Source organism: Desmodus rotundus, chromosome 7, assembly GCF_022682495.2.
Source record: "Desmodus rotundus isolate HL8 chromosome 7, HLdesRot8A.1, whole genome shotgun sequence".
In the NCBI taxonomy this organism is placed as follows: Eukaryota; Metazoa; Chordata; class Mammalia; order Chiroptera; family Phyllostomidae; genus Desmodus; species Desmodus rotundus.
The window spans coordinates 129,146,698-129,218,277 of record NC_071393.1 but is presented as its reverse complement, the minus strand read 5'-3'; the positions used below and the strand labels follow the sequence as shown (position 1 = coordinate 129,218,277).

Genomic DNA, 71,580 nt, shown 5'->3' with positions numbered 1-71,580 from the left:
ATAGAAGGAAAAGTATCTCAATTTATATGTAGTCACTTCACATTTTATGATGGAACAGTAGAGAAGTTCCCGTTAAAGTCAAGATTCCAGTGAGGTGGCCTCTATCGGGCTGTTTCAGGCACTAAGTTTATGAATGAAAGACCCGAAAAATGATGTCTTATATAAGATAGGAATTCGTTCATGGTGAAAGGAATCCGGAGGTCGGGAATCCAGGGTAACCCCTTGTCTTTGGGGAACAAACTCTCTTCTGTGTTTTCTTTTTATTTATTTATTTATTTTTTAAAATATCAATGTGTGGTTGCCTCTCACATTGTCCCCTACTAGGGACCTGGCCTGCAACCCAGGCATGAGCCCCAATGGGAATCGAACCAGCAACCCTTCGGTTCACAGGCTGGCACTCAATCCACTGAGCCGCACCAGCTGGGACCGCGTCTGTGTTTTCACCCTCCTCGGGCTTGCCTTCCATCCTCGGGTCTGTATCGTTTCCTGCGGCCACTTTAACAAACTGCCACAGACTCAGCGGCCTCAGTCTCACACATGTATTATCTCACGGTTCTGGAGGTCAGAGTCCCAAAGGGTCACACTGGGTGAAGACTCCAGAAGCAAGAGCTAAGACCCCTCCTACAAGCTGCCTCAAACCCCGGGCCTGACGGTGGGCTCAGCAGGCCCCACCACACAGAGACTGGGGAAGTGTTTCTATGGTGTCGGGGAAAGGCCACCGACACCAATGCAAACCCCAGAACCCATTGACCGTGACCCCAAGGGAAGCACAAGCTGAGGCCACACAGACTGGTTCCTGTCGCCTTCTCAGGTCAGGGCTGGCTCTCGGGCTTGTTTGCAGTCACAGCTGTTGTCCCTTCACCCTCACCCGGAGGAGCTTATGAGGACCCCACATCCAGGGCTCCAAGCCTGCCTGAAACTGCCCTCTTTCCCTCAGACACTTGGGGTTGGGGCTTTGACTTGGGTGCATCACTGGGCCACAGCAGTCTGCTCACTCCCCTTCCCCCACTGCAGAAAGGAGCAGGCCAGGGACCCCAATGTGGACCAGGGTCCAGGTCATCCTCAGGGGTCACCATGGAGACACTGTGTGGAGCAGGGCCTCCAGCAGAAGTTAGAGCCACTCTGCAGGGGCCAGTTAGGTCAGCCCCTGGGGACAGGGACGTCACTTTGTTGCAGAAGATACAACCTCGACACGCGATAAACCTGCATCCCCAGAGCATGACCACTGACAGGTTGTCAAGTGTACAGACGAGCAGCCTCTAGACTCTCAGGCTTGATGGGGACGCGCTTCCCTCGCAGCCTCATCTTTACAGATAGTGCTGCGGAGTGTTCACTACTCACTGGGCGCTGCACTGGGAAAGCTGCTGAGCGAGCGGTGGGGCAGCCCGCCCGGGTTTACTTACACAGCAGGGGCAGGGGCAGGGGCAGGAGGGAGGACCTCGAGCCTGACCAGTGGGGGCCAGAGAGGGACCGCTCTTCTGCCGCTTGTGGGGGCACAGCAGACTTGGCTCCAGGCCTGCCGCTCCCCACCCGTGGTTTGTGGGTAAGGAGGCCAATCCCACCGAGGTGGGCTGCATTCTCTGCTGCTCAGCGCTGGCACCCAATCGCTCCCTTCAGGCTGCGCTCCCAGCAGGGCTCTTCACTTGCGAAAGGTCCTGCAGGTTTTGTTAAATAGCAGCTCCCCCTAGTGCACTGAAAAATGCCTAAACTGATTATTAAAGAAAGGGGCGGGGTGGAGAAACAGAAAGAGGTGAGGGTGGGGTGGAAGAAAGGAAGAAGAGGAAAGAGAAAAAAGAGGAGAGCTTTGTAACTATCTCTGGGAGCTGGGGCCGGAGCGCTGGAGTCCTGCTCAGGCTAGGTCAGCGGTGGGCTAAGGAAGGAGCCGGTGTTCCCTGGGGGCCTTGGGAAGAAATGCACCGGGATTTGTGACCAGGAGGCAGATGCCTCTAAACACCATGGGAACCGGGCCGGCCCCCCAGCCCCCACTCTGGGGAGCCCTGCTCACTTGTCTCATGGTGGCTGCAAAGGAAGCGAGGTGGGTCTTCTCCCACCAGGTGGACCTGCTGCCCCCACTTCCTGGGGTGGAGAAGCTGATCCGGCTCCTCTCTGCCTAACAGAGATGTCCCACCGTCCCCCGCCAAGGCTGGTGACCTAACTGATATCAAAAAGCCAGCACCATGGAGGAGCTGTGGGGCCACACGTCCTGCTCCCCAACTGAGGTGAGACCCAGAGAAGGGTCTGCGGGGTCCCAGCCCAAACACTCGCCCAGCGGGTCGGGAAGAGTTGGGGCCGTGGACTTCTGACTCCGCAGTCCCAGGCTCCCTAAGCCTATCCGAACTCCTGTGCAGGCCCTCTGTGAAGGCAGTTCACGTGCATGGAGGGGGTGTCTGGGAGACAGTGTCTCCTTCCATTGTCAAAACACCAGTTTGCAGGGGGAACAGGGGAAGGCTAAACAACACTACAAAAACACCATCAGAAAAATCCAAAACGCAAACTCTCCACAGGACAAATGACCCAGTTTCCTCCACAAATAAATGGCCAAGGAAAAAATCAAGGGCAGGGGGACAGAGACTCAGAGGCCTATCAACCGACCCCGATTTGAGCAAAACGACCCGACACAGAAGGACATTTACCATTGACCTGATATTTTCATGATATTTAAAAGCCATTGTTATTTTTAGGGGTGATGTGATCTCAGGATCATGTTTACAAACAATAAAAGAACCTTCGCTTTTGCACACGAATCAAGTGTTTATAGAGGAAATGATTCAGGCATCGAAGTTTCTTCCCCACTGACCGGGGAGTGGGGGTGAGGAGCGGGTATACACGGGGTCAGGTATGGTGGCAGTTACCTGGGATGCATTATTCTGTTTCTTCTAACTTTTATGTGGTTACATTTTCCTTCATTAGAAAAAACACGTGAAAGAAGGAAAAAAATGTGACTCAGAGGAGTCAGACCGTGAATATTGAAGTTTCTTTTTTTTATAGTTTTCTGTATGTGACAGCACAAGAGAGCGATAACTGGCTGAATAAAATCTACCCATAAAATAATAATTATAAGCCCCCGAGTGGAGTCATGGGGGCGAAGACAGCTGTTTCCCTGCTGGAGTCTCCAGGTGCGCGGGCACAGCTGTGGGAGGGGCCGGCCCAGGCTGGGGAGGTGAAGCTGGTGCAGGTGCGCCCAGCCCTGCAGCGCCCCCGGGAGCTTCCACTGTGCAAGGCCCCCTCTTCCAGGACACAGGCCGGCGTCAGATGCCAGGAACCATTGATCAATAATAGCAAAGCTTGCGGGCCTCAGACACTCAGCAGGTGGCCGCTGGGAAACAAAACCGGTTGGCTGACAGTCAGATCCCACAGGAAATGTCAAACCAAACAGGAATCACGTTCATCCTCCCCCTCCCGCCCCCTGGAGTTTGGAGGACAGAGGGGGTGTCCTCACGCGGTCCAGACAACTGTGCTGTTTCAAAAGTCCAGCCAAGAGGCTGATGTGGGGACGAGGCAGCTGGGGGATCCAGATAATTTCTTTTTCCAGGTCAGGGGCAGCTTGGGAAAGGCTGCCCCTGACCTGGAAAAGGAGCCATGCCTGACTCCTAAAATGCGAGTATAAATTCACGAGATAAACAAGGAGGCAGGCACAAAAGGAGATACACAAATGAACCACTCGCACCGCACTGCAAAAAACGTGCAGCTTTGCCAGACATCAAAGAAATGAAAATACAAACCCAGTACCATTAGTGGGTTTCGGTTTCAAAAAACATCTAACGCTCCAGATGAAAGGTGACCAAAGGGGCTTGACAACTCACCTGTGGGCAATCTGCATGTGGTTCGGGGAGGGGCGACTATGGGGGATGTTGCTGGAATACATAGGAAGATTTGGGGATGGATTGTGGGCTAGAGAATAATGGTATTGAATCAAGGCTAACTTCCTGATTTTTGTCATTGCTCAGCGGGTCACGCAAGAGGTTGTTGAGACACACAGACTGAAATGTCTGAGGGTGAAGGGTCGTAACACCTTCGACTTACTCTCAAAGTGGTCAGGAAAGAAAGGGGAGGAGGAGGGGGAGGAGGGGAGCAGAGGGGGAAATGTTAGCACTTGGTGAGTCCGGGCAAAGGGGGAGTTCTTTGTCCTATCCCTGCAATCTTCTGCAAATTTCAAGTTGTATGACAAGGAAGAAAAAATAGCTTGCAATGGTCCACGCTGGCAGGGAGCTGGGACGTGAGAACTCGTGTCTGGCCAAAGGGCACTCGAATCCTGGAGGAGAAACAGGCAATAAATGACACAGCTTCTGACCCAGCAATCCCGCCTGTTGGTGGTGGGTTAGCCGAAGGACAGAACCGGAGATGAGTGCCAAGACTGCGCGGCACAGGTTGTCGCTGAAGCACTGGCAGCTCAGCAGTGGCTCGGTCTCACGTGGGGCAGCACGTTCGCGGGGGGGGGTGGGGACACACTGTGCGCCCACCGAACTGATTGTTTTCGTCCTCCGTTAACAACAGGCTCCAAGACACCCTGTTCGGTGTGATCATTGTGTTGCGTATCAGTCCAAACCAAACCAAACCAAACTGTGAGTGCGCCCTGCCTGGTGTGGCTCAGTGGACTGAGCGCTGGCCAGAGAACCGAAATGTCGCTGACTTGATCCCAGTCAGGGCACAGGCCTGGGTTGGGGGCAGGCCCCCACCGGGGGGCGCGAGAGGCAACCTATCAATGTTTCTCTCATCTATTGAAATTTCTCTCTGTCTCTTTCTCTCTCCCTTCTCCTCTCTCTAAAAAAAAAAATATATATATACATAGAATTTTCAAACTGTGAGTGTAAGTGTGTGTCTCTATTTCAAGCTTCTTGAGGTTAGGAATCAAATCTTTTTTTCTCGTTGTAGGCCCAGCACCGAGGGCAGCGCAGCCCCCGTAAGTGGTAATGAGAGTTTGTTTAATGGATGAGTAACCGGCCGCGGTATGAAAGACCAGGAGGATGTGTTTCAAAACCTGCAGAGCACTGTTTCCACTGGTGTGAATACAGGGGTCTTGATTTTCTTCTTTCTGTCCACCTGTATGGGCTAAATGCTCTACATAGAATGTTGACCACTTTTCTAGTAAATTATTTAAAACAACAATTGCTAGTACTTAAAACAATGGTGAATTACTTAAAACAATTGTAGGTTATTTAAAACAGTTCGTACAAGGCAGGGGGGGAGTAGCCTTCCTCTCAGGCCTATTCAATACAAGATCAGCCTGTGAGGAGTTTCCAGGCTACCTTAACCCCCTGCAAATGACCCAGCCAGCCCTCGAAGTGCATCAGCATTCCCAAAGCCCCAGGGCAGGAGGCGGCTGTGGCCTGAGGCAAGTCCTGCGTCTCTCCCTGGGCTTCCTCCCCTGCGGAGCATGGGAGGATGCAGGTAGCATCAGCGCCCCCTCCAAACTCGCCACGGAGAACTGGCAGGGCCGAGGGAGCAGATTATTGTCCCATTTAAAGACGAGGTGACGGAGGTCCGGAGACTGGAACTCGAACCCCAGTAGGGCGGGTTTTTATGGTGTTTGTCCCCCACTCCGCGTGCTGGTACCCAGGAGCCTCTCCTGAGCCCGCTCTGGCACTGCCGAAGATCTGACCTGCCTCGGGAGGGTGAAACTCACCAGTGTGCCCTGTCCCGTGAGCACCCCGGGAGGGAGCAGAGTGTCCCGCCAGGGTGACAGACGGCTGCTCTCAAGTCTTGGCTGAGACCAGAGGAATGGTTCGCAGCTGACCCCTGTCTCCCTGCGTGGGAGCCTGCTCGGACCCGTCTGGAAGACACGCAGCCTGTCATCCGCTGGCTGCAAGATGGTTGTTGACAAAACCCAGGCTTCATTTTTAATAAAAAGCAAAGGGAGTATTTTTAAAAATTAATGGACCTTATTCTTTTAGAGCCATTTTAAGTTCATAGGAAAATCGACTGAGCAGAAAGTACGCAGTTCCTCCATAGTCCCCCTCTCCACTGCATTGTGGGGCACGTTTGTTAAAATCAATGAACCAGTGCGGTTCCATTATTATTACTTCGAGTCCACGGTTTCCACACAGCTCACCCTTTTTTGTAGTTGTGGTAAAATGCACACGACTCAGCATTTACCGTCTGAACCATTTTTAAGTGCACAGCGCGACCACAGACGGCACTTTCACGCTGGTGTGCGCAACCGGCAGCGCCGTCCGGCTCCCAGAGCAAAACCCTGTCCCCGTGAGCACGAGCTCCCTGCAGGGTCACCGCTGGTGGTGCGCATTCTGTGGGTAGGGACAGGTGCACAAAGACACGCAGAGAAAAACCAGAGAACAGGAAGAAAGCGATGCCCTGTAACCCTAAATGTACAGGCCACGCTGGGAGCATTCCGCTGTCATTCTGTTCATGTGTGTGCATGTTCACGCATGTGAGCCCACGGGCATCTTTTTGTTTTGGGTTGACAGCATGGTACATAAAATTTTCATTTTTCCCATTAATTTTAGCTTAGCTCCTCCATGTTGTAAATTCTCTATAAGCATTTTTTTCTTGTGCATTTTTTTAAATGTCTGTGGTGCTTTCCATTAGCTGGGGACGTCGTGATTCCTTGATCACGCCTCTATTTCTGGACATCGGGGTTATTTTCAATTTTGGGCTAATATAAAGAAATCTGCCTCAAAATGTTAGTGCCTAAATAATTGTGTAGCTTTCCCCCACCCCCTTGCTGTAAGTGGAGTTAAGTCAGAGAGCAGCACGGGTATTTAAAAGATATCCCAGATATGTCTTTCTGTTTTTAATGCATTTTTATTGTGTTAAAAAAAAACACATACCATTTTCAGTATACAGTTTAGTAGTTTTAGGTATGTTTCCCTTGTTTTGAAATATGTCCAGAACTTTTTCATCTTGCGAACCTGAAGCTCTGTCCCCAACGAACAATGAGCCCATTTCCTTTCTCCCCAGGCCCACAGCCACCGTTCTGCTCTCTATTTCCGCCAATCTGACTCCTGTAGACTCTTCACGTAGGTGGCACATGCAGCGTTTGTTCTTCCGACGGGCTTATTTCTCTTAGCTTAGAGTCCTCCAGGCTCTTCCACGCCGTAGCACGTGTCAGAAGTCCCTTCCCTGTGAAGGCTGAATGATGTTCCGCTGTGCGGATCTGCTGCATTTTGTGTGCCCAGTCTTCCCCTGCTGGGCGCTGGGCCGCCGCCCCAGGGTTATCATGAGCAGTCGCTTGCTGTGAACACCCAGCAGTGAGTACGTGAGCAGTATCTGCTTGAGACTCTGCTTTCAGATCGTTCGGGTGTATCCCTGGAAGTGGAATTCCTGGATCATATGATAGTTCTACTTTAGATTTTCTGAGGATTCCCCATGCTGTTTTCTGTTGTGTTTACACCGTTTTACAACGCCACCAACAGTACGGAAGGGCTCCAATTTCTCTGCGTCCTTGCCAGCACTTGCTGTTTTCTGTTTGTTTGCTTGCTTGTTTGTTGTCAGATGTCTCTGCAAGAGCCGGAAGGGATCGTCTGTGGTCAGTGGTTCCCAAATTCCTGACCTTCGTTAGAGCTCATGCTTCAGGGACGTTTGCCTATCGAACGCGTGTTACCGAGAATTCGTTATTTTCCCGTCTCTACCCTTTAGGCCAGCCTGTCCAAGTCTGGAGATTTCCCTTGGGGCCGGTGGCTGGCTGTCCTCCCAGTTCCCTTTTGCCTTCCTCCTGGCCTGCGTCCAGCCGTGGCCAGGGCACCATTTCTCAACATCGGAATTGGAACCGGAATCAGAATCAGAGCAGACGAGACTCTGCCCTCAACTGTTCAAGGGACTTGCCAGGCCTGGGCTGTCTCTCTCTCTCTAGCCTGCCAGCAAAGCTCAGAACAGCGGCCTAAGGGCCGGTGTCTCTGCTACAGCATTTGTTCCATTGCCCGGCTGACACTACCTACAGACACACCCTCCTCAGAAGGCCTGCGGGGTGCACTGTTCCTTCGGTGGTATTCACCAGGGTGTTGCTCAGCACGGCAGAGGACTGGAGACAACCTGATGTCCGCTTAACTTTTGACTGGCTACAGAGGCAGAAGTACATCTTTCCAGGGGAATACTGTGCAGTTATTTAAAAATAGGAGGACATTGTTTTTTCATTGCTTTTAGAAAGAGAGGAAGAGAGAGACAAAGAAACATTGATGTGAGAGAGCAACATCGATTAATTGCCTCCCCTATGCACCCCAACCAGGGATTGATCCCACAAGCTAGGTTTGTGCCCTGACCAGGAATTGAACCCACAACGCTTCAGCTACAGGATGACGCTCCAACCAATTGAGCCACACCGGCCAGGGGTGGACTTTATTTTTATGAGCAGTTTTAGGTGCAGAGCAGAATTGAGCTGAAGGTGCCGGGATTTCCCACATGTCCCCTGCCCCGTACACTGCCACCCCCACTATCGATACCCCCGCCCCCACACTGATCTGTTACAATCAGTGAACCTATGTTGGCACATCGTCCCCCGAAGTGCACAGTTCACACAGGCTTCATCTTGGCATTGTGCATTCTAAGCTTCGGATAAGTTTGTAACGAATGTACCCACTGTTGGAGGATCACGCAGAGAAGTTTCTCAGTCCTAAAGAACTGTATTGTTTCTTTAAAAAGCAAGAATCAAAATCGTATATTTACTGCTCACATTGTGCTTTTTAAAAAAGTGGCAGAGAGGGCACCTGCTTGGATTGGGTTGTACATGTATCACACAGCTCCTGAAGAGGGTCCAGCGAAACCCAAGGTCAGTGGTTTCCCGTGTCACCCTTGGGCGGGGGAGGAGGGAACTGAGCAGGCGGGGGTCAGGGTGCAAGGAAGACTGCCACGGTTTGTCTCTTCACATACGTTGATGTTAGAGCCACGCGGAAGTGTTACCCACTCAAAAACTTAAGTAATTCCCTTTTCCATTTTATTGTAACTCAGAGTTCAGATACGCCCCACCCAGGCTTCTCATGTTGACTCTCTGGCCTGAACGCTGCCCACTGAAGGTGGGGCCGCTCAGGTTCCAGATGTCGTGTGGTCTCCACGCACAGCGGGCAGCGGGGCCACACCCCCACCCCCAGGACTCCTGTCCTGTCTGGCCCGCCGCCAGCCGGCTGCGCCCAGGCCTCCATCTGCCAACCAGACAGGCAAGCTGCTCACCCCCTTCCTGCCAACGGAGCATCCTAATCACACAATAAATACTAATTGCCCATGACCAGAATCTTCCACAGTCATAGGCATTAACCAAAGGCTCGCTTAACGAGCCTCACCATTAATTATCTGTGCTCGCTGCTCCAAATTTAATTAAGCCTTGGCAGGAAATATCAATTGACAGAAGATGAGCGAGGAAACAGAGTTTGCGAAGATGCCCTGTTCTCACCAGGGAGCCTGGCAAAACTGCTCCAAGTCTTCCTTCCAAGACCCGGGGCTCCCCGGTGAACAGAGGAGGACACCGGGGAAGGGAGCCCGCACTCACCCAGTGCCTGCTGGGTGCCAGGCAAACCAGACATGGTTGCATACATCCTGTCGTCTAATCCTGGTGGTCACCACAGGAGCTCGGTCCCCACTTTACAGATGAGGAAACAGAGGCTCCGAGAGGACCAGTGACTTCTTGCCAGGCGACTGGCAGAGCCAGGTCCGTCTGGGATGCAGGCCCGTGTGTTTCTGTTGTTCGTTGCTAGGGGAGTGGTCTTCATATTTTTCACTCTAACCTTGAACTTGTGGGTTTATTCCCCCTGAAAGCATTTCTAAGTAATAGTTCACTTCAGTCCCACATTTGTTTATTAAGAAGACAAAAAGCTGAACCATCGAAGCCAAGAGAAATGGTGATGTACTAACAGCTCCACACTGGCCCCAGGGTCAGACTGCCTGGTTGCAGCCCCACCTGATCCTTCTGGGGTTCCCTAAGCTACTCGAATCTAAGACTCGATCTCTGTGTAGAAAAAGTAATGCTAGCTGCTACAACAAACAGCTTCCAACCCTCAGTGGCTGAGTAGAATAAGAGTTTATTTTGAGGCAAGAGCTAGAATAGGAAATCCTGAGACCGTGCAGTACATCCGTCAGCATCCTGGTTTCCAAGAAGCGCCTGGAGACATCTGACAATAATGAGCTTTGTGGTTTCCTCCCCAAGTGGGCAATCAAGGAAGATTGCAGAAAATAGCATGTGTAGACGCTTAAGGAAAACCCTATAAAGCCTGGAACCGTTCCATAGAAGCGAGCCTTGCCCTGGCCGGAGCTGGGTCGCTCCCGTATCTTGGGATGATGAAGCCGAGAGAACCAAGGCTGAAGCTACTATCCCTTTGGTTCCTGGAAGAAATGAGGATTTTGTGCATTGGGATTATTTTGACTTTGGAATTGGTAAGGTACGTGTTTACTTTGGAATTAAATATTTTAGTGTAACTTTCGTTATGACGGCATTTCTGCACATGAGTCTTAATTGGTAAAAAGCAATTCTGGACACTTTCTGTGTGATTAGAGTTCCCATCCCTTTTTTTCTGATTTCTTTATGATTAGGCCAAGGGCTGGGAGTAGGGAAGGGATTAGCTACTAGGGGCAAAGAAAGAATTGACTCGGAACTTGGGAGATGACCCCTAACCGACCGCAATGATGTGCTTGCTGCCAGGTGGTCCTTCCCCTTGGTTGGCTGTGTTAAAACTGTAAACACAATGGACAGTGGCATTCCTCTTTAACTGGGTGGGGTGTGTCCTGCCTCTTGTCCTGACCACATCAGCTGCAGGAAGCGAGGGGGCCATTTGGTCTCTAATTAAGTGGGCCCTGATTGTCAGAGTCCCCTTATTTCCCTGGCTATTTTGATGGTCAGTATTGGCTGTGGTGGGTGTTCCTGACTTTAGGCTTCCTCCTGTTTCTCAGAGGATTTGTCATGATGATGCCAGAAACTTTCTCTCGCTTATCTTTGTTCGTGTGGCCCGTTCAATTCTTTGTTCTCCACCACCGCGAGCCTGGCCCCGTCTCCATCCGCAGCAGTTTACTGCTCACCCCAAGCGATTGGGTGAGCCGCCGGTGGCCTGCCACGGGGCAGAGGCCCAGGGACTGGGCCCCTTCCCTCTGTGCAGGGGTTGTACCCTTCCGATAGAATTCAGGGGGCCCGTTAACTTAAATGGGGGGAAAAGACATGATTATTTTCTTTATTCTCTAACCAAAATTTAGCATTTTTCTTTAATGATGAGTAGAGACAGCAAACCAGTTTTATACCTGTGAATTTGTTACCAACGGAAGTCACAGATATTTTTACTTCCTGTGACAGCTGCTGCAGACATCCTGAGTTATGGGCACTCACTGGTGACTTTGAAACTGGCGGTGTTAAACCTGCCACTAGATCGCGTGTGATCGAAGACCTTCTGTCTACAGAGGCTTGGCTCGAAGGAGCCGGCCTATTGCTGCTGAACGACTGTGTACTTAATAATCTGTTGTTCAGCCACAAAGTGGCGGTGGCATTGCGTGCTCCCCCGTGGGTGAGCCAGCCCTCTGCCTTGTTTCCCAGCACCCCCGTTGAAGACTGTTTGTCAATCAGTACATGGAAAGAAGTGAGTGAAACCCCAGGTCGATGCTGCTTCCTCCTGACCCCCTCAGAATAAAGACTCAGGTGTGGTGAGGCAGGTAGGATGGGGGCCCACCACCTGTGGCTTACAGAGCTGTTCCCCAGCAACCAAGGGCTCCTTTGCAGCTGCGTGGGGGTTGCACTGTTCTCCTGGGGCTCCCCCTGGTGGCTGTGGCAGGTACTGACCAGAGAAGCTTGTGGGCCTCTGGCCTTTGAGCATCATTCTTCCGTGGCTCCGTCTCCCTCCCACTCTCTGGTGGTGCTGTACACGCTACATATTGCGGGAACACTGACAGTATTCACTTGGTTCCTCTTTTGCTGAGTCTGCCCGTTCAAGTGACCTGACTTCATAAAACATATTCAAATAATAAACATGAAAAATGTTCTGCCAGACCAACCAGTAGCCAAATGCACATTAAACCGGCGAGATGTCACGCTCTCCATTGACCTTAGAGAACTGCTCTCTTTTGATGCCGACACTCACTGCTGGAGAGGGTGGCCTGAGAATCTGGCCCGCTTCTGGTAGGGGGCTGACGGGGCACTGTCTTCAGTCTGGAGGGCAATTAGGAGATTTCAAAGAGCGGCTGGAGTGTGTCTCTACCCTTTGACCCAGGGATCCCACCCAGGAGGTATCCTAAGGCGCTCGTTCTCAATTTTATATAAATACACACACAGCACTTTTCATCACACTGGTATTTTCAGTGGTGAGAGATTCTTTCTCTCCAAAATAGCCAGTATTAATGGAATATTAAGTTGTAGTCCAATCACTTGGTGGAAGTATCATGAAGTAATTTAGAACGGTGATTAGCAACTTTAAAAATTATACGGAAAGTCCTAAGATTGAGATCTCAGTTTCCAAATAGCGTTGTCCACTAAAAGGAACCAGGGGGCTCTTTGCAGAAATGGCTGCTTCTGGGTCCAGGGCCAGGAAAGTTCCGGGCAGACTGGGACATCTCAGTGTGCCGCAAAGCAAGGATCTGTCCCAAAGCGAATGGGGACAGGTGAGGAGTACACAGGAGCTGGCTGCGAGGGTCTCCTGCTGGCCAAACTGGGACAATGAAAGTATCAACGAGAATAACAACGACAGTGGATTTTAACATCTTGAATTTTAAAAAAGAGAGTTCTACACAGTTCTCATAACTACACAGTGATAGCATTTTTTAAAAAAAAGAGTGGAGGGAAAGAAGAAGGCCAGCTACCAAGGGTCAAGGAAGTGATGACAGAACTAGAAAATCACCATTTTGTAACTACCAACACTTAATAATCCAGGCAAGGATCGCCAGTGCATCCTAAAAACCACTGAAACGCTTTTGAGGAATAGGGTGTTTGCACGGTGTAACGCATCAGCCCACCAACATTTATTAACAAAAAGGGAGGGAATGCACCTTTACGAGGGAGAGACCTGTCAGGGACCGTTTAATCAAGTGATCAAACTTGCCGTCACAGACGTGTGATGTGTGGTTCCAACATCACTTACATAGTATTCATCCCCCAAATATTACACCTGAATCTAATCATGAGGAATCAGGCAAATACACACTGGGGGGTCGTCCTTCTACAAGATAACTGGCCTATACTCTTAAAGATGTCAATGTACAAAGGACCAAAAGGGAGGGGAGGACTGTTCCAGATGGAAGGGGCTGTGGAGACGACAGGATGACCCGGTGCCACCTTCGACTGGGTCTTGGATGGGATGCTGGATCAGAAAAACCTTTAAGGCAGCTCACAAAGAACATTTTTTGGACCGTTAAAAAATGTGACTATGACCGGATCTTAGGTAACATTCTTGCACAACGTTAAATTTATCGGATGTGTCCGTGGGGTAGGTGTTAGAGGAGGCCGCCGCTCTCCCGGCATCCGCAGCCGAAGCGTCCTGGGAGGCTGTGTCACGGGGTCTGCAATTTACTTGAAGTCATCCAGGAAAAGAGAGAGGACAGCTGGGGCGAAGCATCGCCAACAAGGGCATCTGGATGAAGGCAAATGGAAACGTGTGTTGTCTTTTCGACGTCTTTGGGAGCATAAGACTTTGTTTGTTTTCATGAACGTTGGCAACAATTACAGGGGAGGCATCCGTGACAGTGTTGTTAGATACGGCCACGTCAGCAACGCAGGGTATGAGGTCGCACACCATTTGCACGTACGAGCAAGCGCGTGCAGAGTGGGTGGCTGTTGTCTTCATCATTAGCGTCCATTCCACCTTTTTCGACGAGCAGCGTCCTTATTTTCTTTGGCACTCACCTCTCCCTCGTTTGGTTCATGAGGCTTGGACGTGAGCACACGAGCCCCAGCCATCTGTCCCCAGGGATTGGTGGCCGTATGTCTTCTGTTAGTCCAACCACAGCCAGTGTGACATCAGCCTCAGGGCTTTTGCTGGACCCACGGGGAAAAGACAGCACTCCTCTCTCTCTTTCTTTATAATTCTGTTTTTAAATTCAATTATTGGTGTGACATCGGTTAATAGCATCGTGTAAGTGTGAAGTGTACAATTCTACAGATCAGCATCTATGTATTTATTCCGCACCCAAAGTCTGGCCTCCTTCCGCCACCGTATATATTTGACCCCCTTCCCCCTCTGCAACCTCTCCCTGCCCCCTTCCCAGCTGCGGCAACCACCATGTCTGCGTCTGTGAGTTTGTTTGTTGCCTTTTGTTTTACATCCCACATATGGCTGAAATCATACGGTTCTTGTCCTTCTCTGTCTGACTTTTTCCGCTTAGCGTAGTACTCTACAGAGCCCTCCGCGTTGTCGCAAACGGCAGTAGTGCATCTTGTCTCCTGGCTGAGTACGTTCCGTTGCATAGGTGCGCCACATCTTCAGCCAGGCCTTGTCGAGGGACACTTTGGTTATTTCCATGTCTTAGCCGCTGTGAATGATGCTGCAACGAACACAGGGGCACACACATCTTTACGAACAGGTGTTTCCAATTTCTCAGGTAGACATCCAGAAGAGGGATTGATCGCTGGGTCCTATGGAAGCTCCAGGCTTAATTTCTTTGAGAAACCTCCATACGGTTTCCCAGAGTGGCGGGCAGCGCCCTTTTGCCCTGACGCTGCCTAGCTGATGGGACGTGAGCGGAAGCCGCACGGGCATCTTGGTTTGGAGGGCAGCTGCCTGTGAGTCAGGCTGACACAGGAGAGCCTCGAAGGCAGGACAAAGATACCAGTGCAGTGTTTGACGGTCGGTCCATCAAGGACGATATTTCCTTCTTTCTACCTGACTGTATTTTCACAATTTAGGACTATTACTCTCATAATCAACCCCCTCTCCCCCTGCCACAAGGGTTTAAACATTTTTAGGTCTCGTTTTATGGACAAAAATAAAGCAAACCCTCTGCCATACTGTCTGCAGACAAGCGTCTCGCTGCTTGCGTGGCCGATGGCGTGTCTGCTCCTGGAGCTGGAAGAAATGAAGCAGAGGGCAGCCGGCAGCACACACCTGCTTCCTCTCACGCTGATAAAGGACAATTCACTCTCATCAGGACCTATCTGGCTCGGCTCCGGGACTAAACGTCATTTGCAAAAAATATGGCAGGTTTTATCCAGCGACTAAAAGCTCCTGGAAGGCTCTGGCCAAGATGGGAAACAGAAGAGTCTGTGCCAGACACATCTGGTAAACTGACGTGTTCAGCAACCGCGTGGTTCAAGCCCTTGGCCATATGAAAACCGACAGATTTGTTTGGCCTCGTTTTTATAGCTCACTGGAGGACTTGTTGGGTCGCTAACCTCGTTTGCTTGTCTGTGAAACTGTGGAACTGAATAGGAGGAGCTTCTATCAAACCAACTGACCAGACCACATCTGTAGTCAAAACGAGCAAAGAGCACTCAGAGCCCTCCCACCCCTGCCCCAGATTAGGTTTTTCAAGCTTCATGCAGCAAAGGAGAAGGTGCCCTCCGGGGTACCTCTGTGGGGGAGGTTCAGGGGCTTTTTCTAGGGTTCGTGTTGTGTTGGGTGGTCGGAAGGGGCATTAAGAACGGGGGGCCAGTTGCGGGTTGGACGCTGTTGAGAAGTAGGGACAATGTGGTGACTGAGTCCCTCAGTGGTTCATGCAGAAGGAGAAAAGGGGCTTGAGTTGTTGTTGGTGACACAGCAGCACTCGCCCAGAAAGAAGCCATGCTTGTCGGGAGAGGGGTGTTTCGTAATTTCTGTGCTCGCAAGAGCGGCCTTGACGCCGCCTTGGTCTGAGTGTTGTTTACGTTCTGCTGGGGACATGGTTGGCTGTCAGCGGGGCTGTTTTCTACTTTTCTCAGTCCCTCCAACTGTACAGTAAACATGCCACCCAATAAAAACTAACATGTGAATACATGTTCAACTCAGAAAATGCTGCTGCTTCTTTTTTCTTTAAAATCTACAGCGAACTTTGTGATTCGTTTCAGCTTCTCCGCTCTTAGAGGTCAGAGATGTTTAGTGGCTTGCCTGGCACAGCTAGTTAAGGAAGCCAGGAAGGTAGCAGCAGCTTTAAGTGTGAGTTCTTCATTGTCACACGTCACCGTGGCTCGTTAGGCCTCGTTCTGAAATTGTTTACTCCAGAAATTTTCACTGAGCACTTAATACGTGCCCGCACCCTTCTGGGCCCTGACGATACACGGCGACGAGATGGCTACATCTAGCTTAGAGTCCGGCTGGAGGGATGGAAAGGCAAGAGGCCATTCAATTCAGCGTAAGTGTCCTGATTAGGAACCGCTCTTCTTTCCCAGCTTCTGGAGGCAGCCCACCCTCCTTGGCCCAGGGCCCCTCCCTCCATCTTCAAAGGCAGCAGTCCAATCACTCTGATCTCATCACATCTCTTTCTCTGACTCCTCAGCTTTCCTCTTCCTTCTTTTAAGGACCCTTACGATTACCCTGGGCACAGCTGGGTAACTAAGATAATCTCCTTGTGTTGTGACCCTCACCCATATCTGCGAAGTGTCCCTTTTCCCAGTATTCATAGTTCCAGGGACATCTTTGGAAGGGTCATTATTCTGCCTTCTATAGATATTTAGCCTGGCATTTTTGTTTTCTTTTTTGAGGAGAGAAGGAGGAGTCCCGAATTCATAGAGAAAGTGGCATCTAAGCTGACGCCAAGAAGGGAAATGTCCTAAGCAGAGGAGAGGCCTGGGGGTGGAGACAGAGCATGGTGCCTTGGTGGACACATTCGTCAGCGATCGCTAGCTTATGTGGTAGTAACAACCAACCTCCCAAATCTTGGGGCCCGCCACAGCGAAGACTCGCTTTTCATTGAAGCTGTGTGTCCGCTGTGGACGTGCCCGTGTTCTGGCTCTGCTCCATGTCTTCATTCCAGGACGGAGGCTGAGGGGGCAGCCTGTCTGGAACACATCGGGCTCACAGTGGAGCGCCATTAGGTGGCAAAACCACAAGGTGACACTTAAGAGTTTCTGATGCTTGGAAATGGCACACGTCCCTCACGCTCACACTTCACGGCAAAGCAAGTCGGCCATGCGGCCAAGGCTGACATCAGAGGGCCAGGAAGTAAAACCCTCCTGCAGGAAGAGGCAGGGAATCACTGGAAAGTGAGAGCCCAGCACAGTGCTGGGGCCTGGAGTGGAGACACGATCTGGGAGCAGCTCGAAGCTCATGGAGTCGTGAGGGCCGGATAGCGCATGACTACATCCAACTCCTTTGTTCGGACGAAGGCTCCATCGGGGCGGGAACTAGGTCTCGGCCTCCTCATTCAAGCCCAGGGTTTCTCACCCTTTTCCCCTATTATCACTACCCCACCCCCATAAAACCTGAATGCCGCAGATTTACTGTTAGGTATTGCACGAACGTCTAGGCTTTAGGTCTGAAAACAGTAAGGTATTTGTCGCTCCCTGAGATCCAGTTTTCACCCATTGCTGGTGACCTGGGCCCTGTGAGAAAGCATGCTGTAGCCACAATCACATTTAAGGTTTTAATCAATTCTTCAATTCAGTCGACTTAAACCGTGCGCTTGTGAGCAAAAGCAAACTGCGAGTGGTTGACCAGTTCACACGCAAAAACCTTACTACTTTACACAGTCTGTTTCATTAGCACTGCAAGGCAAGAAGCCTTAAGGGGCTGACAGTAACGAATTGTATCTAGGTGTCGCTTTGCAGAACCTTCAGAAATAGACTCTGAATCTCTTGCTTTCAGAAGTCCTCTCCACCCTAAGGCAGCCTTGCCCGACCTTTGGGAGCATCCATTAAGCAAGACTGAACTTCCCCTGGTGATTCAAGGTCACACTATGAACATCGAGGGCCAGCAACATTGGTACCTTCTGCTTTTTTATTTTATAAGCTGTGGCTTTTTTCCCTCTTTGGGGAGATCCTGGCAAGCTGCCAGTCTCCGCCTCACGACTGTCAATGTCCTTGGCCAGTTGAAGCATCTTCTCGGCTCTGGTTTCAGGACCAGACGTGCCCCACACTGCGGGAGGGTCGGAAGCGCTCCAGAGGAGCTGAGCGTGCTCTTAGTGCTTTGTCTGACTCGGCCCATGAAGTCTGGTGAGCGTCACCCGAAGGCCACTCACGCGACAGGCACTGCTCTGGGCCCTGAGGTTGTAACAGTGGATTAGAAAGTACTGTCCTTGTCCTCTGGGGCTCAGAAATGCCCAAAGACACTGGAGTTTACGAGCTCTGACAGCATGAGGGTGGGAGCGCCGGGCAGGGCTGAGGCTGGTTGGCCAAAGGTGGGAGCGTTTGTTGGCCTTCAGACACGAAGGGCTCTACTCTTGGGTCTCAGTTTCTGTGCGTCCGGGACTTGAACAAAGATAAGGAATTACCTGGGAATGTGGAGACCGAGAGGTTACGGGGAGAGCGCACAAATTCATTGATTTGGTATTCTTTGTGATCACACGGGAAAATTACCTTCTGGGGTTCAGCCTGTCCTCACCTCATCAGAATGTATTCTACACGGTGTAGCGCTTGCAGGTGGAACAGCCGCAGTTTCTGCATTTACTCTGAAACACAGGTTTTGAAAGGTTTTCCCTGCTTAAAGAAGGTAGCGAGCAGGTCGTTCAGGAGTAGAGAGTGTGACTGAGGAGAAACAAAGGAGGACTTCAGATTCAAGCCCCTCCTGGAGGCCACCGGGTCCGCCCTCTCTGTCCCAGCCACGCTGGCCTGTTGCTGTTCTGCTCCCTGAACCCGCCAAGCACGCTCCCCTTCAGAGGCTCTGCGCCTGTTTCGAGTACAGCCTAGAAAGCCGGCCCCGCGTCTTGCAGGCCCGTCCGGCATCCAGGTCTGAAGACAGGGCTTTCCTGCTCCCCTCCCCATCCTGTCTCTCTATACCCGCTCCTCACCTGATTCTGTTCACTGCGCCCGACGCTAAGGGACACCTCTCTGGTCTGCCTCCCCCATAAGGGCATCCCCAAACGTGAATGCGGGGTCCTCGAGGGCAGGGACTCGCTGTTCACCACGCTCTCCCCGGGCCCAGGGAGGGGCCAGCACCCAAGGACGTGTCATCTGAATCACTCTGTAGTCTTGGTGTGACTTGAAGTTATTTTACCACTATTTTTGGAGACATATTCTGTAAGGCCTCTGTATGTAATGCACTTGACACTCCAGTGTCCTTACAAAAGAAAGTCTCACTTATTTCGAGGTTGTCTGAGTCTGTCTGTGGAAGTTCAGAATCATTTCATCCATATTTTCACTCGGGGAAGTTAACAGGAATACTTGTCTCAACGTGCTCAGAATAAGCACTAAGACACTTTTTTCTGTCATTCCTTCCTTTTGACCAACCGCAGCCTCCAATGCCTTAGGCCATCAGTCCCTGACGATCCTCTGGCTTTGCCGGTTCTTTCCTTCTATTCCATCCAGACCAAGATGCCCACACCGGTCTTTTCCAAGACAGCTGGCCTCCTGTGGTGGGCAGCCGCAGCCCGTGAGGCACGTCTGAGTAGTTTCTGCCCCTACAGGGCGAGCTGGACGGAAGCCTTAAGTCAAGGCCAAGGCTCACTCTCCTCCCGCATCCACAGCACTGACACGCCGCGCCTAGTTCCACACTTCAACAAAGCCCCAGCTCTGCCTTTGAAGTTTCTGTTCTGTGGCAACAGAAATGGTCATTTTTGCAAAGCACAAAGTCTAGACAAAGGGAATTTCTCATGTAATTTTTTTTTTAATTAACCTTGGTTTCCAACTTTATTCCCAGTCTTCTTCAGCTGCATCAGCTGCACAGAGTGGTTTGTGTAGAAGCAAAAACTGCGAAGAGCTGCCGCGTCCAAGGGGCTAGGCCTCAGAAATGCTAGGGAGCTAGACTTGATCAGATCCACACACGAGATTCGAAAAAGCGGCCATGATATAAAATAGCAGCTCCCAGGAACGCCTTCAAGTTCATCTTCTTCAGAAGTTGACTCCGTTCAGTTTGCTTTGTTCTTGGAAGCCTCATCAACGTCCTCCCCAAGATCTGGAACTTCCTCCTCTTCCTCCTCCTCTTCCACCTCTCCTGTAGCCAGTGGTGCTTTTCCATCCAGACTGTTTGGGCAGAGCTTCGGCCCGTCCCCTTCAACCAGCCAGGCTGTCTGCCCCAAGCTGACTGAAGACTCGGGGCAGCACTCCTGCCCGCTGCAGTCTCAGCATGGCCCGTGACGCGGCAGTGTTCGCTGCCAGAGATGCCTGCACTCCAGGGCTGTTAAAGTGGGTCACCGTCCCGTGGTTGGTGAACGTCTTTACCTCTTCGGTACCAGACGTACTGTTTCCCCCTCACTTCCGTAAGGAGCACGGAAGTCGTTTATCACCTGCTGTCGCTGTTCTGTGAACCACCTTCTCCCACCAGTGCGCACGTCTTTGGCCGGTTTCTCCTGGTTCGTGACAGCTTCTTTCATCTTGTTGGAGGGAAAACAGGGCCGTGCGGGGGACTAGGGCTGGTGCTCGGGGGGGTCTTTGGCAGACCAGCTGAGAATAAGCGCGCACACTCCGGGACTCCAGGCGGCAGCTAGCACAATCGTCTTATTTTTAAGTAGACACGTGCGTAACGGTACAAGAGCTCTGATAATGTGAGTGTGTGTGTGCACACACATAAAACATCTTAAGTGAACACATTGATTAAGAACAAAAAGAATTCGGCTCTCATGCAATCCTTTTCATTAGCTTAAGAAGGCTTCGGACTGCTCAGTGCATGGGAGCACCTTCAAAGTCCCCTGAAGAGTGTGTTAGAGACGTCCAGGATACTGAAACTGAAAATTAAAGATTTCAGTCACTGCTGAAAAATAATCTCAGAAACACTTTGTCAAACGATTTCCAAAGCCAAGAATGTGTAAAAACTGAACCAAAGATTTAGAGCCATCCCAACAAAAGCCAGGACCTGCAGAGACAGGAAGTCTGGGACACACGATGATGAAGCACGTGCTGTTTTCCATTTTAAGTGCGTAACCTGGTTTTAATCATTTTCCAGAGATGTTTCCAAATTAGAAGAGGGGGGGGGAAAGATATTAACAAGACTACATTCTCTATTTGAGCTCAGACCTGACCTCGCAGCGCAGGCCCTGATAGGCTAGCACACCCAAGTAAGAACTGGGATGTAAATCCTACAGACTCATAACGGGTCCGCAATACCCGCACCTACTTTTAGATGATGCGGTCCTCTCTGCCTTTTCCATTCACGCTAAGTTGACAAAAGCCCAGACACACCTGGGATGAACTTTAAAACTCAATTTTCCTACGAAAAATAAGAAACATGTACATCTACCAAAAGTTTTGAGCAACTTACAATTCAAGTCATAGGTCAATGGACGTCGGAGCAGAGATGTCGCTGAGCACAGAAGCTTGGGCCAGGTTTTGGGTCGGGCTGCTTTGGAGACACTCCTGACAGGAAGGACTCTGCCCCTGCACAGCCCGAGAGCTACGTACAGGGTGGGGCACAAGTAGGTTCGCAGTTGTGAGTACGCAACATACAGAGTGCATTCTTGTATTGCTTATTAATTATTGTATTTTCCTGACAAACAACTGTAAACCTACTTGCGGCCCCACCCTGTATATTAATTACAGATGAAGAGAGACCCCCAGAACCCTGGGGATAGAACAGGAATTCAGATGTGTAGAAAAAAGAAAGCCAAAACAGACGTTGTACTGGACTTAACGCAAACAGAATGTCTCTCAGCAAAGAATGCCTCCACACTAGAGTGTTTTAAACATGCAAAGGCTGCCAGAACACTCGGTTCCCAAATGTGACAGGCACTGGCGTTGGGAGTCTGCACTGTGGACTGGAGGCCGAGGCTGGAGGGAGGGCAAGAAGGCAGAGGAAGACAATGAGCGGGTGAGAGAGGGTGAGAGAGAGAGAGAGAGAGAGAGAGAGACAGAGACAGAGAGAGAGAGAGAGACAGAGGGAGACCTCGCGGTGGGCAAGGTGGGGAGGGACACAGAGCACACTGGGGCTGGGGCAGCCCACTGAGAACCAGCTACAGGTGATGTCAGCTGCCGCTGTCCGGCTCTCATCTGGCCAGATAACTGGAAGGGTCTTACTTAATGGGGCTGAAAAACATTTTAAAAAAGAAAAATGCACAGTTCATTTTATTTATGTTTATAAAAAGGATTATACCAATCAGGCCTTTAACATGTAAAAATGTAAATCTACTTGCGAAGTTAAACATAGGAAAATACAAAAGCAGACAGAATTATCAAAAAGCAAACATTTTATTTATGTTACGAAATACAATTAATTTCCCTGATTTTCACCCATAACGAGTGGCACCTAACATACGGGCTGGTCTGTACAGAGCTGAGCGACCCCGTGTCTCCGAGTGTGCGCGCACACATACACACACCGACCCACCAGCCTCAGAAAAGCGGCACTGACCACGTTCAACTGTCTTAGAAACTCTTACCATTGGAAGGAAATTAGAGGCAGATTTGATTTAAGTAGCAGAGTCCTTGTATAATAACTTAAAAAGTTAAAAGCTTGTAGTGATGAAGTAATCCTGTGCACCCTGCCCAGGAACTTTAGCAATTGACCTTTGTGCAGACCCCAAGTCCGGAAAACGGCGACCAATCACTGCAGCAACAGGATTCGGTTCATTTGCCACGTGGCTGGTCATGGTGCATTTCCGGTGTGTACGTCAGCAGAACGATCATGACCCAGAGGTGAAGCAAAGCCTACAGAAGGAAAAACAGTTTGTGGATTAGTCCATAACTCAATCTTCATCACAGGCCTCCTGAGTGGTGCGCGGGGGCAGGAACCGCGTCTTGTCTTTGTATTCCTGTGGCTAGCGCCGTGTGCAACACTCTGGGGGCCCAGGGACGTTTACTGACGAAGAAACAACCTACAGATGATGGCGGGTAACAGTTACAATGCCTACACACTCCTCAGCCAGGAGGAGAAAGGTCCTCAACTCGCTCATAACAAGCACACGCACCCACAGCTGATCGGGTGATTGTAACGCAGAGCAGACGGCAAGGTTAGAATTGCTAGATACACAGGAAGAGGTTGGAAAGGCTTTTTAAGGACAGTTACAGCTGGTGTTTGGGAAGAGGGTTTGGCCATGCTCTGGTGCAGAGGGGATGACGTGCTTGGCAGGAATAATGTGTCTGGTTTCAGAGGTGACCTGGGGCCCAGCATGGACGGGACCTCCAGGGACACAGTCCTGCTAATCCCCTGGTGGTGGTGCGGCAGTGACCCAAGGCCACATCTCGTGCTGATGGACAGTGCGCTTGCTCGGCCTCCATCACCCGGGAGATTGGCCTGGATGTGGGCATATTCTGAACCCTTTCTGAGGCCATTCGATCTTTTTCCTTTCGTTCTCTTCACCCGCCTCTCCTTAAAAACTTATTTCAAGGAGTAACTCTACCCTCTAGTGGATCACAGAGAAATTTCTAAGTATGCTTTTATTTCTTTTGAAGAAAAAAATGCCTGTCTTAATTCAACTCAACCACTTTAAGCATCCCCGTTCAGAACAGCGAATGAGTTTTTAGGCTCCCAGGACACAAGAAGTGGCATGCCTGACTATGGGAACCACTCTACTAGAGCGAAGAAATCTGAAAAAGAATAAACTGAGCTTGAGACCTTTTTAGAAAATAAAGCAAAACACATGAAAGCAAATTTACATCAAGATAAAACTGAAGCTAATAGTTTTGTATTACAATTTTATCATAAGAGGGCTTAGAAAGGGAGTAACTTAAACTTCATTGAAGTTAATTTTATTGTAGGGTAAGTCTTTAAGCAATTTATATTTTAAATATAATAAATGATCAACTTCACTTGCATATTTTAAGAAAAAAATATTTAATTACCAAAACTGCTAAACTCTTAGTCAAAAAGACCAGTAGCTAAAAAAGCTAGTGAAAACTCAAATGCCGCGTTGTTTTGTAAAACAAGTCCGCTTACCATGTATATAATTACAAAGACTCGCGCTATGGGGTATCTTCGGAGGAAAATTCCCAGACGGATGCTGCGCAAATGGTGGGGAGGGAGCAGAGGAGAGAGTTAGACTAGTAACAGACCCAGCTGTGGTAATATATAATAATAATGCTTCTTAACATTTCACTCATTCATACTAGTTCTGCGGCCACCATACAAAAGATTTATTTAGAGTAGACTTAAATAATTACTTGAAATACCGTATTTTCTAGACTATTGGGACACACTTTCCCCCCAACTTTGGAAGGAAATGGGGGTGCGTCTTATAGTCCGAATGTAGCTTACCTGGCTCGCTACAGGATTTCTGCTTTAAAGGATGTTATTAAATATTTTACCACACTTTTTGCTTCAATTTTTTTTACTATTTTCCTCCTCTAAAACCTAGGTGCGCCTTATGGTCCAAAAAATATGGTAATCATATAGAAACATAATAGTGTAAACAAATACTTTATCATTATTTGGGGTCTGGCTGTTAAAGAACTTGGTCCCTCTCTAAATCGTTTTTCTTTCAGGAACTAAAAAGTTATAAAACGTAAGGCAAGTGTGAAAGCACAAACAGGAAGGAGCCTGGCTGGGATTAATCTGCAAACTGCTGATCTGAAAGCTTTTGCAGGGACCCATGCTTCTAAAAGGCACAAAACTCTAGAAACCCAAGTAAACACTTAAATGAAGCGTGAGGAGCAATTGAGGACCCTGTCACCCACGCCTCTTCAACACTCTCCCCCTATCAAGATGGATACAGGTACAAGCAAATACACCTTCCTTCTCTACCTTTCTGCTTCTCCCATTGCCACTAGCACAATGCCTTGCATACAGGTTCTCTAGAAATTATTACACAGGTTGAATAAATGAATAGTTAAGATAGATGTGCACATTAATTCGGAGATAATGACCATGGCATCCTAAGTCCATGGCTTCAGGCATCTTACTTAGTACATCATCCTCCTTATTTCTAACACCATAGCTCTATCCTGATACAGAAAGGTAACAGAAGTTTGCTTTTATGCAATACTTCATTGAAACCATGTTTAATTAGCAACACTAAAAGATGAAGGAGTTCAGTAGGATATTTAGACATAAACTTTACCAAGGCCATATATAAACTTAACCATCTTTTCCTTTAAAAGATAATAAAAAGACAGCTTATTAATCTATTATTATTACACCACTTCACAGTGGGGTGAACACTGTGTTTAGTTAGCACGTGTGTAAAAATTGTGACGGCGGTGGTTCGGGTTAAATCTGTAGGCAGGACTTTGTTACGTAGGTCCCCTCCTTTTTCCTTCAGAGCAGTCCTTGAGCATCAATCAATGTTTGGTGGTTTCTTCTAGCAAGTCTTTTGCTTCATTTATTTTGGTTGCTAAGTACGGAGATCCGACTTTATCTGGGTGACTCAAAATCATGATTTTCCTGTGAGTTGTTCTAATCTTGGCCTTGCCGGCAGATGGCTTACCCCCAAAATAAGACTAGCTTCTTCCCTACTCATTTGTTGTTCAAATCCTCCTTCACAGTAAGATGAGAGGCTAGGAGCTGAACTCTTCTTCTGTGATTACTTGGTCTAGGCAGGGGTGCCCAATCCGCAGCCCACAGGCCTCACACAGCCCAGGATGGCTATGCATGCGGCCCAACACAAAATCGTAGTTACTTAAAACCTTCCTTTTGCTCATCAGTTTTCATTAGTGTTTGTGTATTTTAATGTGCGGCCCAAGGCAACTCTTCTTCTTTCAGGGTGGCCCAGAGATGCCGAAAGGCTGGACCCCCCTGGCAGAGGTCTCCAGGTCTGAAATGCATAGCAACCTGCATGTGCAAAACCCGCACCACCCAGCCCTACAGCCGCCGAACCCCCAGGCCTGGCGGGTCTCCACGTCCAGCCATCTGGCTGAGGGAGAGCACGCAGCACAGTGCCAGCCCTGGCTGGGGGGCGTGATGCTGCCCAGGGAGACCAGAAACAGTTCCTCCCTCCCTTCCTCATTTAATACTTTTATTAACAGGCACTTGCTGTTGACTTTATTTTTTTTAAATCAAGCTGTAAACTTTTATTACAAATTAAAAAATGAGTTTCTTAAAAATCTCAACTTGACCCGATATAAAAGAAAAAACCTTTGAAGATGTATTGAGCAACACCAGGCTTCTTTTTAAAAACAAACAAACGAAAACCCCACGTGTGTGTCCCTACCAGAAAGAGAGGTCTTCAGGTGAAAGTAATAAAAACCCCACGCTGCGCAGATAACGCAGACAGGTCTAGTCGTCGGTCAAGGGCGAAGAGCAAGCACTGAAGATCTGCAGCCCTAGTCTTGCTCACTTCTCATTGCTGGAATTTCATGTCATTTCTCCTCGCTGGACGACTAAACCGGATGATGGTAGAACTAAGCCGGCATTACTCAGCCCCACCCTGCTCCGCCATGGGAGCAGATGAATCCTCAGCTGGGGGATTGGCTGCTTTTCTCTCTTTGCCACCTTGTGGTTTAGGGTTTTCTGGGCATCTGTGTCGGTAACTGAAATTGCGGTGGTACTGACGTTGAGGTGGCTGCTGACCTCGGGTCTCACCTAGAGCTTCCGTATCCTCCTCATTGCCGTCCTCTCTAGGCTGTCTTAGGCTAGGGGGGGCCCTGCGGAATCATCATGTGTGGCCCCGATACACACTGTGTCTCACTGGTCTGCCTCGTTCTCCTGCAGCCTGGTCGTCTGCACCCTCCACCCGTCCCCCTGCATGCGAACTCTGCGGCAGACGCCCACAGGGCCGCCACAGGTAGTAAGGTAGGTAGGGCCGGTGCTGCTGGGCCAGGCCTTCAGGCTCACCCTCCGATCTCTCATTTCCCCAGTCTCACTGTCCTGGTAATTCTGCTGGTTATTGCATAGAGGACACCTGTGATGTGGAGAGCATCCATAACGCTGACGGTCTGCTGCGCTGTTACTGCCTGCGCTGCAGCTCCACCAGGGCCTCCACACCTTTTCTCTTTCAGCCATCAGACTCCAGTCTCTCCACCCCCGCACTGCAGAGGCCCTTCCTGGGGTGGTTGTTCTTTATGGCAGTCTGGTGGACAAATACGTCTTCCTTGGTGTCATTCCTGTTGGTGAGACCACTTCCGTTTCTTACATTGAATCACTTTACTGTTCCCAAAACGTTCCTTGTGATGACCTTCTTGTCCCTGCAGGCAGGTGCCACTATTATGAGGCTGCCCGGGCCACCACTCCCTGTACCACTGCCTGTGGTGCCTGGCTTGCTGTCAGCAGCGCTGAGGGGGGCGCCTGCTGTGTCTCAGCCTCGCTGCAGTGACGGTGACGGGGCCGGCTGCAGCGGCTCCTCCGGGGCTGTGATGGTGATGAGTCGGTGGCAGCAGTGGGGCTGCTCAGGGCTCTCTGGGGTCTGCTCTCTGCTCCTGATCGAACTTGAAAACATTTTCTATATAAGATGGATGTCTGCTAGTATAAAAAGTCTATATATAAATATATGTGACAAATTATGTATCATTTATGTAATATATAAAACATTACAATGAGTACTGTTCATTAGCAACATCTTTGATTCTAATCATATGACAAAGTAATGAGATAAAACATTCAAATGGATGCATGCACATGATAGAGACTTAATGAAATGTAATGAGTTTCTAAATAGAGTTTATTACAGAAAGAAGAGAAATGGTCAGCGTTAATCAGCTTCGAGAAAATATTTCGTGACATTGAAATATCATGAAAGGAAAAAGGTAAATGTCACTTTAAACACCAGCTGCACCTGATGGGACTCACAGTGACCGAAACCACTGGAAAAAGTCATGAGAACAGCCGAGGGTCCATCACTCGTCACTGGTGTGGCTTACCTGAACTGGTCAATGGAACTAGCAGCTTTGCGGACTTTCCCGTACATTCCTGCCAGGTTGGTTTCCGTGTCATTAAAAAGAACAGGAACATTTCGCAGACGTGTGCCTGTTAAACAAGAAAATAATGAACTGCTGTACAGACACCAAAATGAACTTGCTAATAAAATGACAGTTGAACATACATATTACAGATGAAATTCTCAAGGCCAACTTTCTAAGTACTATAGCCAAAGATAAAATCAGAAGGAAGTAACAGATAAATTTGATTATAAAATGTTTAAACTTCCATATCCCCAAAATTAAAAACTAGGAAAATTATTTCTCTATGAAATTAGCAAAAATTAAAGTTTATAAATACCAAAGGTCGCCAGTAGTCAGGATTAATGAACACTTCACTCCTGCACCAGTAAGAGGGTGGCTGGCACCCTTTCTGCAAGGCCGGTGACTCCACGGGCACCTCCGGCCCAGACCACTCCCAACTCTGGACCCGTCCAACCGCCCGTCCCACCTCCCTGTGGGTGTCGAACAGCATCTCAAACTCAGCACGCCAGGGCCACGGGACTGATTTCCTGCCCCTGCTGCCAACACACTCACCCACAGCTTTGCCATCTCAGAACATCACCACTCCATCCTTCCTTCTGCTCAGGCCAAAAACCTCGACTCCTTTCTGTCAAACTCCTTCTGCCAGCAAATGGGTCAGCTCGCCTTTAAAATAAATCCCCACAGTCCCCACTCTGGTCTGAGCCACCACCATCTCTCACATGGATTAATACATCGGTTCCTCCCTGGTCCTCTGCTGCCTTCTTAGCTCTCTGCAGTCCATTCCGGACACAGCAGCCAGAGGTATCTTGTTAAAATGAAGGTCACATCAGCCACTGTCTCAAGACCCTCCACTGGCTTCCCCGTTTATTCAGGAGAAAGGTCTGCACACAGGCCCCCATAGCCTCCTCCAAGTCCATCAACTCACCTTACACCATGGCCCCCCACTCAGTCTACTCCAGCTGCCTGGGCCTCCCTGCCATATGCCAGCAACCCTCCTGCCTCAGGGCCTTTGCACCTGCTCTTTTCTCTACCCCGCTCTTCCTGTAGATCTGTTCACTGTCCACCATTGTCCTCCCATGGGACTTAGTAAAGTGCTATCTTTACGAGGTCTTCCCTGACACCCGAAACTGCAGCCCCATCTCCACCCTTGGCAGCCGGCACCTCCCTCCTCTGCACACACACCGTCTCCTCGCGTGCTTCCTTCACGGCCTGTCTCCTCCACCTGCGCTCCTCCCCAGCAACACCAGGGTGTCAGGGCCACAGGGCAGACTCTGGTCTCTTTTGTTGACCACTGTACCTTTAGTGCCTAAAACAGTACTTCATACTAACTAGGCACTTAATTATTTGCTGATTTGGGCAACAAAAATCAAAAGTCTTCAGGTGTATACCTACTGACCCAGCAATTCCACTGCTAATCATTCATCCTAAGAAAATAAAAGATGTACAGGAAGTATTTTTCTCAGAACTGCTTATATTACCGACAAAGTTGGCAACAATCTAAATTCCCAATTATACAGAATCCATTACACAAATTACGGAATTTCCACAATAGATTCTGATGAAGAAATATACCAATTATTGGATAAAATATGAAAATGTATTTATATGAAGAGTTAAAAATCAATAAAACAATACTATAAACATATATAGGAAAAAACTCAAAAAGGATTTTCTAAGATTAAATCTGTTGAAGCTTATATTGAAATTTTTAACATTCTTTTTGAATAGGTATCTTGGAAATACAGATTTCTTTATTAAAATTATAGAGCATGGGTATACTTATGTGACTATATGTTAGTTTTAATATTCATAATGATGGACTGGAAGATTCTTCAAGCCAATTTTGCTGTCAGACCCCTGCAAGTCCCCTCTCCAGAACCCCCTGCCTTGTCGGCAACATCTCACTGCATGTCCCACACATACCAACGAGACTGTTGGTCCCCGGGCCTCTCTGCTCCCAGTCCCACACCAGCGACGGGTAGCAGTAGTTCTGCAGCCCAGTCACTACCAGTCGTATCAACGAGCACACGGCCCGGTCCTCAACTCTGGAGGACAGCGGATGCTGCTTTGGGTGAAACTTCTTTTCCAATAAAAATGGTCTTTTTTTCACTTCTCAACATCATGTTGAATTAACAAGATAAGAAATTAAGGGAAAGATGGCAGCGTAGGCAGACATGGCTCGCCTCTTTGCACAACCACATCAAAATCACAACTAAAATACAGAACACCTATCACTTAGAACCATCAGAAACTGAGCTGAATGGAAGCCTGACAACTACAGAATTAAGTAACTACATCTGTTACTTAACAGACTGGTAGGAGGGACGCAGATGCAGAATGGGCTGGTTCCACACCCATGTGGATTAAATTCAGGATAAATATCTTGGGAGCGAGGAGTCCCAGACCCACACCAGGCCCCCCAGCTCAGGGTTCCAGTGCCGGAAGATAAGTCCCCACAACTTCTGGCTGCAAAAACCATCAGCGATTGAGTCAGTGGAAGAAACTGCTGGAGCCCCAAGCAGTTCCCCATAAAGAACCCAAACATGGACTCACCTACTCAGACTCACTCCCTCTGAGCTCCAGCACCGGGGTAGAAGCATGAAAGGCACCAGTGGTACACAGGGAGAAACTGAAGTGCCTGGCATCAAGGTGAGTAGAGGCCATTGTCCCTTTTCTAAACCCTCCTCCCACAGAGCTGGTAAACTGATGCCGTATCTGAGACTCCCAACAACCTGGCTAACACTGACCTGCCTTGGAGATCCCCAGAGACTCTGCCCCACCCAATTTACAGGTCTATGCAAGCTGCTTTTCCATAAGAATGGCTGGTCTTGGCTCTTAAATCCTATCGAAGAAGTAACAGCTGGCTTTAGTGAGCCCTAGAGGCAGCCAGATTAGATTCACTGCTTGGCTTCACCTGGGAATCTCCACGCCCAGTATAAGTAGCAGCCATCTCAGATTGCTTTATAGCTCAGGCAGGGTGCTCCAGGCAAAACACAGGTGGGGGCTGACCTTGGCCTGCAGCAAATGGGGAAACCCCAGGGCCTGCGCACCCAGTGGACAGCTACAGACCACACTGGAGCACCACCACCCTGCCCCTGCATAGCTGAACCTCCATGGAGGGCAGAGGGCGGAAGGTGGTGTTCAGTGGTCTCAGCCACTCCTTGCAGCTGACTGGCCTGGGTAAATCCCTCCCATTGACCTGCCAACAGCAACCAAGGCTCAACTACAAGAGGAGAGTGTACTCAGCCCACAGAAGGGGCACACCTCAAGTGCTAACCTTGGGTGAAACGGAAGGCTGTGCCACTGCCCCTACAGGACACCTACTACATTAGGCCATGCTACCAAGACAGGGAGTCATAGCAACGTTACCTAATACACAGAAACAAACACAGGAAGACTGACAAAATGAGGAGACAAAGAGTGTGGCCCAAATGAAAGAACAGCTCATAACTCCAGAAAAAGAACGAAACGAAATGGAGATAAGCAATCCATCAGATGCAGAGTTCAAAACACTGGTTATAAGGATGCTCAAGGAACTTAGCGAGGACCTCAGTAGCATGAGAAAGACCCAGTCAGAAACAAAGGATTCACTAATTGAAATAAAGAACAATTTACAGGGAAACAACAGTAGAGTGGATGGAGCTGAGAATCAAATCAATGATTTAGAACATAAGGAAGCAAAAAACAATCACACAGAGCAATGAGAAGAAAGAATCAAAAAAAAAAAAAAAAAAGAGGATAGTGTGAGTAGCCTCTGGGACAGCTTCAAGAGGTCCAACCTTCACATTACAGGGGTGTCAGAAGGAGAAGACAAAGAGCAAGAAATTGGAAATCTACCTGAAAAAAACAGAAAGAAAACTTCCCTAATTTGGCAAAGGATATAAGACAGGCAAGTCCAGGAAGCACAGAGAGTCCCAAACAAGATGGACGCAAAGAGGCCCACACCAAGACACATCATAATTAAAACACCAAAGGTTAAATATAAAGAGAATCTTAAAAGCAGCTAGTTACCAGATGGTTGCCACATGGGAGGGGGGAGAGGGAGAGTGGGTGATTGGTGAGGGTATTAAGTACAAATAGGTAGTTATAGACTAGCCATGGGGATGTACAGTACAGTATAGGAAATGGAGTAGCCAAAGAACTTATATGCATGACCCATGGACTTGAACATTGGTGTGGGGAGTGCCTGAGGGAGTAAGGGGTGCTGGGTGGAGGGGGGCAAAGGGGGAAAAATCACAACTGTAATGGCATAATCAATAAAATATACTTAAAGAAATTAAGGCAACAAAACGTCTGTTTGAGGTTTTCTTTTTACCTTCACCGGTGTCAACTCCAGACATATTAATGGAAGGCCCGTTACTGCCACTTCCAGTGGCAGATTTCATCTGCTGCTCCAGGCGCTCCAGCTGGAAGACCAGAGAGTTCTTCTCTGTGCTGAGACTCTCCAGCATGGTCTGCTTCTGGATGAGAGTCTCCGTCAGCTGGTGGAGTCGACTTTCTAACTCCGACTGACTGCTATTGCTTAAGGTTTTATTGGTAAGCTGAAAGGCAATGTGTTCATAAAATTATTACATAAAGCCATACAACACAGAAACCACACTGCTACATCTCCACAGGTAAACTGGTATTCATTGATTTCTCAAGACTCTAGAATGATTGTCTATGGGATTTTCAAACTAAATTAGTGAATCACAATATAAATTGGTGATTCACAATCTGCAATTTAAAATAGAATAGAGTGCTGGCTGGTACAGCTCAGTGGATTGAGGGCCAGGTCCCCAGTAGAGGGCGTGTGAGAGGCAACCACATATTGATGTTTCTCTCCTTCTCTTTCTCCTTCCCCTTCCCCTCTAAAAATAAATAAATAAATAGAAATCTTAAAAAAAAAAAAAGGAAAAAAAAAGAAAAAAGAATAGAATAGAATGGATCCTGGCTGGTGTGGCTCAGTGGATTGAGTGCCAGCCTGTGAACCAAAGGGTCGCTAGTTCAATTCCCAGTCAGGGTACATGCCTGGGTTGTGGGCCACGTCCCCAGTAAGTGGGTGTGTGAAGCAACCACACACTGATGTTTCTCTCCCTCTCTTTCTCTCTCTGTAAAAATAAATAAAATCTTCAAAAAAAAATAGAATGAGACGTATCCGAGTGCACAGGGTATTATTTTGTGAAACTTTTTTGGTTCTGTACGTGGTAAGAGTGTGTGAGAGTACTGAGAGGCGATACAGACCTTACTTCTTACTGTAACGCTGTGGTCCCAAGTACCTGAAAGCACTGGTCCCCGGGACTCGGTCCAAACGTTCCCACCTGGGTAACTCCGCAATGTGCAGAGACCACTCCCTCCCTCCCTGAGGCTCCCACCCCTGCTCTGCAGTTCCCTAGCTCTCTGACTTTGGACAGATGGCTGCACCTCTCCGAACGGATTTCCGAGTGTGCGACAGTGCCTGCTGCACGTGGTATTTAGGGCCGCGGTAGTAAATGAGAACTCTCCTAGCAGAGTCTGGCTGACGGCTGGCTCCTAGTGACTTCCTTCATTCCATCTTCTGTTTGTTCCAATCTGCCACCATTTCCTCCACTCAGCTTCTGCTCTGCTGTCCCTATCTTCTTCCCCATTTGGAAAATTCAGTCCCCTTCTCTTACCTAGGCTCTACCTGCCTTTGAAGCCTCTTCTGTGAAGCCCTTTCCAACTGCTCTAGCCCAAGCTGACCTCGGCCTTCTCTTAAGAGTCCCACTAATTGCCTTGCTATTTATCAGTCACTCTGGTAACACTGTTTAAAGGAGTCAATTTTGCCTACTCAACGAAACTGTAAGCTCTGTGAGGACAAGTATCACTCTCTGCATTAACAGAGCTTTGAAAAGAGGCTACTAGATCGATCTGCTTAAAACCCCAACTCTGCCATTTCCTAGCCACAACCTGGGGCTAACTACAAATCGGAGCTTCAGTTTCCTTGATCAGAGGAGGTGATGACTAAACGAAGTAATATGTATAAAATATTTAACATAGTATCTGCCATATAGTAGGGAGTTAACTTAGCTTCCTTCCTTCTGAATTCCTTCCAGCACGCCCACAAATTACGCGCAAGGCTGGCGCCACAACAAATAACTACCGAATGGAATTATCCTGAGCATAAACTAAGATCTACTTACTATTACACAGGAATGCTCGATTTTAAGATTATACTGTTATCCCCTCATCAACTAGCTCAATACTTCAGTATTTTTTTATCCTTACCCGAGGACATTTTTTCAAAGCTTTTAGAGAGAGAGGAAGGGAGGGAGGGAAGTACCATGCAAGACAGAAGCATGGACAGCTGCCTCCCGCACGTGCCTGTCTGGAGATCAGGCCTGCAACCCAGGCCTGCGTCCTGACCGGGAGTTGAACCAGCAACCTTTCAGTTACAGGATGGCCCTCCAACCAACCGAGACACACCAGCTGGGGCAATGCTTCAGTTTTTGGTTGAGGTAAAGTTTACATACAAGTGAAATACCCAGATCTTAAGCACACGGTGAGTTTTGACAAATGTATAACTGTGTAACCAACACCCAGATCAAAATACGGAGTATTTCCATCACTCCCAGACAACCATTGCTCCCATTTCTATGGCTAGAATTTCGTTTTACTTATTCTGGAATTTCTTATAAATGCAAACCTACAGCATGAACACTATGTGTGGCTTTTTAAAAAAGACTTAGTCCAAATTGTTGTATCAGAAGTTTGTTCCTTTTTATTGCTGAGTAGTTTGCAATCTGTTTACCCAACTACCTGTTGATAGGCATTTCAGTTGTCTCCAGGTTTGGCTATTTGTGAACAAAGCTATTGTAATCATCCTTTGTGCAAGTCTTCTTGTGGACATAAGGCTTCCTCTGTACTGACTGAGTATCTGGAATCGGAAGTCAGATGTGTGTTCACCTAGTCCGTCAGCAACAGTGTTCCAAAGACAGGCTCCAACCGCACCACGACTCGTACTGCCGACCTTGACTTCAGCCATTACAGAGGACGTGCAGTGGTATTTCTCACTGAGGGCTTACTGCATTTCCCTGATGACTGATGGTTCTGTGCACCCATTCTTTCAGGGGCTTATTTGGCCACTTGATGTTCTTTTGTCAAGTGTCTATCCAAGTTATTTTGCAAATTAAAAAAGAAATCAGTTGTGAGGCCCTGGCTGGGCAGCTCAGTTGGTTAGAGCATCATACCCATACGACAAGTTTGTGGGTTTGATCCCCAGTCAGGGCACATACAAAAATCAACCAATGAATGCATAAATAAGTGAAACTACAAATTTCTCTCTCAAATCAATTAATTAAAAAAATTAGTTGTGCATCTTTTTATGGTAGTAAGAGTTGTTTCCTGGTTACGAATCCCTTCTCAGATGTATGTGTTATAAATATCAGACCCCAGTCTGTGGCCAACCTCTTTTCATTTCTGTAATGGAGTCTTTTGATGAGCAGAAATTTTAATTATCACAAAGTCCAATTTTGACATTTTTTTCCTTCTATGATTGATGTTTTTGTGTCATTTAAAAAAAAAAATCTGTCTTTCCCCAAATTGCAAAAGATTCCTACTTGTTTAAAAAAAATATTTTATTTATTTATTTTTAGACAGAGGGAATGGGGGGGAGAGAAACATCGATGTGTGAGAGATACATGGATAGGTTTTGTCTCTCATACGCCCCCAACTGGGGACCTGACCAGCAACCCAGGCATGTGCTCCAACTGGGAATCAAACCTGTGACCTTTCAGTTCACAGGCCAGCACCCAATCCACTGAGACACACCAGCCAGGGCTGTTTTTATCTAGTCCCATACAATAGTTTTTAAAGAATAAAAAAAGGGTCAAACTGGCAATGTAATTTTTTTTTAACCAAGATATTTTTCTTCTAACCCTGACCAGCATGGCTCAGCTGGTTGAGTGTCATCCTGCAAAGTAAAAGGTCGCTGGTTCGATTCCCAGTAAAGGCACATGCCTGGGTTGCAGGCCCAGTCCCCAGTTGGGGGTGTGCAAGAGGCAACTGATCATTTCTCTGTCTCTCACACATTGCTGTTTCTGGTTCGATTCCCAGTAAAGGCACATGCCTGGGTTGCAGGCCCAGTCCCCAGTTGGGGGTGTGCAAGAGGCAACTGATCATTTCTCTGTTTCTCTCACACATTGCTGTTTCTCTCCCTCTCTTTCTCCCTCCCTTCCCTTCTATATAAAAAATAAATAAAATCTTTAAAAAATTTTAAATTTATTGATTGCTTGATTTTAGAGTGAGAGAGAGGAGGGGGAGAAGGGAAGGGGAGTAGGGGGGAAGACGGAGAGAAAGCAAGAGAGAAAGAATCATTGATTTGTTGTTCCACTTAATTGATGCATTCACCGGTTGCTTCTTATATGTGCCCAGACTAGGGATCAAACCTGCAAACTTGGTGTGTCACAACCATGCTCTGCCCACCTGAGCTGCCCGGCCAAGGCCCCAGTTAACAAATAGCATAATTTCCTACCCAGAGTGGGTACCCAGTAAATATTCCATCCATACTGGAATATTCATCTAGGGATTAAACTAACTGGTGGTTTATGCTCCTTTCTTTTCTTTGACTTTCTGCTAGCAAGTCATCTGACCATTTGTAAGCATTTCACAAATATGGGCAAAGGAGAAGGGAACACTCAAAGTCAGTTCCTCACTCTAAAAATTAAAATATATTAAAACATTTTAAGTTATGGACTATTATGAAGTACGAGAACTTAAAAAAAAAAAACAAAATCATAGTTTTCATGCTCAAACTAAGTCATCAGCTCACTGAAAAAACAAAGACCTAATCAGTCTTCAGGTACATTACTTATATGATCAGTGAGCGCATCACTTGCTAAGCCCATAATCTGGAGAGAAGGGAGGAAGGGGCACCTGCCACTACAGCGCACGTGAACGCAAGGTTTTGTTGGTCAGTGATGACGGCTGCTAAATCTGGGTGGTGGGCCCGTGTTGTTTTCTGGGTGTTTGCATTTCCAGAGTTAAAAAGAGGTCTTGCTGACTTTATGAAAGACCCATCAGTTGTTAATAGGAAGATTTCTCATTGGACTTTTCTTAGGAAAGAGAAACCACATTTATGAAACTGGCAATCAGCAAGCACAACCCCCAATGAGGCCAGAAGGCACAAAGTGTCGGCCTCCGCGAGTGACTCCGGCCACAAGGGGCCATAAGAAGCGAGCCACAGGAACAGCAAATGCAGGCTCTGATGGCATTAGGTGAAAATTCTGTATCAGGATGAAAACAGCAGCTTACTACTGCAACAAGAAAATTCAGGTGAAAATAGGGAAAAAGAAGGTCTCACTGTATTCTCTAGGGAAAAAAGTAGCTTTACTACGGTATCTCTGCCCAAGTTGTAAAAGCTGATGCATACCTGATTCCTAAGTTTTTGAATTTCTTCTTCTCGATCTTTAATCCTGCTTTGCAATGTGTTCTTTGTTCGATACAGATCTTCTTCTATGTAATGGAATTCCTACAAAGCGAGGCACAAAACAGAAGTTAGAGCAGCGCCCCCCAGTCCATCCCCAATACCTAGAACAGTGCCTGACACAGCAGACGCACGACCGCCAGGCACTGAGTACATGCTGCAGGAGCAAACGAACAGATTCGGAGGGCCCGGGGAAAAGTTAACACTCAGCGCGGTGTATCAACGTGTATGTGGAAGTCTGAGCACAAGCCTTTACGTGGTCGTGTGTTACCATTTTTCTAGAACTGCTGCTGGATCATATGATACGTGTACTTCTAACTTAAAGGAAGAAAACCTGCAAATTGTTTTCAAAATACCTGTACCGCTTCGCACTCCTACAGCAACATGCAGCGTTCCATTTCTTCCACACCCTTCCCAGCACACGGTGCTGTTGGTCTCTGTAAGTGTAGCTGATCTAGCTGGGCACGCACTGCTGTCTCACTGAGGTTTCGATTTGAATTTCCCCAATGACTACTGACATCGAGCAGCTTTTCATGTGCTTATTTGTATCAGGCAGCACCTTGTACCTCCTTTGCACAGTGGTTAATAAAAGCAAGTGAGAGGGAGAGGCAAGGAAATACCTCCGAACTCACTAACCAGTGCACTAATGCGCTGCCAGTCTGCACAATGGATATGATCGTTCGGAGTCAAGCCAGAGCTTAAGAACAAAGCACATTCCAGGAAAGAAAGAGTAATTAACTAGCTAAGTACCTTCAGAAGCGTTATGGAGCATAGGGAATATAGTCAATAATGTTGTTAATACCTTCGTACGGTGACAGATAGTAACTGGACTTACCACGAGGATCATTTTGTAATGTATACAAGTATCAAATCACTATATGTACACCTAAAGCTAACAGGATATTGTATGTCAATTAAATATCAATTAAAAAAAGCATTATGCTCAACTGTGCTGACCGGTAAGTAAAGGCAGCTGTATGGAGACGTAACCGTGCCATGGAATTAAACTGCTGGAGCCTGCTCTAGGCATTAGTACCACCTGCGCATCTCACGGACTGTCAAAACTGACAACGAGAAAGTGAGGAAGGTAATTAGGGTGGGAGAATAACAATTTACAGAAGGTGCACCTGATTTCTGAAGCTCTAGGCTAGCAAAAAATTTAAGGTTGAAATTACCTAAATTGATAAAGAGCACTACGGGACATTTAATCCTAAGATGAGGAACTTTACCTCTAGAACATCCAATTTCTCAGAAAGTAGCCTATAGCTACATTTGCTCCACTTGCCTCTACTTAACTCCCTCATTTTAAAAAAGGGCACCGGAAGTGAATGTGATTAAAACCATCTGCCATAATAAAATGAAAATTCTCTCTCTAACCATCAAGAACACCAATTTTTTGCCTTTTAGTATACGACAGCGTCTTGAATAAATCAAAGTGCAATTTCTGAAAGGGCAGCTAACCTTACAACTAAGCTAGGAGAGCCTACGATGTGCCCTGCAGGTTGCTACTCAGTGAGTTTTTCTCTTAATGTGCCGGAAACAGATGTAAATGCTAAGGAATGTTTCTCTGAGAATCAAAACAGTTTCAGAAATAATCGATCCTAATGAAACAAAATCTTTAAAGGACAAAAATGTGCAAAGTTCAAGTAGTTTTCTCTTCAGCACAATAAACAGAACAGTGATTTTATTGTGTGAATGAAATAAGATAACATAAATTGCCTGTATAACAATGTGTTACTCGGTACATTATAGCTGCTATTAATATTAGATATAGAATCTTATTTTGAAAATGTGGCTTAAACATGTTTAACTGTCAATACTGAAATTCTTACGTAAGTATTTTTAAAGTAGAAGAATTCGGGTTGGGGAGCAGACAACTGCTAGTTGAACAATGAAGTATAATCTTAACCATGATTTGTAAACACAATCTGTACAAGCACTTTTTTCTCAAACAGAAAAAGAAGTCTACTATGGCGCTGATGTTGCATTTTTATCCCTATTAACTGGTATTTACTGTTCTTCCTAGAAAGTACAAGTGTAATAAAACATGAAAATCAACTGATGTTTTTCAGTTTTCTACACACATACACTCTGACAAGGAGAGATGATAAAATACAGACAGACTAGTAGAAAAAACTCGGGGACAGGTGTCCTGGGTTCTATTCTATTCTGGGATTAGTTGTATGAAATTAGGCAAATCCCATAACTATTTTGTGCCCCTATTTTTCAGCTGCTAAAACAAACGAGGATTGTGGAACAGTAACAAGGCGGGAGGAACCTGCATCCGGTCTACATGAATTCTCTGGGCCAGTCCCGTAAGAATGTCAGTAAGCTGCTTCCCCGGGAAGCCTCCCCACGTGACAGCTAGCGGACAGACTCTTCTCCGGTAATCATCGGTCTCAGATCCTCACCTGCTTCTGTCGGTCCAATTCGGCCTCTAGTTCTTGTTTCGATGCCTTATGTCCAGCTATTTGGTCTTGCAGATCGTGCAACTGCTCTCTTGCTGACTCTGCTTCACTAACCTGCTGAGCCTCCATATCCTGAAAAGAAAACCTCACATGTGAAAGCAATCATTACTGTTCAGTTCCACCTGTACTGAGCAATCCTCACTGTGAACCGGGGTCAGCAGGCCCTGGAGGGACACAGTGAACAAGACACGGTCTCAGCCTAAAAGGAGCATGTGAACTGACACCTCATTATACAACATGGCAAAGGTGAGAGCGGATGAACAGGACACCATAGCTGCCACGGCACAGAAACCATTCGGTTTAAGAAGTACAAGTGGACAGTAACCCCATGGGAGATTAATATCTGTATTCAAAAGCTAACAGTTTCAAGAAGAACTGAAATACGACATCAAAAGGACTTCACTAGTCCCCTGCAACTGCAGGTTTTAATTAGCTTTTGCATTTGTGTGCATAAGTAACCAACAGACAGTAAAAACATAACTTTTCTCTCGTATCACCCGAGATTAGCGTATTATTTCCCTTTTTTAGCTTTATTGCTATTATATTTTTATATCTGGGGCCGTATGTCTTACTCAAACTTCTTCAACAGGTGTCACTACTCTCAGTTCCTCAACGTTAAACACCACCCTCTGGATTTCCTGTGAAAGCTATAGTGGCAAAACAAAACACATAGCTCTAGGTTTCTATATTTTCTTTTTTTTTTAAAAAAAAGAAAAGTATTATTTATTTATTTTCAGAGAGAGGAGAAGGGAGGTAGAAAGAGGGAGAGAAACATCAATGTGTGGTTGCCTCTCGCACACCCACAACTGGGCACCTGGCCCACAATCCAGGCATGTGCCCTGATTGGGAATTGAATCTTTGACCTTTCGGTTCGGAGGCTGGTGCTCAATCCACTGAGCCACACCAGTAAGAGCTAGGTTTCTATATTTTCTAGGTTTCAAGTTAAGCATAAGTCCATTCGTATAGTACTGTATGAGATTGAAATCAGCATCTTATTTTGCTTTTTATCTTTTGGGGCATTCCGTTTTACACTCATCTCCACTCACATATTGTTTGAAAGAACTGACAGATTAATGCTACTCCCAGATAATCATACAACTTTGGGGAGTTAAGAGGAAAAGAGCAGGAAGTACAATTATTTTCCTCTACCACTGAGTTTTCAGGGTCAGTAGAAGGTAGATTAATCTTTGTCACCTCTTTGACTATGACAAATTCTCAAGAGGCAGGAAGTATGCACAGTGGTCAAGAACCCACGTTCTGGAACCAGAGCAACCAGGGAGCTCATCCTGCCTCTGCCACTTTACTAGTCATGGGAAGTCACCTTCCTTCTCCACACTCACATTTCTTCAAACTGCAAGCTGAGACTACATCACCTCCCTACAGGGCTATGGTAGGGAGCAAACGGAAGGGTGCACCCCTGGCACGCAAGTGCTCAGTAAATGATAGTACTGGCATCACGAACCATTCCCACGTTTTGCTAGACCTAATACTATAATCTTTATTATATGCTTTATAAACTTAGGGGTAGAAAAATAGGTCAATGTCATCAATGAGGCTGGGGTAAGGATGAAGTATTAAATAAACCATTTTTCATAATTTCACCTAAAAGACATGTATGAATAAGACAGGACATGAGTAGGATTAGCATCTACTCAATTTCCAAGTTCACGGGACTAAATTCTTTGGAATTCAAAATTATTTACAGAAAAAAAATCCTACTTTAAAGACTAGAAGGACAACAGTCTTTACTGGCTCCTGTATCTGACCAATAAGAAAAAGTCCAGAAATAAAGCAGTTATTATTTACCGAGGGCCCATTTACACACATCCTTACCCTCAAAGAACCTTTGCGCACCTGCATTTTACAAGTGAGAAAACTGAGGCTCAGTGAGATAAACTGCCGTGTGCAAGGAAACACAGCCAGTAAGTGCCCAGGAGGGCATCTATACCCAGATCTGACACTGGGCCTACGCCAGCAGACCAGCCTGTTCTCACAACCTCCACACGCTGCTCTGTGGCATATGCACACCTCACAAATCGAAAAGTCAGTCAGTGCGTGAATAAATGTTCTTTGTGAAATTTTTAAAGATGGCCTGTGACCCTGCACTTACTTATCTTCTGTCAAAGACCCTATGTTTAATCTAAATTAATGGTTCAGCCCACTCTTAGATTAAATATAGTAATTATAAATAAACTATAAGATTGTCTGTGAAACTATAATTAAAAGACCATCTCGCCCTGGCTGGCATGGCTCAGCGGACTGAGTGTCGGCCTGCAAACCAAATGGTCGCCAGCTCAATTCCCAGTCAGGGCACACGCCTGAGCTGCAGGCCAGGTCCCCACTTAGGGGCGTGTGAGAGGCAACTGATGGATGTACCTCTTGCACGTCGATGTTTCTCTCCCTCTTTCTCCCTAAATCTCTCTAAAAATAAGTAAAATCCTCGGGGGAGGGGGGGCAGTGGAGATCATCTCTGCCCTGGTCTGTGTGGCTCAGTTAGTTGGAGGGTCTTCCTATAACCAAAAGGTTGCGAGTCTGACCCCTGGTCTGGGCACACGCAATCCCCACCCGGGCGCACATGGGAGGCAACCCATTGATGCTTCTCTCTCTCCCCTCCTCTCTCTCTCTCTAAAAGCAATAAAAAATGTCCTTGGGTAAGGAATATAAAAGACCATCCCTGAGCGCATTCTAATATCGGAAAACATCCCAGTTATACAGACAAGCCCAAATTTAATTTGTATTTAACTACGAGAATGTGAGATCCAGAAGTAGGGAGATGCCGGCTGGCCCCCCGGTATAACTCTAAGCCTGGAAGATGCCTGGCACTTGGTAAGCATCTGCTGAATGCATGAATCTGGTTACTTATGTTTATTATTCCCCCGTGTGGTGACTATTACTCCCGCAGAAGCTCCACATGTTATTTCACTAATACCTTTTCCCCAAAATACGGAATCCAGCACCTCTTAAACCACTGACAGCTGGGGGTAAACGGCTGTCTCTGGAGTGGACGGTAATGAATCTTACCTGTAATTCAGACCTCAGCTGATGGATCTGACCCATCAGCTTCTGTATTTCTTCCCTCTGCAGCTCCTTTTCATGACGAAGTTCTTCCAGCTCCATGCTATTAGCGGTATTGCTGTCCAGGCCTTCAAAACCAGATCCTTCCTTTAAGCTGTTAATCAATTTTTCTTTAGACTAGTATATAAAAAAAAGAGATATCTTTAAGCAAAGCAGAGATTAGCTTGTATACTGAATATCATCCACCATACACCAGTTAAACCACTATGGAAAGATTCCAATTATATTCTCCATCAAAGAAGGCCCACAGATCGTAAACCCAACAAAGCCTTGCTGTACAATGTCCTTGGATTTCAGTCCCCAGGATGATGTTATTACTGAAAACTTATTAACAAGATTTTTCTCATATTTTCTTCTTATCCTGTCTTGTGCTAATTTTCCCATCACAAGCCAGTTAATAAATATTTCTGGAGCACCTATGATGGGCTCGGCATTGTGCCAAGGGTCCTGTGTAGTAAAGATAATGTCTTTCTTGCCCAGTCGGTGCTCAGTTGGTTGGAACATCACCCCACAGACCAAAAGGTCGCCAGCCGGATTCAGGCCAGGGCACGCATCTAGATTGCAGGTTCAGTCCCGATTGGGGCATGTGCGAGACAACCGGTTGATGTTTCTCTCTCTCTCTGGAATCTATATATATACATATTTAAAATATGTATATTTAAAAATTGGAGAAAACGGATTAATGTCCCTCACTGTGGATAGTACCCTCTGCCTTATAAACGGTAGAGGAAGTTACAAGCATCCACTGGAGAAATACGCACAAGCTGAGGAGGGCACTTGCAGAGTGCCCCCTCCCCAGGAGAGGAAAACCACTTCAGGGAACAGAAGGCTTCAGCTGAGTGACAGCAGTGACGCTGGTCCCAAAAAATGGCTAGGATTTGAACAGGGGTAGAGAAAACAGTGCAAAGCACAGAAACGCGAAGAGCATGAAGGCCAGAACACACTGTTGAAACATGCTCGATGGTATGTTAGGGCCAATCTGTGGGGGTTTCCGACGCCAGACTGAAATGTCTGAATCTTCTTTGGTGGTCTAAAACAAATGACAAAACACAGCAGTATTTTCACCGATGCATCCCTTAGAGCAGGGGTGTCAAACTCATGTTCACTGGGGACCACATCAGCCTCGCGGTTGCCTTCAAAGGGCCAAATGTAATTTCAACTCCTTAACTGTTAAGGTGTAGTTACATTTATACAGTCCTAAAATTATTTCAGAGGGTCCAGAGACATATGAAAGGATGCTCAGCATCACTAGCCATCAGAGAGATGCAAATTAAAACCACAGTGAGATACCACTTCATACCACTCAGAATGGCCATCATAAACAAAGCAACAAACAAGTGTTGGAGAGGATGTGGAGAAAAGGGAACCCTAGTGCACTGTTGGTAGGAATGCAGACTGGTGCAGCCACTCGGGAAAACAGTATGGAATTTCCTCAGAAAACTAAAAATGGAAATGCCTTTTGATCTGGCAATTCCACTGCTGGGATTATACCCTAAGAACCCTGAAACACCAGTTCAGAAGAACCTATGTACCCCAATGTTCATAGCACAGTTTATAATACCCAAGTGCTGGAAGCAACCTAAGTGCCCATCAGTAAATGAGTGGATAAAAAACTGGTGCATTTACACAATGGGATACTACACAGCAGAAAGAAAGAAGGAGCATGGATGGAACTGGAGAGCATCATGCTAAGTGAAATAAGCCTGGTGGTGAAAGACAAATATGATCTCATCTATAAGTGGAACCTAATCAACAAAACAAACAAGCAAAACAGAACCAGAGACATGGAAATAAAGGACAAACTGACAGTGACCAGAGGGGTGGGGGGAGGGTCATAACAAGAAAGAAGGGGAAGGGTCAAGTCAAGGAACACGTATAAAGGACCCATGGGCATGGACAATGGGGTGGGGACTGACTCTGGGAGTGGAGGGGGCGGGGCAGGGGAGAACAGCAGGGGAAAAAGTGGGACAACTGTAACTGAACAACAATTAAAAGCAGGCAGGGAAGTGTTACGACCAGAGATGTGTTTTAAGAGGGTCAATCTGGCAGCGGTATAAGGCAGGTGTTCACAAACTCTGGTCAATGGGCCAGGTCGGGCCCGTGGGCTGCTTCTGTACAGGCTATAAGCTAAGAACGGTTTTCACATGTTAAAGGGATTATGAAATATAAAAACAAAGAATATGGGAGGATACCACACATGGCCTGCAAAGCCTGCAATATGTACTATTTGGTTCTTTACAGAAAAAGTTTGCAGACTGCTGGTATAAAGGATGCATTACAAAAAGAGATTTGATGTGGGAAGACCAGTTTAAAAAGTGCTACAATTGTAGGCCAGTAATAAGAGCCACCAGCTATTTCATCTTAAATATAAATATCTGAAAGTCACTCTCCATCAAAAACTGTTTCTTTTTTAATAGGTAGAATTATGGGTGACTTCTTCAAATTTCTCTGTAGTTTTCAAATTTTCCATAATAAGCATTATCATATATATACATATATATATATGAGGTCTGTCCAGAAAAAGTCCCATCAGTGTTAGTGTAACAAGAATGGTTTGCACCACATCGCTGTAGCCTGGCAGCCAAGGAGAGTGGACTGGGATGCACGTGCGTGAACAATGACGACTTCACTGCACTGGTCAGGGCCGGCGGTAGACACCGCTGAGCGAGCGTGTGTACTGTGTGGCTGTCACATTCAAAATGGCTGAGTGACTATAGCAGTGAATCTGCATCCAATTTTGTGTCAAGCTTGAACACTCCTCCACGGAAACTATTCAGATGATGCAGAAGGCCACAGCTGTGGGCAACTGGTGATTGGCAGCTTCATCAGGACAACTTGCCTGCTCACACATCACGTCTCGTGCAGAGTTTTTTGGTGAAACATCAAATCACCTATGTGATGCAGTCCCCCCTACAGCCCAGATTTGGCGCCGTATGACTCCTGGCTTTTCCCAAAACTAAACAGACCTTCAAAAGGGAAGAGATTTCAGACTGTCAATGAGATTCAGGAAAATCTGACGGGGCAGCTGATGGTGACTGGGAGAACTGTGTGAGGTCCCAAGTTACCAATTTTGAAGGCGACTGAGGCATCATTGTCTCATGTACAATGTTTCTTGGGTCTTCTTCAATAAATGTCTGCTTTTTATAGCACATGGCTGGACACTTTCTGGACAGACCTCACATGTGTCTTTTTACAGAGTTAACGCCCAGAGCTTCAGCCTGTATTTCTGATCACCCTCCTGAAACTGTCACCTCAATTTTGCATCAATTTTGAAAACTCCCCCTACCGTCATCATCTCGCTCAACCCTAGCCTGGCGTCTTTCCTTGTAGCACAGGGACCACGACTCACAAACTCACACCAGAAACCAGGAGTCATCCTAGATTCCACCTGCCATTTCCCACTTCCTCCAGTTACACCTCCAAGTCTCGTACTTTCCACCTCCTACACTTCTTTTAGCTGTGCCCCATTCGGCATCCTCACCACCACAAATTAGAACCGGCCCTCCTGATTCCTCCCCATGACTTTTGATACTTGCCTCTTTACTGTCTACATCTCACCACCCCAGTCCCCCTCCCTTCAATGTACTCAACAACTGCCCGGACCTTCCAAGGGCCAGGCACTGCCCTGGGGGTACGAGAAGCAAGACCGAGATCCCACTCTCCACTGACCTCGTCACTGCCACAGTTTTCATACTCCAACCTAATCACACTGCTGAAGTCCTCTAATATCTGCCCCACTCCCCTACCATCATCTGTAAGATAAAATCAAAACTCCTTCCCAAGGTATGCAAGGCCCTCCATCATGTGGCTTCTGACTGTCTATTCAGTTTTATCTCCTAACACTCAGTCTCTAACACTTTATGTACCAGCGATAGGAAACTAGCTGTGGTCCACTAAACATGCCCCGTTCCCCTAGGGCCCCTTTGCTCCAGTCCAGGCTGTTCTATCTGAAATCTCTTCCCTACCACAAGTCTTCCGACTCCCCCTTCAAGTTCTTCTTCATACAGCATCTCCAGTGATCCCTGACAGCCCCAGACAGAGTTGAAGGGCTTATTGCATCAATAACTCCATCATATGAATCACCGCAGTGTCCCTCCATTATACTGAACACTCTTTTAAGAAAGAGGACCCGTCTTTTAAGCTTTGTGTCCTCAGCATCTATCACAGTGTCTAGGGAACAGTTAGGGGCACAGTAAGTACCTTTTACATGAATTAGCATATTAGGATGATAGAGGATCAACAAGGAAGAGTAAAATACAAGGAGGAGATGAACATGGTATTTCTTGAGGGTGGGGCTAAAGAAAAAGGTGAAGTCAAAATGACACTGGAGTTTCAAGCTCTACTGCCTGGGAAATGGCAGGAATAGGTACTGAAAGAGGGGAATGAAGGGGAAGCTGGTGTGGAGGCTGGGACTTCCCGTGGCAGGCATCTGGAAACGGAGGCTGAAGACTTAGGACTGGATGCTGAGGTCACACTGAGGTGGAAGCACAGTGAGTATATATGATAACGCAAAGTTAGAAAGAATAACGAAAGGGGGTTTATGAACTTGAGAGAACTCTTCCTCTTTGGAGACTGGGGAAGGCCCACCAGAGACAGAAGCACTAGAAGAGAGAAGAAAGAGAGGTAAGGCAGTGCGAGCAGCAGAAGGCGGAAGTTTCATGAAGGCAGGAGGGTTCACAGTATCAAATGCTCTACCAAGACCCAAGTGGACGGAAATTAAGAAAAGGACAGAAAATATGAATTTGGGTCATTAAAGACTTTTAGAAGACAATTTCAGAGATGTGGTGAGGACAGAAGTTACACGGGTGACTTACAGTCGGTAATTCTAACATGCAGACAGCATGCAGACAGTGCTTCTGATGTGCCTGCCACTGACGGGAAGAACGGGGAAATGGATCAAAGTCATCAAAAAAGCCAAGAGGACTGTTTTATTTCTTCGTTCTTCCACTAAGAAAGCAAGTGCTCTTGAGTAAGCTGAGCCAGAAAGATAGAGAGCAAGAGGACAGACCTGTGGAGAAAGGGCTTAAGTGAGGGGGAGGAGGTGCAGGTGATGCTCTGGCAGACAAATTATCCCGGAGAAAAGAAAATAAGAGGACATGGTTTCCCTCTGACATGAGACGGAAAGGAGAGAGAAGCTGAAAACTACATTAGCTGACTAGTCTTTTTAGTAAAGGTAAGGTCACCTTAGTTCAAGGAAGGGGGACAAAGGTGGATGATGCAATTCTGAGAGCTAGGCCAGCTGCTCTGAAAAATTCAATAGAGGATCAACACGGAAGGGTAAAACGGCTATTCAACAACAAGTATTAATATTCTCCCAGTGATAAGGTGACAGCAGGAGACCTGAACTAGACAGTGGCAGAAGCACGAATTTTAAATTAAAAAGGGGTAGGAACAAAAGACACTTCATCCTTTTTATCATATTTCCGCGTAGGCACCTGAAGTGAGCCAACCCAGCTACACATGAACAAATCCTCTCGCAGATCTGTAGTCTTAAATTGTCTCCCAGGTAACGGGCATGTTAGCACTCAAATGTACACACGTCATGCTTACTTGGAGTATTCGAGTAGCTTTCTGCTTGTAGTCAATTAATTCCTGCTTAGAGGACTCCAAATTGGTCTTACACGCCTTGACTTGCTGCTGTAGCTCATCAACTTTCTTCTTCTCATCTGAGTGTTTTCTTTCTGCCAGAGTAACCGCTTCGGCCAAACTTTGACGTTCCACTTCCATTTTATTCAGGCGTGCAGCAAACTCACTCTGTGACAAATTTTTATACCGTCCTTACAACATTCTGCTTTGAGATATATTTCATAACCATCCATTAAGATATCTATGGGATTCAGGAGCTCAGCCTGACAACATAACAGGCAGGTAAAAAACATTCTTCGTTCGTCAGCAACTGAAGAATAGGGACACTAAGGTAGCGGCTCTCAGACACGGCAACCCATCAGAATCACTTAGGGAATTTACTAAACATACAGCCATCCAAGGCCTTCCCTGGACTTACTGAATTGGAATTTCCCAGGCCGGGCTTGGAAATCTGTTCAAGAATTTCCCAGGGAGCCTGGTCACCTGGACGCAGAGCTGACCTGACACTAACTAGCTGATCAACAGACACCGGGCCTCCAGGAAACTAGAAAGTCTGCCGGAAACGAGTGGAAGGCAGAAGAGCTACGTCTTTTCAAATAGCACAGCTAATGTTTCCCCTTTATTTTAGATTTTCTAATAAGCTGGTCAATGCCATCTTTTAGCTTGAGAAACTTTTAAAGCTCTAAAAAACGCATGGCCTGTCACTTAGTAGCCCTTTTTTGGAGACTTCTATTTTACCTTTATTCTCCAAAGCTCCCATCACTAAAAAACCCCAGGAGGTGCGGCAGAGGTCAGAAAGCATTTATCACCACACGACAATAACTAGAGCTTGCAAACCTGGGATCCAGTATTAACGACTCTCCTGAAAAAAGGAGCAAGACTGCTGCCCACCGAGCACGCGGAGTGTGTCCATGCCACCCAGAGGGGAATTTTTACGTTTACTCATTGTAACTAACTTAAATTTAAACACAGAAACTTAGTCAATTCAATTAACAACAGATTTACTCAGCTATAATTCACATACCATAAAATTTACCTTTTAAGATACAGGATTCAGTGATTTTAGTGTATTCACAGAGTTGTGCAACCACCACCATTTCCTAATTTCAGAACATTTTTCAGAACACCCAAAAGAAACCTTCTGCCCATTCCTCCCTCGCTCCCAGTCCCTGGCGACCAGGAGTCTACCTTCTTGCTGTACAGATTTGCCTATTCTGGACATTTCCCATGAATTAAATCATACAGTATGTGGCCTTTTGTGTCCATCTTCTCTCGCTTAGTGTAATGTCTCAAAGGTTCATCCATGTTTGGCATGAACCAATACTTCATTCCTTTTCATGGCTGATACCTCCTTGCAGAGACGTACCGCATTTTGTTTCCAGTTTGGGGTGATTATGAATCATGAGCTATGAAAATTCATGTACAAGTTTTTGTGTGGACATCTATTTTCAATTCTCTTGGGAATATACCTAAAAGTTGAATTGCTGGGTCATATGGTAAATCTATATTTAACTTTTTGAGGAACTGTCTGTTACTGAAAAACTTCTGAGTATGTTTAGAACAATTTGGGCATTGAATTTATTCTTTTACCTGTAAGTTTTATGAAATCTAAATACAGATCAAATATTTCAGAGAAAAATTGAATGTCTGAATTAAGTATAAGACACAATATGTTAAAGACTCTCAGTATGCAAAAAAGAATGTGAAATATCTCATTATTAAATTTTAACTACATTAGATGTAGCACTTTAGATATAATGTGTTAAAATATATGAATAATGTTTTAACCCACATTAGCTGATATTTATTTCAGGGCTGAATTATTTTCACCTGTTTAAAAGAGAGCCTACACTAGTGGACCCTGACTGCCCCTTAGACAGACCTGCGAATGCTGTCAAACCGAAACCCCACCACCTGTGCCCTGCATCCTTCAACGTAACCAGACTCCCTGAGGATGCGCACAGGCATCCAAAAGGAGCCAGAGCTACACAGGCAATTCTAACGTGTAGACAGGATTGAGAATCACTGAACTAGATGCAAAAATTCACTTAAGAGTTCTGTCTTGAAATAAATGAATCAGAATAAATTGGAATCACTAAAAGCTTAAATAAAAGTAAACGAGATGTTCCAAATCAGCTTTTAACCAAATACTGGTAGTGATGGCTATACAGCCAAATGAAATGAAGAGATGCCCATCTCTGATGAACGGTAACTATTTTCGGCTCTCTCCTCGGGAGCATACCTTTGCCTTTCTCGGCCCCCTTTGCGCACCCTCAGGTGCTTACCGTTCGTCTTCTCTCTCCCGAGCTCCAGCGGCCTCCTTCTGCCTCTTTAACGTGCTTCCTGAGCCTAGCAGCTCAGCTAGCTCACTTCCACCACCTCTGTAACTTTCTAAATAAACTTTCTCTTATAATTTGGAAAAAACCTACCTTAATTATATTTCAATACATACAATTAAATAAATTTGGCAAGGATCAAGCTAAGTTTTCAAATACTTGGTTTTGTCACAGAAACAGAATTTTTTGAAATGCACTACAGCGTTTTATTCAAGAGCAAACGTGTCACGAAAAGCGGAAGGCCATTGCTCCTTGTCCAAACAATAACAGAACTCTGCTGCCTCCCATCCTCACCTGCATCTGTTTGTAGCTCTCCTGCTCTCTCTTCAGAGTGGCTTCGGCCTCGTGCAGTCTCTCCTGAAGGGTTTGCAGAGCCTGATTCTGCAGGCTACTGCCTTCGCTGTGATCCTGCATTATTCTAAATGAAAACGCATCATTCGAAACAACTCATTCCCACAGGCTACAGGTGACAACGTGGACTAATTTAAAGCATTAGCTTGTCAGCACAAAAGGATGGGCCGACTAAACATTCTTAAAGAAATCTTTTTCCCTTTTAATGGAATGTCATCTATATTTTTAGGCATCCACATATAAGTATGCAGTACTTGTTATTATATGTCAAAAGATTAATGACGCTATGCTCTTCAAATATTTTTAAATTCAGAATTTGCCAACAAGGCATCTCAAGATTCAAATAAACCCATTTTTAATCACACACAGTTCCAGCATTACCAAAAGCTAATTATTTTCTCTTGTAAGTTTTCAAGAGCTAAATTTCCATCAGGTAGTATGCATTACAGTGTTTATCGTTAATTGTGTTGGGAAGAGAACCGTCCCAGATCATTTCTCATTATTAACGGGGTTAGCTACCGTGATTTTTCACTCTGTAAGGCTTCCAAAGCTTCCGTGCGAGTGCTCAGTAGCTGGTCGGCCTCTTGGAGTCTCACTTTCAGCACAGCCAGCTGGGAGTCCTTGGCAGCCACCGCCTCAGTCAGGTCATCTACTTGGGCTCGAAGTTCTCGAGTCACTCGATCACTCTTGGAATGGTCAACATTCCACTTTTCGATCCTTGCTCTTGCTTTGTTTAATTCTAAAAAAAAAAAAAAATTCTCTAGTCAAGCAAACAGATCTTTTTCAGAGTGCAGATTCTCCCGAGTCCTTTTATAGGGGTATCCAACCTTTTGGCATCTCTGGGACACACTGGAAGGAGTTGTCTAGGGCCACACATAAAATACACTAATACTAACAAAAACTGATGAGCAAAAAAAGGTTTTAGGTAAATTTACAATGTGTGTTGGGTCACACGTGGCCCACGGACTGTGGGTTGGACACCCCTGCTTCTTGCTGAAATTAGGAGCGCACAAATATCTTCAAATTTTTTGCTCTAAAAGGGACCCCCACTTTTCAGGCCAATATTCACATTTATATTACAGGTAATGGGTTGAAAAGGGGTGTGATGCTAGCTGCTCAGATTCTACAAATGTTTTTTCTGGAGATATATCATAAAGCATTTGGAGGCCCAAATCAGCAGAGAGTAGGAAGTTTACAACACTAAGTCGGTCAGTGGATGTGTAGAGTTTGGCTAGAAACAAAAAAGAATGCAAATCCAAATCAAGAGTAGATAATGTACACCCCAGTAAGACCAAACAAATAAAAACAAAACCAACATAGGAAAGAATCCGTTTCTTTCAATTACTGTGGCAAAAAGACGTTATTCTTTCAACCTAAGAAGCTGGTGCAGAAAGAACAGTGTAGTGCAGATTTCCATCCCTCACCCCCATTGTAAGTGCAGTTTGCCTGCAAAATTTTTTTTTTTATTACATATTGAAGCAAACTCTACACAGAATCTCAAGAAAAGCTCTATCTCTAAGTCTACATTAGTCTGGGTAAAGTGAAGCTTTTTCTAAAGTCAGTCTAACAAGACAAGCTATCTTCCTATTGAACTCTTCCGGGCCTCATCCATGTCTCAGCAAACCTTACCCCACTGTCCCCACACTTCTAATTACCCCTAGGAACCAAGGCAGAGATTTCTGCTCTTTTGTTTTCTCCCCAGCTACACTCACAATAAGACTAACATATTGCCCCACGCTGCCACTACCTCAGTCATGAGACTACTTACTTTTTAATTATCCATTTCTGAGAAATCTGAGGGGTTTGTACCTTAGGGCCACCGCACTGCACAATTCCAGAGGGTACTATTTGAATGAAATGCTATATTCAGTTTATGTCCCTGAGAGCAGGCGATACAGTAACCCCGCCTGCTAGTGTCCACCACTTTGTTTAACGCCCCCTTTGGTTCATGAATGGTTCCCCTAGGAGGCTCAGAATAGACCAGCCAAATAAACCATATGATTACTAATGTTCTATTCTTCTGAATCCTTAAATTTCATAGTTCCTACAAAAAAAAATGACCAAACAGCCACGTTCTCTGTCTCGGGCTGATGAGAGGGTGACCGGCCCCATTTCCAGATCTGGGGCCTGCATTTCTACGAAAACACTATTTTTCAAGTGTCATCTAACATATTTCTAATAGCTTGGCTATAATCAAGGTTATAGCCTATTTCTGAAACGTTCAATTCCCTGTCCTGGACACCTGGAATAAGGCTCTACCTTCTTGAGTTTCCCTGGCTCTTTGAAGTAATGAGGCCATTTCTTGATTTAAAGACTGAACTTCATTTCTCAGCAGTTGGTTCTCCAGCCGAAGATTAGACAGCTCATGCGATTTGCCGTCATCAGTAGGCTTTGGGTTGTGATCGGCAGAGGACGCGTCTGATGATACGTTTTCCTTCGAAGAATCCTCTTGGATTTCATGGCCAGAATCCGAATTACTAGAGGCTTCTGTAAAAAACAAACACAGTTTTGTTACATTGGAATGCTCACTACATAGACATTAGCAGCCTGCTTTGGTAAGCCGCCTTTTGACTCAACTGGACTGCTATAGCTGAAATGCCATAAAAAGTAAACTTAAATTCTCAATAAACTTCCCTCTGATGAAATTTCATATTCATACATGGAGCCTACAGGCCTCTAAAGAGCCTAGACACACTGAATGAATGGTGACACAGAATAGATACAAGAATACAGTACCGGGAAAGATAAAATCAGGGACAATTTAAGTGGTTCAACTTGGTCTCCCTTTTGTCTCCAATTGTTTTGGGGGAGGGTGGGGGAGAGAAGTCTCAACATTGAAAATATTGAAAAGCCATAAAAGAACAGCTGTGGGTTTTAAGGGGAGTTAATAATAGGTCACAACAATCAGTCACACACCAAATGGGAATGTAAAAATGCCTTACCCAGAGAAATGGAGACTCAGGAATTCAGAGTCACCTTGTTTTTAATTTGCTACTAAATATGATGCAAATATACTTTTTACTTACTCTAAAAAGATTACATGCTGCCCTGGCTGGTGTGGCTCAGTGGACTGAGCACTGGCCTATGAACCAGAAGGTCACTGATTTGATTCCCAGTCAGGGCACATGCCTGGGTTGTGGGCTAGGTTCCTAGTTGGGGGTGTGTGAGAGGCAACTGACTGGGGTATCTCACACACATTGATGTTTCTCCCCCTCTCTTCCCCTCTTTCTGAAAATAACTAAATAAGATCTTAAAGAAAAAGATTACATGCTAAAAGTACTTAAATGATAAAATGGACTAAAACAATGGGCAAAACATTTGACACTTTACAAAGGGAGATAATCTGTCAATCAATTACCCATGAAGAAAAAATGATCAATGAACAGATGCTTCCGAGAGATGAAACTCAAACAGTCAAATATTTGAAAAGATGCTCAAACTCATTTAGTAATGAGAGAAATTTTTAAAAATGACATTTTACACCAGATTAAAAAAACACAGAAGGTCACATTGAGCCCTGGCTGGTGTGGCTCAGTTGGTTGAGCGTCCTCCCACCAACTGAAAGGTCCAGGGTTTAGTTCCCAGTTGGGGCACATGCCTGGGTTGCAGGTTTGGTCCTAGTTGGGGCACGTACAAAAGGCAGCCAAGCAGTGTTTCTGGAGGTTTCGCTCCCTTGCTTTCTCCCTCCCTTCCCCTCTCTCTAAATTCAGTAAGCATGTCCTTGGGTGAAGATTAAAAAAAAAGTCACATTGAAAATATGAAATTTTGGTGAGAATCCAGAGCAAAAGGAACTCTTAATCACAGCTAGTGAACTATAATCGGTACCTCTTCAGAAAACAGCTTTGGTGTTTGTTACTAGTGTAGCTAAACACTGTCACACCCTTCAACTCCGCAATCCCATTTCTAGGGGTCTTGGGACTTCTCAACCTGTGGTGAATTTGCTCCCCAAGTGACATCTGCTAATGTATGAAGACATGCTGGGTTGTCACAATTGGGGTTGCTACTGGCATCTAACGGGTTATGAGGCCACGGATGCTGCTGAACATCCTACAAAGAACAGGACGGTTCCCCACAACAAAGAATCATTCAGCCTAAAAGCCAATAGTCCCAAGATGGAGAGACCCTGCCCTAGAGAAACAAGACTTCATTTCGGTAACTCCCACGTATTGACTGGCTCTAATTTCCCTGTCAACCTGCCTCTCATCTGTCCTTTACAATTATAATGTAAGTTGTTCTCCTTAAAAGTAAAAAAATAATTCAACTCGACCTTAGGCTTAAAAGACCTCTATAAGCATCACATTGCTATGGCACTTGCAAGTTTTCTTGACCGAGCCAACACCTGGAAAACAAAAAAATTCAGATGCCCTGGCTCCATCCCCAGAAAATCTAAATCAGGAAGTCTGGGGAGGCGCCCAATAATTCATTTTTTATTAACCACACAAGCGATTCTAATGCAAGATGCCCAGGGACCACTTTTTAACAAAGAACGATGTACAGGAATAAGGGGTTTACAGGGGCACGCAAGAGCCTTCACAAACAGGTCCCACTTTTCTTTGCTCGCGTCCTTTCCTTCATTGCTCTCCACCTCACACCCACTGTTCCCCCCAAAACACGAGGGAACTTAAAAGGACCTCTTCACGGAAGGTTGTCTCCAGCCCCTCTTCTTTTTCCCCTGGAAAACTGTTCTTTCTTTAAGACCCAGCTCGAATTACAGACCCTCGGTATCCTGACCTGAAAACTTAGGCAGTTAGTTCCTTTCTCCTCCGCGTTCTCACCTCCCACTGACCATACCTCAGTCACTGCGTTTATGACACCGCACGTAAACCTGTGAGTCTCCCCCACTGTACCCTCGTTCCATCCACCTCTGCACCCGCCGCCCCGGAGGCTCTCAATAAATGCTCGTGTGAGTGAGGAAAATATGGCTGAGAAGAAACTTAGGAGTGTGCGTACATAATTAGTCAGCTGCTACCGTGTGCTCCTGCCTTGCAAGCCCCAAACCCTTGCCTCTACCACTTCTTTATCTGAAAGACGCAACACAGATTCTACTCACTGGCAGCCGAGACTGTGGGAGAAGCTCTAACACGTCGGAATGTAAGAGACTCCCACTAATCCTCAGCCTCGTGAGGAATCCCTGCAGGACCCTATCCCCTGCGTCGCTATTTAAAAATGGTTAGCAGGTACCTCAAGTAGCCACACTGCCATGCTAACCTCATCTGTGCAGATGAGGGGAGGTGCGTGTAGAGGTAAATCCGCAGCAAATGAACAACTGAAAACCAGAATTCTAAGCTTGTACCGCACTACTCTGTCCACACCTCCACCTCATCGACTTCAATCACAGTTCAACCCGTCAGCCTTACTCCCGGGGGGAATGCAGGAACACCCCCCGCCCCCAACCACAAAACCCGTACGGCCTCCTGTAATCCCAGTGACAGAAGAAATGAACTGAGATAGTCCCAATTCTGAAATTAGGTTTTCTTTCACATTTCAAAATTATCTTTTTCGTATCTTAAAATATGTGAGAGAATCCTTCTGGATACGATTTCTCAGATGCTGGGGTGGTAGTTAGCCTACAGACAACATTCGAAGGTCCCTACTCTAACTGTACGTTGACTGATAGTACTCCATGCTGTCTCCCTCGCTTGCACCACACATTCCAGAGGGCCTGCCCTTACGCCAGTGCAGACAGGCAACAAAAGAAAGGATGAGAAACATGACGAGAGCGTGTGAGGCTACGACGACACATGAACTTGCTTAGCTTTAAAGGACATTGAGGGCTGACTAAGTACCATGGCTTTGGCTCCCAGAAGGACTTTCTTCAGTGGCTCTGGTGGGGGTTACGCTGGCGTTCGCAGCACTGACGTGTGTCGTCTGAGAACTCTGAAGAACAGGTGTCTTGCCCCTTTCTTTTCTGATTTCTGCCCTCCCGGCAGGTTCCTTCCGTGAACTATTAAGAAAATCAAACAGCAGCTCATCATCAGGTTCCGACTTTTTTCTCCGAACAAACTGGGATGAAGGCCGAGGCACAGATGTGTTTTCAACAGGATGGGAGGCCTCCACTGACGTCCTAGGTCCTGCTTTCACGTTTGTGGTTCCAGCTAAGATGGTGGCTTTTTGATTCCTAATGTTATCAGCTGCTGAGGAAATATAATCAGTTTTAGATCCAGTCTGATGAGTCAAATCTGAAAGTTGCTGGTGAAGTTCAGGATAGTCAGTATTTTTGCTGTATACGATGCTGCTGCTGTTCTCTTTCCTGCTGAGAGCTGTTGCAGCCCCTTGATCGACACGGTTTAAAAGATCTTCTGCCTTTCCAGCAAGATCAGCAAACCAAGACATGATGGTAGCAGAGTAACCCTACTGGCAAACCTGTAGAAAGGACATGAAGTGATCAGCGTGGCATGACAGCAGAGCGTAACAGCGGAGACCAGGCCCTGGAGTCCGTCTGGGCTGAATGACTAATCCTGCCTCTTCCTAACTACGTGACCTTCAGAAAACTACTTCACTGAAACTGAGAAACTTTATCTAGGAAGCAGGTCAAGCCCTGGCCCGGCAGCTGAGTTGGTCAGAGCATCATCCTGATGCACCAAGGTTGCAGGTGCCCAGTCGGTGTACATACAAGAATCAACCGATGAATGCATAAATAAGTGGAACAACAAATCAATGTCTCTCTCTCTCTCAAATCAATAAATTATTTTAAAAGTTAAAAGAAATTTAGTAAAATAAGTGTATTTACATTATGAGACACTTTTAAGATGAAATATAAAAACACTTTGCAGATTGCCTGGCACACAGCGGGCACTCATTTTAGTAGATGCTATTACCACAACTGCAGCTACTGCTATTGCTATTACTCCTATTTCAACAAAGGGTAAATGTCAATGTAGCAAAAGCATCCAAAGAGCAAATAACATAGCAAAATTTCAGCACAACCAAATGAAAACAATTCCTTTAAGTTTTTTTAAGGTGCTAAAACTTAAAGAAACTTCTGATGAATACAAACTCTATCTTCTTAAAATGCAGCATTACTAACGGATAATTTAGGTGTGAACACAATCTATCCATCTATAGTACACCTTTAGCCCTGGTCGGTGTGGCTCAGTTGGCTGGAGCATCGTCCCATAACCGAAAGATCGCTGGTTCAATTCACAGTCAGGGCACATGCCTAGGTTGCGGGTTTGATCCCCAGTTGGGGTGCATGTGTGAGGCAACTGATTGATGTTTCTCTGTCTTTCTCCCTCCCCTCTCTCTCAAATGAGAATAAAATAAAAATAAGTTAAATAGTCGGTACCTTCTATGTGCACATTAAGCTAAATTCAGAATAAAAAAAATAAGACTGCATAGCCATTCATTTGATACATGTGTTTGAGTACTTATAGCCTGACACAATGAATCAGAATAATGACTAATTAGTCCGTATGATATAGAAGAAAGAGTACTCCCTAAAAAAGTCAACAAACATTCTTGAATGTGCACATTATTCTTTTTGCCTGAAAGCTCTTCCGCTGTTAACTCTGATTCTTAATTTCCACTTGAATGTCATCTGCTCCCAAAACCTCTTTCTTCCCACCTAAATCAAGTCTTATCATTTTGTGTTCACACGCTATTCTCTTCCCTCACAGCCCCTTTTTCTGTCTTATGTTTTTTTCTCTCTCTCCCTATTGGGGAAGGGGAATAGGTGGATAAAGACCTGGTCTGTTTTGTTCACCAGTGAATTTCCGACATTCAGCACACAGCACCCACACATAAATACTGCTGAATGGAATTTTTATGTCAGATGCTGCGCAGACATTCAGCACATAATTTTCACAAACACGTTATGTGATAAGTAGCAATACATGTATCTTTTTATTTTACAGGTGAGGAAACGGTTTGGAAAGATCCCAGAGTTTAACTGGCAGCTCAGATACTCAAATCTAAGTCAGCCAAACCCATTTTTTAATCCCCGCATTTCCCATCTACCTTCTCAATATCTGAATAACCTCAAGAAACCCTCTAAAGCTGTTCCTTATGAAAGAAATGGGACTAGGACCTGCCTGTGTATTTCAGAGCTTATGTGAAACCAAATGAAAATGGAGCTGAAGTGTCTTGGTAACATAAAACTCCCTACAGATGCAATGTATTACTCTCGAGTAAACAGTGGTGGTATGGGGGCAAATTATCACTCCTAATAAAGCAAAAAACACTTGTTAATTCCTTCATGGCGTCTCCCATTTTAAAGTTAATAGGGCTTTAAAACAAAACCCCGTGGCTTAATATTACTCAATGAAACAGATACTAAAGAGGCCCTGGGCACAGGCCCCGTTGACAAACATCTTAAGCCTGCTTCAGAGGTACAAGCCCCTCAAATAATTCCACAGGCACTGCCCCAAGAAACGGCCCGGACGGAGGTAAAGAGGGTGACAGTGCGTGGGACGAGGGGTGGCGGCGGCGGGGCCCGCTGGAAAGCCAGGTGTCAACACAGCCGAAAGGAGGCTGGGCTCAGTTGGTCGGCCCCAGGGAGTGACAGTCAGTAGATCCCGGGTAGGCAGGTGCAGATCTCCACCTCGCTCCCCACCACTGGGGGAGAGGGGAAGGGAGGAAAGGGTTGGGCACGAAACGCTGTCGGCCGAGGCCCACGGGGGTTCTTCCGCCCCTTTCCTCCGCCCCTCACCGGGCAGAGACCAAACACTCCGTTAAGGGGACGCCGCCCCCGCGTTTCAGGCTGTTAACGCCCCAAGAGGACCCGACCTACCCACTGGGCCCTGGACGCCGCCTCACCTGAGGACTCTGGAGCGGCCGCACCGCGGCCTCGACGTCCTCCTGGTCCACCCTCCTTCGCAGCCGGCCGGGAAAGGGCCAAGCTGCGTAAAGGAGTCCCGTACCTGCCACGGCCCTGCCACGGCCCTGCTACTCTTCCGGGAGACGTGGAAGGGCAGCGAGGACCCCAAAACAGAGTGGCTTCCGAGCTGCCTGAGCGGCCGGGAGCCGAGAGCAGCCACCTGGAGGCGATTCAGGCAGCGGCGCCGGCAGCAGCGGGGACCTCGCGCCTGGCCACGCCCTCTTTCGCCAGCTGCGCGGCAGGGAGGGGGCGGGGCCTGCGTGTGCGTGACGCGACCGGTCTTCCGACCGCAGCCTGCACGCGGCGAGCACAACATTGGAGGCCACGCCCATTGGGGGGCGGGGCCCTGGGCCCCTCTGTTGCCCACCTGGATGACAATTTGAGGCCTGAGTTAGGCGGGGCGTGAGGCCTAGAAGCACCAGCCGGCGTTCACTTTTCTTCTCTTTCTCTTTCCCCCTGCTGTCTAGGGATGAGGCTGCTGAGGCCCAGGGCAGGAGATGAGAATGCAGGAAACAAGATCCCTGATTTCGTGCTCACTTAGGCAGCACATGTACTAAAATTGGAACTATACAGAGAAGATTAGCATGGCCCCTGCGCAAGGATGAAAAGCAAATTTGTGAAGCGTTCCATATTAAAAAAAACACCCTGATTTTATGGAGCTTCCTTTCTAGTGACAGAGACAGATATTAAATAAATCGATGAATGAACAAGGCAATTTCAGGTCTTTACCAGAGCTGTAAAGACAAGAAAACGGTGAGAAGTGACTGGAGACGGCACTTTAAATGGTGTGGTCAGGGAAGGTCTCTGTGGAAGTGACATTTGAGCTGAGACCCAAAAGATGGAAAAGGCCGGTAAAGGTCTTTCCATGCAGTGGTATTGTAGTTATGTTATTGCAGTTCATTGAATGTTTGCAATTAGTCTAAAATCCACATCAGCAATTCACCAAAAACTCAGCACGTGCTATGTGCACTGGATTGGGCTAGTTTAGGCCTAATAACAAGTCTACAACGATCCCCATTTTCATGTTGAGGAAAGTAAGGATCTCTCTGATCATCTGCTCTAATAAGGAGTCCACATTACTCCAAAGCCTGTGCCATTAGACTCAATGATTTATTGTCTGCAAATTAAATATCATGTAAAGGAGTAATTACAACTCCTTATTTTCCTCTCAAGTCAGGGTTAGCCCAGGCTGGTGGGCAGCAAAAGTTTCAGGAGGGAGGTAATAATAATAGCATCCAACAGTTATGCCTTTATTAAGTGCAGAATAATGTGTTAAGCATTGGGTCTGTTTTGCCTCATTTAATTCTCAGAACAGCTGCACGGAAGGTACTATTATTATCCCATAGTAGGTGGTATTGAGTCGATCTTCCTGTTAAGGATTATACATCCCCACCTGTTGCTAGAGTACCACAGTGCATCCTGTGAGAGTGTCCTTTCCAGTCTTACTGATGGATGGATCATGTGACTTCCTTTAGCCAATGGAATGTGAACAGAAGTGCCTTTTGACACCTTTGAGCAAAAGTATTAAGAGCCATTACATGTTTCCACCAGCTTTTTTGGTCTTTTTTTTCCACTTTCATGAGAATAGCCTGTCCCGGATGGAGCTGCTTCATCCCTCCTTCTGGGTCCTGGAAGGAAAAAGATGTGAAGCATCCCACATCTAATGTCATATAAGTTCAAAAGAAACCTTTGCTTTAGATGCTACTGGGATCTGGGATTATTTATTACACAACTTTACCTAATGAAATCTGATTAACATGTACCCCCATTTTACAGAGGAAGGCTTTGAGCTTCAGGGAGCTTTAGTTTCTTGCCACAAGGAGGAAGTTGTATCTCTGGGATTCAAACCTAGGTCAGTGTGACTCCTGAAACAATGGTCTTAACCATCGAAGGGGTGAGGATGAAAGGTGAAGTAATGAGTGCATGAAAATGCCCAGTGAATTGAGAGAGCATGGTAAAGAGGCAGAATTCAGATGATCTGAGGTTTTTTTTTTTGGCTGTCAATTAGTTGAAAATGAGTTCACCTCTCTGACTCTCGATTTTATCAGGAAAAAAAAAGGCTGTGATGAAGTAAAGTGTATACCTTGCTTCTGATCGTGGTTCTCTAGTTTCTAGGTGTGTAAACTTGAGCAAACCACTCCACTCCCTAGGATTCATTTATGAAATGAAGATATGGAACTAGAATTAGGGATCACACATTTGCAACCTCAATTAATTGTGTTTGTTTTGGCCACAGCATGATGTTTAATTTAAAAACAAGAAACAAAAATTCACTCGGAGTGTATTGTCAAGGGAGTAGAGAAATAGACATTCCTATATATTATTGGTAGAAATGTAAACTGATACAACCTCTAAGAAGGCAATTCCACTTTTAGGGAATTATCCTGTAGAGACACTGACACATATGCAAAATGACATATACAGTACACAAAGTTATCAATCACAGAGTTGCTTATTAATAGCATATATTGGAAACAAGTTAAATGTGCATTGATTTGAAAATCCTGGTATATTCCTCCAACAGAATACTATGAACTGCTTTAAGAAAAAAACAACAAAAAAAACAGCTCTGGCTTGTGTGGCTCAGTGGATTGAGCTCTGGCCGAAAGGTTGCTGGTTCAATTACCAGGCAGGGCACATGCCTGGGTTGTGGGCCAGACCCCCAGTTGGGGGCATGTTGAGAGGCAACCAATTGATGTATCTCTTGAACATCGCCCTCTCTTTCTCTCTCCCTTCTCCTCTTTCTAAAAATAAACAAATAAAATCTTTAAAAAACCAGAAACTTTTATGTAGGAATATGAAAAGAGCTCTACAGCCTTAACAATACATGTTTAGTTTAAAAAACAAAGAAAAAAGTGGTGTGGATAATACACTATCATTTGTATACAAATACCTTTTATGGGTAGAGTGTCTTTCTCAAGGGACACTTTCTTTGCAGGAGAACTTGGCTGGGCAGCAGAAGTGAGAGGAAGCTTTATTCTTCAATGGATCCTATTTTGCATATATCCCTTGAACCCTATTCATGTAGCATGAGAATCTATTATTCTTAAAAATAAGTAACACAAACATTTTTAAAAACTTTGAACACTCTAGGAGGCCAAATGCATTCCCCATGTCTTCACAGCCCTGCCTCTAAATTGCCTGAGACCCCTCCTTTATGTCACCTGCCCGGTCCCTGCAGGCTTCCCCTAGGGATTTGTGATTCTCCTGAGAAAATTCCTGTGTTCCTTCAGCTCCTACTTCTGTGATTCTGCTTCCTTACTGAACAGATCTGAAGAATGAAATTGTGAGCCTCTTCATGCACTTTTATCTTCCAGCAGCAGGAGGCACTGAGTGCTTAAAAGTATGCGTGTGCCTGTATTTTATAACTGGGTTGACCAGTGAAACCAGTATTGCTGTATCCTTTTGTTTCTAGAGCACAGATTGTAATTTTCCCATGATGCATGGGAACTTCATAGTCCCATACCTGTTGGGACGTTCCTCTGGATGCCTCAGGCCAATTCTAGTGTTGTCCGTGTTGTCTGGAAAGCTAAGTTGCTGGCAGAAATAAAATCCCTTTGCCACTGAGCTCCTGATGAAACTTTCTAGGACCCCTGTCCACCCCACATCCTCAGGCTGCCTTTGCCTTTGCTAAGAGCCTCCAACCAACATATGGTCCCACGTTGGCAGCTGGGCTGGGTGGAGAAAATGCTTGGTGTTGTGCTGGAAACAGTCCAGGCTGCGTATCAGCACACAGCAGGTTGTGCCTTGCTTGTGCTTCATGGACAGCTTCCTTTCTCACTCAGGGCCTCAGTTTCCCTGTCTGTTCAGTGGGTGGTTCGTGATATTTAAGGTGGTGACGAATGATTGATTACACTACAGAATTCTTTCTTTAAAGGAAATCTGTCTACACCCCATGTATAAAATAGATCAGAGACGAGCAGCCCTGATGGAAGAGTGTGGCCAAAGAGGGTAGGGACAGGAAGAGTGTGTACAGAGCCCCACCCAACCGTTCCCCACCCCCCACCAAGAAGCTCCTGAGACATCTCAGAAGAACCCCAGGGAGTTTAAAATGCCTTTGCACTCAGTATTGGTGTTCTTTAAGATTCCCTTCCCAGGCCCTGGCCAGGGAGCTCAGTTGTTTACAGTGTTGTCCTGATGTGCCAAGGTTGAGGGTTTGATCTTTGGTCAGGGTACATACAGGAAGCGACCAACGAATGCATAAATAAGTGGAACAACAAATGGATGTCTCTCTCTCTCCCTTGCTCTCTCTCTAACATCAATTAAAAAGAAAAAACTTGGTCATCAGCCCATAATAAAACTGAAAACCATGTGACTGGATGAGTCAGCCAGGGAATAAGTGGGGACAGAGATAATAAAAACCAGGACTGAGGTATTCCGGAAGCCACGTGAAGAAAGTATGTAAAAGAAGAGGAAGTGATCAACTGCATTAAATTCTGTGAAAGCACATGATTCCACATATACGAAATATCCAGAACAGGTAAATCCCCGGAGACAAAGAGCAGATGGGTGGTTGCTAGGGGCTGGGGGGAGTGGGGAACCGTTAGTGACTGCTGGGTATAGGACTTTCTTTGGGGCGATGAAACTGTCTTGGAACTTGATAGAAGTGGGGGTTGCAGAACATTGGGAAGGGACTAAACGCCACTGGATTGTACTTTTAAATGATTGATTTTATGGTGTGTGGACTTCACCCTAATAAAAAAAATTCTGTGAGAGATCAAGCATGCTGAGACTGAGAAATGACTGGTGGGTTAGTAGTGTTGAGGTCACTGGTGGTCTGGACAAGAATCGTCTTGGGGAGTGTAGAGCAAAAATCTAACGGGAGTCAATCCAGGGGAGACTGGCCATGTGAGGGCGGACATGGGGCCACGGTTCTCGCAGGAGATTCCTGCCTCTCCACCCAGCGCCAAAGCAAAGCAAGGGTCACGCGTTTTCTTTCTTCTGTCAGCTCGATTTGTTAACCTCAGGGCTCACCTGGCTGCAGCAGATTACGTGTACGTTTCATACTTCCTTGCCAGCTTCTTCATGCATTGAAATCGATGGTTTTGTCCAGCTTTACAATGTTTGCCAGTGTTGTGGGTGTCTAGTGGTATCTCCTTGTGGTTTTTAATATGTCAACATATGTATGTACCTCTAGATATATATTATATAAATATGTATAAGTATGGCAAATGGACATGCACATATAAAACACACTTAGATATATTTTTCTTGTATTTTAAAGTTTTTTTCATTTTTAAAAACACTTTATTTATTTATTTTTAGAGAGAGGGAAAGGGAGGGAGAAAGAGAGGGAGAGAAACATCAATGCGTGAATAATACATCAGTCTGGTGCCTCTTGCACATCCCCACCTGGGGATCTGGCCCACAACCCAGGCATGTGCCCTAACTGGGATTTGAACCTGCGACCTTTCAGTTCACAGGCCAGCACTCAATGCACGGAGGCACACCAGCCAGGGCTTTAAAGGTATTTTAATGTAGGAAGGACTCAGGGTATATTCAGGAAATCCACAGATTTCTCCTGCATTTTTAAAACTATTTTTGCTGCGGAACATAACATGTATGGAGGAAAGTACAAAATGCAAAGTATATGTGTGTGAGTACATGATGTTGCCGGGGCCTCAGAGGGCCCTGGGTGCTCTTTCCTGCCACGCCCCTCTTCTCTCCTGAAGGTGACAACAGTGCTGATTCTTCCAGTGATCGGGTCCCTATTTTTATACAGCTCTCTCCCCTAACTTAGAACACCACACACACACACACACACACACACACACACACACACACACACGAACGAGTGCACGTGAAAACGGGTGGAGTCTGAGTAATGCCTGCAGTCTAGTTGATAACGTTGTGTCGGGGCCAGGTCCCAGGGTTGATGTCATACTATAGTTATGTAAGATGCTGCCCCTGGGGCTGGGGGAGGGGGCTGGGCAAAGGATACACTAGACATCTTTGTTTCGCAACTTCCCGTGAGTCTGTAACTACTTAAACATTAAAAAATGAAAAAGTGCTCTTATCTTTTAGAAACGTATAGTGAAATATTTGTGGGTGAGGTATTAATGTTCTGTTAGTGCACAACAATCTGTCAACGCGGAATGGTTTAATCGACAGTAAACATTTATCATCTTCTACAGTTTCTGTGGATCAGGAGACTGGCTACCACCATCGTCCCTCTGGTCCCCGGTGATTCAGTGCTTCCGACATGAAAACTACACTCACCACCTCCCAGGGTCCTCAAAAATCTCATTGTATCGCAGCATCAACTCAAAGTCCAGAATCTCACTACCTAAATCATATTCGGGTTCCCCCAAGTATAGTTATTCTTCATCTGAAGAACTGTTAGGTGGGATAGATAGTAAACCAGGGCAGGGAGGAGGAGGGGGACATGTCTCACCCACTAACTCAGCAGTCCTGAGCCTGGTCCAATAGTATTACCAGGTGCTCCAACATCACAATAAACACCATGCTACCACAGGAGGAGGGCAGTCCTTAAAATTTTATATATCATTTCCACTATCTGGGAAAGAAAGCCTTTGAAACTGTGTATTCATCCCAAGGCCTGGAAGAGGAGGGGTCCATGGTGCCCAGAGAAAGAGCCCATAAAACAACTTTGGTTAATTGCCTATCTCTGGTCATTGTCTGTTTTATGAGGGAGTCCCTGGTGCTTACAGAAAGAGCCCATAAACAACTTAGGGTAACTGGCTCAACTTCAATTAACTGCCTCCTGTCACATTACCTGTTTTTAGGACCACATGAACAAAGGTCATCTGGAGCAAGATAGGAATTCGGGTTAACAGAGCCCCCACACATACTATGTTTGGGTAGTCATGCCGTCCTGGGGGCAGCCGGCACCACCTTTCCCCAGCAATCAATATGTAACTTCTTCACCTCATCCCACAGCATTACAAGTCCTCCCAAGACAAAGGACCTGATGCTTTTGGCTGCCCTTGCTCTTGCCACCCTGGCTCTTGCTTTTCTCCCCCACCTCGGCAAGGCCTGTTCTCTCCATGATAACGTATCACCAACAAACCCTGCTTGCACACCAATAGACCTGCTGATCTGTAATTCCTTACTGTGTCAGCAAGAAGAACCAAATTTCTCCCGGAATAGAACTATGAATTAAAAAGACAAATTAGTTACACCTTTGCCAACATACAGTAGTGACGGGCATAGGGTAGATGTTCTCACTCAAAAATGGGAGACAAGGAGGCACACGCTGGTCCCTAGCAGAGCGTTCCGAAACCCGGCTGGGCCATGTCCTTAGTCCCCGGCTTTGGGCTCAAGGCCTGAGAAGATTCACTGCGGTTCCTGGTTTCACCTTCTGCATCATCTTTCCTTTTCCATGAGAGGTAGCCTGTCCTTACTACTGGGTAGTTTCCTGAGACTGCTTTCTGTCTATAAAATTTGGGGCATCCAAAGATCTCTTAATTTGTACTATCAGTCCAAACTGGTGGTGTTTCTGCTAACACAATTCTCTTTAAAACTTTGTGGGTCTTTAACAGATCTCATCAGAGTTTACTTTATTAGGATTAACACCCCCAAATCTCTTTGAGATAAGCTTCTCTTTACTTAGCTTTTATCTGAGAGTGCCTAAGAACGTGGTCCTAAAAGTCTTAGAAGCCCTATTGTTTGAGCAGCTATGTGAGGCATTGCCTTAGGTCTTTCTTAAACTGTTTTACTGTGCTCACTTCAGCCGTGGCACATGTACCAAATCATGTTTTTCTAACTTGTTCTCTGGTATTTTTCCCCAAAGGCATTTCTAAATTTTAGCATTGTTGCTAGCTACAGAGTCTGGAAATTTTCAAATCTGGCAAGTTCTGACAACTCTAGAGTTATCTTTTCAGCTTAATCTTATCTTAGGCTGCAAGCAACAGCCAGGTGACACATTCAACCAACCATCTGCCTTAAAAAAAAAAAAAAATTCCCTTAGGACACCCAGTTAATTAGTTAGATTCTCTATTCTCCAGGTTACCATGGTTGACAGTGTGGTAAAACTTTCTCCCATTAAATATTAAGAAACTTCCTGTTTCTGATGATATTTTCATTTTCCTTTCAACTTTCATGGTCCGCCTCCCCTACGTGCTGGGGGCCCTCTAGGCTTTCCTTAATACACTGCTCAAAGTCCTCCCAGTTCCTGCGTCCTGGCTCATGGCTCTCCCTCCCAGGAGCACGCCAGTGCCTTTCTCTTTGTCCTCTTCTCCCAGCAGATGCGTTACCTTGGCCTTTCTCTCTCCTAAGCTCCAAGAGCCTGCCCTGCTTCTGCCTCTGTAACTTGTTTTGAGCCTACACAGCCCAACTGGCTAACTTCTACTACCTCTATAACTTTCTAAATAAAACTTTCTTTTATCATTTGAAAAAAAAAACAAAGACCTCCCAGTTTCCACCTCTGCCCGATCTCACATGTTTAGGTCTCTGTTAGGACATCACCCTGCCCCCAGGTACCAGTCTCTGCCTTAGTGATCTATAGCTGCATGATAAACTGTCCCAAAACTTTGTGGCTTCAACAATGTTATGTTCATACACTATCTCCCACAGGGGTTTGGGAGCAGTTTGCCTTGGCAGTTCTGGTCCAGCCTCCTTCATGAGGGCCTCTGACGAGCTGGAGTCAGTCATCTGGAACCTTTTTCTTTCTTTTCTTTTCTTTTCTTTTTACTGTTTGTCGTTTATTTTCCACTTGGTGCAAGGCACACTGTGACGGATGTCAGGAAGGCTTGGGTAGTAAAAAGCAGGGCTCTCTCAACTTCCTTTTGGTGTTTTGCTGTTTTGATATCACAGAACCCAAGGGCTTCTGCCTGCTGCAGCCCGCCTAGTCTGCAGGGTGGGGTGAGGAGGGGGGAGGGGGTAAAGGACAGCCTAGCCCCTCTGGAAGTCTGGTGGCTGGTGGTGGCCACTCAGGCATCGGCTTTGTGGGCTGGCTTTCAGGCTGCCTGAGCCAGGTCACGGGTGATCTTGCTGCGTGAGGCCTGGGGAGATGCTGAGTGACCTGGGGACTCCAACCCTGTGGCCACGAACAGGAGAGTGGAGCTCGATGAGAAGCAGCAGCTCGCCCGTCAGTGGCTGGTCAGCTGTGGGGAGACCAGGGTGGTGGGGACGGCTTCCCCAGGGTACTCGGCACTTCAACAGGGCCTGTTTCTGGAAGTGGAACCCGAGCGACGAGGGAAGCAGTCGACAGTGGCCCTGAGCTGAGCCGCAGGAAGGATGGCTGCCATGATCTTGCTTGTGGGCAGATGGCAACCATCAGGGAGGGAGGGCATGGGGACCCAGGTGCTAGGCCATGGAGACTGCGGGAGGCCACTCCACAGTCCAGACAGGCAGGGATCTAAAATCTTGACTGGGGCTGAAGGGTCTGCTTCTTACATGATGGCAAGTCGGTGCTGTCTGTTGGTGGGAGGCCCCAGTTCCTCTCCACGTGGGCTCCTCAACAAAGACGCATTGGTGTCCTCATAGACTGGCAGCTGGCTTCCCCCACCAGAGCTGGGACTGGTGGGAACCCAGTGAGTCACCTACAGGGCAAAAATGAGGGAGGCACTCTCGCCCAGGGTTGTCCAAGTGCAGGGTCAGCCCCTGGGATTAAATGACTCCCTAAAGTTTGTGTGGTAGGTGCCTTGTTTACGTCGGCCTAGTCTCAGCCTGGTCCCCCAGATGGAGCAACCCAAGAGACCGACGGGGAAGCCACAGTATCTTCCGTGGGTCAGCCTCGGACGTCAGAAGCCACCACTTCCACCATCTTTAAAAGGTTACACGGAGCAGCCCCCAATCAGTGTGGGGGACTAAACAAGGTCATGAGTGCCACAGGTGAGGATCACCGGGGATCATCGTGAGGGCTGATTCCCACAGATGAGGTTCAGTGATGTCTGGGATTGGCTCTAAAATAATCTGGCCTGACAGGACTGCGTGACAGTCAAATCAAACAAGACCGACCACCACTTACGGTTGATTGGTACATGGAGGTACATCATGCCGTGCTGTCTACGCTAGCAAATGTCTGAGATTTTCCACAATAACAAGTTGAAACAAACAAATGAAAGACGGTGGGATAAGGTGGCCGTTTTCCTGCTCAGCCAGAGTGGAGCAACTGCTGTTCCCAAGCCCAAGGCCGCCCTGTTCACTAAGTCTCGCGGTATTTGATAACCAGTTGCCTAGTTGGTCGTCTTAGCCAAGAACTACCATAATTTTTAAAAAAGATTTAAAACTTTTTAGAGAGAGGGGAAGCGAGGGAGACAGAGGGAGAGAAACATCTGCGTGGGACAGAAACAGCGATCAGCAGCACGCTCCCATCTGGAGACCGGCTGGCAACCCAGGCACGTGCCCTGACGGTGAATCGAACAGGTGGCCTTTCAGTCCACAGGCCGGTGCTCAACCCACTGAGCCCACCAGTCAGGGCTAACATAATACTTTTTATAAACGTAATTTGAATGGAAAAGTGTTGCAGAAGTGTCTGTATGGAATAATAACATTTATTTAAACATTTTAAAGCTGTAAAACAATATTATGTAATTAACATATTTTTAGAGCAGATTTAGGTTTGCAACACAAATGAGAGGAAGGTACAGAGATTTCCCTTGCACTTCCTGTCCCCACACATGCTAGCTTCCCCCGTTGTCAGTATCGCTCACCAGAACAGAACTCTTTTTTAAGCCAAGGATGAACCTACACGGAAACCTCACAATCACCCAAAGCCCATAGCTTACCTTGGGCTCACTCTTGCTGTTGGACATTCTGTGAGTTTAGGCGAAAGTGTAATGGCACATACCTGTCATTACAATGTCACACTGAGTATTTTTACTGCCCTAAAATCCTCTGCACCCTGCTTATTCATCCCCTCACCCCACCCACCCCCGCCGGCAACTGCTGGTCTTTTCACTGTCTCCATAGTTTTGCCTTTTCCAGAATGACATATAGTTGGAATCCTACCGTATCCAACCTTTTCAGATTGGCTCCTTGCTCTTAGTAGTAAGTGATAATGTTCTCCATTCTTTTCACTCTACTATATAATTTTAAAAGATGTTTAATTGCATATTGAGAGTACAAAAATTTATAGTAATAATAAACATTAATTTATAACAGCAGTTACTTCTGAGTGGGGGGGTGAGGGACAGAGGAGGCTTCATATATAAGTTTTTAAGGGTCAGAAACATATGGTAAAGCTGGATGGCAGCTATGTGGGAATTTGTTATTCTATAATCTTATGTTTGAAATATTTCATAATAGCAAAGTAAATTAGATCTAAAAAAGCCAGAATACCCACTGCTATTCAACACTGTACTGAAAGTCTCAGCCAATGTGATAAAACAAACAAAAAAATAAATAAAACATTTTTAAAAAAGATTTAATTTATTTATTTTTAGATAGAGGAAAGGAGGAAGAAAGAGAGGGAGAGAAACATCAGCGTGTGGCTGCTTCTTGCACACCCCCAACTGGGAACCTAGCCTGTAACCCAGGCATGTGCCCTGACTGGGAATCGAACCGGTGACCTGTCAGTTTGCAGGCTGGTACTCAATCCACTGAGCCATACCAGCTAGGGTGAAATAAAACATTTTAAATTTTGGCAAATGATCTGAGCACTGCCACAGTGCCTGAAACAAGAGATCTTTTAGGGGGCTTGGGTAAGGATGGTTTTTTTAAATAGCGTGAGAGCATTTGTTCAAGGGTAGGCATAGTATGAAGAAGACACCAGAGCTTCTTCCCTGAATGAAAAAGGGGAAGGTAAGAGGCTCTGAAAGGTTGTTAGCATAAAACATCCGTAAGAGGATTGGACTTATTCATACACTCTGTATCATTTTTCATTGATTCATAGCCTGTCCACTCACTTACGAAGGCATGTAGGTGTTTGGGAGCCTTTTACAGAATGT

General features: G+C 46.4%; 1 protein-coding gene and 1 non-coding gene across 3 annotated transcripts; one reads left to right on the top strand and one right to left on the bottom strand.

The window, feature by feature from the left end:
- Positions 1-22,074: 22,074 nt before the first annotated feature.
- Positions 22,075-59,827, bottom strand: GOLGA5 (golgin A5). Of its 2 annotated transcripts, XR_006656527.3 has the most exons (14): positions 59,668-59,827; positions 56,700-57,276; positions 53,173-53,400; positions 51,433-51,652; positions 50,857-50,980; positions 48,191-48,394; positions 42,587-42,757; positions 39,509-39,637; positions 37,044-37,142; positions 31,992-32,217; positions 27,635-27,740; positions 25,990-27,202; positions 23,781-23,844; positions 22,498-22,552 (listed from the first exon to the last, which is right to left on the bottom strand). XR_006656527.3 is itself a non-coding variant. In XM_024567565.4 (13 exons), the coding sequence occupies exons 2-13, from the start codon at positions 57,244-57,246 to the stop codon at positions 22,472-22,474; spliced, it is 2,199 nt and encodes a 732-aa protein (XP_024423333.2). In that variant the 5' UTR covers positions 57,247-57,276; positions 59,668-59,826; the 3' UTR covers positions 22,075-22,471. The 2 variants fall into 2 exon arrangements, 1 of the variants encoding a protein (XP_024423333.2); XM_024567565.4 differs by lacking the exon at positions 25,990-27,202 and having other exon boundaries at positions 22,075-22,552; positions 59,668-59,826.
- A 430-nt stretch (positions 59,828-60,257) lies between these two features.
- On the top strand, positions 60,258-60,364 carry LOC112312034 (U6 spliceosomal RNA). The gene has a single exon (XR_002975493.1). It is a non-coding gene; the product is annotated as a U6 spliceosomal RNA (small nuclear RNA).
- Positions 60,365-71,580: the final 11,216 nt, after the last annotated feature.

What these genes read in the sequence shown, in the direction of transcription:
- GOLGA5 (XM_024567565.4), bottom strand. Translation starts at nt 57,246, where the DNA reads ATGTCTTGGTTTGCTGATCTTGCTGGAAAGGCAGAAGATCTTTTAAAC. An exon ending in TTCTGGGAGCCAAAGCCATG is followed by an intron (nt 53,401 to 56,699) that starts GTACTTAGTCAG and finishes TGTTTTTTACAG; the next exon opens with AAGCCTCTAGTAATTCGGAT. An exon ending in TTCAAAAACTTAGGAATCAG is followed by an intron (nt 32,218 to 37,043) that starts GTATGCATCAGC and finishes ATTGCCTTTCAG; the next exon opens with CTTACCAATAAAACCTTAAG.